Source organism: Eubalaena glacialis, chromosome 12 (genome assembly GCF_028564815.1).
Source record: "Eubalaena glacialis isolate mEubGla1 chromosome 12, mEubGla1.1.hap2.+ XY, whole genome shotgun sequence".
Lineage (NCBI taxonomy): Eukaryota > Metazoa > Chordata > Mammalia > Artiodactyla > Balaenidae > Eubalaena > Eubalaena glacialis.
Genome location: NC_083727.1, coordinates 16,449,950 through 16,502,412, shown reverse-complemented (window position 1 = coordinate 16,502,412; position 52,463 = coordinate 16,449,950). Strand labels below are relative to the sequence as shown.

At 48.8% G+C, this 52,463-nt stretch overlaps 1 protein-coding gene across 1 annotated transcript; it reads right to left on the bottom strand.

Moving 5' to 3' along the window:
- Positions 1 to 24,633: 24,633 nt before the first annotated feature.
- Positions 24,634 to 48,216, bottom strand: ZC3H12D (zinc finger CCCH-type containing 12D). Its single transcript, XM_061207487.1, has 5 exons — positions 47,912 to 48,216; positions 34,305 to 34,444; positions 29,559 to 29,793; positions 26,489 to 26,595; positions 24,634 to 25,334 (listed from the first exon to the last, which is right to left on the bottom strand). The coding sequence occupies exons 1-5, from the start codon at positions 48,214 to 48,216 to the stop codon at positions 24,634 to 24,636; spliced, it is 1,488 nt and encodes a 495-aa protein (XP_061063470.1).
- Between the last annotated feature and the right edge of the window lie 4,247 nt (positions 48,217 to 52,463).

Sequence of the window (52,463 nt, the reverse complement as noted above, 5' to 3'; positions counted from 1 at the left end):
CCCTGCATCTTCTTTCACCACTGACACCTTCAACACCATAGGGTCTGATGGATATTATGGGCCAAGCAGCCTGGGCCAGCTACAAAACTGTTTCCTGCTCCCAACCCCACGCAAAGCTGACAAACTTTCATGTCACCTGGTATATGGGCTGGAGGTGTGGAATGTGTTGCTTCCAGAAGCCAAAGAGGCCCATCAGGCACTGAGTTTTCTTCTTTCTGATGGACAATGCAAGATACAGTAATTTGTCTTTTATTTTGAAGGAGACATCTGGGCATGCCCCTGACCACTGGACCTCTGAAAACGTCACTGAAGTGGTTGGTCCCTAAATCTTCATAGGGTTTATCTCCCACCTCTAGTGAGCGTATGTCTTACCAAGGCCTCTGCTTACTAGTCACCTCTTGCTCTCCTATCTGATCAGCATACCATCAATGTGACTGATGGGTCAGTGTGATGTTCCATGGGCAGTTCAGGCAATCCAGCTCTCTTTGGACTAGATCATGACAGAAGGCAGGAGAGTTAACATAGCCCTGAGGCAAAACTGTAAATGAATTTGTTGTCCATCCAACGTGAATGCACTGTTTCTCGTCTTCTTTTCTAATTGGAATAGAAAAGAATGCATTTGCCATAGCCTCCAAATGCCTGGGTATTGTCCTTCCTGTATACAGTCACCTGAGTTACTGGCCACAGGTCCCTCCAGGGAGAGGCTGGGAGATCATCACAGTACGCATTTGCCACCGTGTTACAGGGTCCTTCTTCCTAAGGACGTGGCCACTCATCAGGTAATGGGTTCCAGACCTGAAAATAGACTCTGGTCCAGAAACGGAGGAGAGGATCATGACTTTATTTGGGTAAGTTCCCTTAGCTTTCCGCTCTTCCAGTCTTGCCTTTCTCTGGTTGTAGATGTTAAGCAGTGCCCCTGTTGGCTCCCCATCTACTTGGCCTCAAGGGTCACCATGCTCTAATGACCATCCCCATGATTCTTGCTGGTCAAGCCCCCTCCCATCTTGCTGTAAAATCATTGTAGCCTCCAGTTTCTGGTAGCTAAGCACTGCCACCCAGTCTTTACTACTTCATGGGGGTGGGAAATGGATATTAACGAGCCCTGCTCTGTGCCATCCCTTTTACCATCAACCCTGGGCTGCAGCAGAAAGCCACCGCTGAACTTCCTGGTGATGCTGGGTCCCTCTCCCCCATGTGTTACTGATGGCCCCGTCTGGAACCTCTTTGTGGGTCTTTGGCCTCACATAGGATAAGCTTTCCAGTGTGGCCATTCCCCTCAGTCTCTGTTCCTTCCTTCACCGTCTGTTAGGGCAACTCAGGCCTTTTCACCTCACTCAGTGTTGGCTGCCACGCTTCAGGCTTCTAACGGCCACCTCAGCAGGAGTCTGCCCCTCCTCGGGAGGCCTTGCCAGGGTGTTAAACCCCATGTCTGATGAAGTGCCCCAAATCGATGCATTCTTGCTTATCCAATCTTATATTCTAGCCTCTTTGATGAAGCCCCTCAAAATCCAATCCCAGAGAGACTCCCCTGGCTCCTGCCCACACATGCTTGCTGATTCTCCCAACACCTTTGGAATATAATCATTTTCCTCCCTGATCAGGAACAGTCTATGTACAGCCAAATTATGCTGGAATTGAACCCTAGTTGTCAGCCTGGCGGCCAGGAGAGGAGATGAGGGCAGCTCCTGAGGGGACTCCTGCCGCCCTGCAGGACCGTGGCCTCTGTAGTGTCTTTCAGCACAGGGAAGGGCCATCTTACTGGGGAGGGGCCACTTCCACAAGCTCTGAGGGTTGCAGAGCCAACCCTCAGAGGCATCCATCCAGATGTCCCCATCACATGCTCATGGGTCATGTTTTCCCAGCCAAGGCAAAGACCTTAGCAGCCTGACAGACCTGCCTTGACGGAGTATTTAAACAGCTCTGAAGTTCTGAGTCTATCAGGTCCTCCATCCACTCTTCAGCTGTGTCAGTTCTTCTACTGCAGGAGGTAAAAGCCTCTTTACCAAGAGGCCTCACACCCAGCCTTTAACTGCTCATTAAGGGCATAATAATAGTAATAAGTATTTATTATCCCTCTGCGGGGCCTTAAGGCAGCTTAGCAGTTACCAAAAGCTCCACTCGGTAGACATTGTTTTCCCATCTTCACGTTGGAAGGATAATTTCCACCACCGGGACCTTTTCCTTGGATCACCACTGATGAAATCTTTAGCGACCGGGCTGCCACGGTGTGTCAGGGGCCCACGTACCACTCAGAACGGCGCCTCCTCGCCCTGGGCAGTGAGGCAGCCAGTGCGCAACCCCCCCTCGTCTCCTGGGACCCCTCCTGCCACCACTTGTGTTGCTTCAGCTTCCCACTGAAGTGGATACCAAGATGGGTTAGATGTGTGAGATGTGCTGGGGGAAACACCAGGGTAAAGGAGAAAGGAGCGATGCAGACCTCACCCCGTGTGCGTGCGTGCGTGTGTGTGCGTGTGTGTGTGTGTGTGTGTGTGTGAGAGAGAGTAGGAAGGAGGATGGAGTGGGGAAGGTGGGGAGCTCAGACTGTAGGTGACTCTAAGGCAGCTGGGCCAGGCCAAGGGAGTGCCTGAAGGAATTTGTCCACCAAGGAGCCCTGATCCCTCAGGAAAGGGTCTGAGCGAGCGCTCCTGCCCTGTGCCCCGCCCCGTGTCACTGGCTGGGGCAGCTCGTGGGAAAAGTGGCCTCAGCACAGACGCAGCGGGGAATCCAGAGAGAAAAGCTGGGTCTGTCCATCAGCCCAGCTGTCAGCCCGCAGAGAGAGCTCGGAGGGCTGCATCCCCGCGGCTGTCACAGCAAAAGGCCCTCCCCCCACCGTGAGCTCCGAGGATGACAACTCCCAGGGAAGTTCCCACGGCTCCCGGAGGGGACCTCCTCCCGGCCAGCGGGGAGCAAGGCCATTCCCAAAGGAGCCGGCCGGCCAACTGCGATAAGTCAGAGAAAGACAAGCGCCAGACAATCCCACTTACGGGTGCAATCTGAGAAAGCCGAACTCAGAAACAGAGTAGAATGTGGTTCTGAGCCGCGCAGGTGGGGAATGGGGAGACGTCGGTCGAAGGGCACAAACTTCCAGCTATTAAGACGAATACGTTCTGGGGCTCTATGCACAGCATGGTGACTGAAGCTTACAATACTGTATTATATACTTGAAAGTTGCCAAAAGAGAAGATCTTAAATGTTCTCACCAAAAAAAAAAAAAAGTAAATAGGTGAGATGATGGGGGTGATAATTAACCCTATTGCGGTCATCACTTCGCAGTGCACTCACTGTGTACCGTGCACCGTACACTTCAATGTGATCGAATCATCACGTTGTGCACCTTAAACTTACCCAGTGTTATAATATCTCAGTAAACCCGGTCGGGGGGAAACCTGAGCAGGTCAGCAAAGCCACACTTTTTCAGGCTGTCTTGGTCCAGTATTAATAATGCAGTAGCACGCTTTGGGTTTTTTCTCTTGTGAAGGCTCAAGTGCACATGAGATTTAATTACACTCTGAGAAAGGCCTTCGTCAGGTGGAAGGAAGGGAGTACGGAGATGTTTAGCCACACACAGCAGTGGGGAGCCTCAGACAGCTCTGGTGCAAGCGTTCGTCATTATATGCATTTTTCTTTTATCTTTTCTTTTTTTTTTTTTTTTGGCCGCGCCTCAAGGCTTGTGGGATCTTAGTTCCCCAACCAGGGATCAAACCCGGGCCCTCGGCAGTGAAAAGTGCAGAGTCCTAATCACTGGACCGCCAGGGAATTCCCTATATGCATTTTTAAATCTCATGATAGCTTGCAGCCTTGATATATATAGAAACTGTACCTTCTCCTCCCAAGTCTTACCCGTTTTTATCCAACAGGGGCTTGAGGAGATGGGGCAGACGTGGCAGGAGTTGAATGAGGGAAGGGAGAGTGGAAAGATCTAGCACCTGTGCATCCAACATCTTGTCTTCGCGCCAATGAGACCACTGGGGTCCCGGGACCCAAGAGGATGTGCAAGGACCCGGGAGCAGAGAGGCTGCTGGGGGCACGTTGATCAGGCTCACGGGGCTTCCCTGAAGGGACCCTGAAGCCCCACGCTCTTCTGGGCTTGGAGAGTTTCAGGAGTTGGGAGAGGAGGTCGGGCACGAGTGGAGAAAACTGTGCCTCAGACGCCCTGAGGCAGGAAAGAGCCTGGCACATCTGAGGGACTAAGAAAAGTCCAGGCAGCTGGTGTCCAGAGAGATGAAGGGGCATGGCCGGAACGGAGGCCGCAGTGGCTGGTGCAGGTCTGAGGCCACCTTATGAGTCTTGGGCTTTGAGAAGCGGGGGGTTGTTAAACAGAGTGGATGCCTGGTCAGGGCTGCCTTTTCTAGAAGCTTGCTCTGGCAGCAAGTGCAGAGAATAGACTGGAGAGGGCAGGAGGCTATTGTGGGGGCAAAGGTCACGAGCAGGCAACTCACAGACGAGGAAATGTACAAGGGGAGTGACACTAAGCCTCCCTTGTAAACAGGAAAGTGCAAATCAAAACCGCAGTGAAATGTGATTCACACCCATCAAGTCAGCAGCAGTGGAAAAGCTGTCAATACCTTTTTGGTGAGAATGTGGGAAAACAAGCCCTCAAACCCTGCAACAGGACAATTTAGCAGAATCTAATGAAGTTGCAGATGTGTTATGTCAGCAGTTCTACTTGTAGGGAGGTGCCCTGTGGACACCATCTGCATGTGAGAGAAGGTGAGTGTAAGAACATTTATTAAAACATGGTTTGTAATGCAAAAAGGGCAGGGGGTGGTAACTTAATGTCCACCAATACGGGAACAGATGTGTAAGTTCATACCGTGGAATCTATACAGCAATTAGAATGAACTGGAGCCACACATGCTAACAGAGCTACATCTCAAAATATAATATTAAGTGAAAAAACCAAGTTGCAGGCAGAAGGATTATGTGTCATTTGATATCACTTATATAACACTTCAAATGCATAATAGCCTGTACTTGCAGACTTATATGTATGATGGAAGTATAAAAATAGAAGGGAGGCCACCAGCTGTAGAACACTGGTTACCGCTGGGGAGAGAAGATGGGTGACAGCATTTAGAGTCATAAAGAGAGTTTCAACTATATCTCGTATTCTCATTCTTTTAAAAATGTGATGCATTTAATGGCTAATGTTAGCATTTATTAAGTCTGAGTAGTAGGTTGCATAGTTGTATAACATAACTTTTTTTTTTAATTTATTTATTCATTTATTTTTGGCTGCGTTGGTCTTCGTTGCTGCACGCTGGCTTTCTCTAGATGCAGCCAGCGTGGGCTTCTCTTGTTGCAGAGCATGGGCTCTAGGCCCATGCTTCAGTAGTTGTGGAGCGCGGGCTCAGTAGCTCCGCGGCATGTGGGATCTTGCCAGACCAGGTCTTGAGCCCGTGTCCCCTGCATTGGCAGGCGGATTCTCAACCACTGCGCCACCAGAGAAGTCCCAACATAACATTTTATATGTTGAAAATTCTTTATTAAGAAAGTTGGGGAGGAGGGAATGATTCAAGTAATCCAGGAGAGAATTCACAGGAACAGTCACAGTGGAGACGAAGAAAGGGCAGGTAGGAAGCAGAATGGACTGGCTATTTGACAGTATAAAGTGGAGAAGGAAGTTGGTCAAGGATGTCCCCCAGCTTCTGGCAGGGGCAGCCAGGTAGACAGTGGAGAACATGGAAAGAGGCGGGTGTGCGAGGAGAGCAGATGGCCGAGCAGGGAACACAGATAAAGGGGATTTGAGGGGAGAGTCATGACATCAGATGTGAGTGTGCTGAGTCCCAGGCACCAGTGAGCCATCCAAATAGAGCTGTCAGGGGGCGGTTGAAGCCCAAGGTGTGTTCTAGGCTGGAAAGGCAGCTACTTGTCAGTGAGGATCAAGCCCGGAGTAAGATTGCCAACAGAAGGGCTGTCGAGTGAGAAAAGGACAGTCTGACCAGTACTCCTGCCCATCACGGTCAGGCAGAGCAGGAGGAGGGGTGGGGTAATGAAGTGCAGGGTCCCCTGCATTACTGATGAGGGGGTAGATCTGCACGCCTTTTTGGAAAGCAATTGGGCAATAGGCATCAGAGACCTTAAACTATGTGTTACTTTGCTTGTGCCTAGTGATTCTACTTGGTGTAAATTCTGGAACGGTGAAAGAGCTTTATGCCAAAGACATTTATATTCATAATAGCAAAAGAGAGGAATAAATAATGTGCAATAAATTAAGTAAATTATAGTCTCTCCACTGCAAAAAATAGGTAGTTCTAACAGATGATGTTTACAAAGTTTGTAATAAGAGGAAGAAATGCTCACGTTATAACATTATAGGAAAAAAACAGGATTTTAAATTATATCTGGAGAATGATCTCAACTGTACACCTGCAAACAAACAACAGCAACAAAAACTTATATATTAAAAGCATATGAGAAGGAAATACACCAAAATGTTACGTGGTTGATCTGATATTTTTCCTCGTCATTTTTCTGTATCTCCTGTGTCTTCTATAGTGAATATGTATCTCCTTAACAGTGGAATACACATACACATTATTTTCTCAAGAAGAGTTGGTGTTAAGGAGTTGCACTCAAGGTGTGGGTGTCTGCATTGTCTGGTAAAGTGAGGAGGGGCACAGTCCCCCCGCTTATGAGAAGGAGCACGAAACAGAAGAACCTGGGGTGGTGGCTGCTCCGGCTGCCATGTGACTTTTCACTGCATCATGGTTTGGGTTCAGCTGCCTTTTTATGTCTCCCCAGGAAAAGCAAGAATCTTTATCGCATTTCCGGAAGGGCCCATTCAAGGGAAGAGAACACAGGGGATAAACCCGGAGCAGCATCACAGGCTGGCCGGCACCAGGCACGCAGCGGGACTTTGTGTAGGACGGCAGCCAGGAGCCACGTGTGGCTATTTAAATTTATAATTAAATTGAGCAAATTAAGTAAAATTTAAAATGTACTTCCTCGGGCTTCCCTGGTGGCGCAGTGGTTGAGAGTCTGCCTGCTAATGCAGGGGACACGGGTTCGCGTCCTGGTCTGGGAGGATCCCACATGCCACGGGGCAACTAGGCCCGTGAGCCACAACTACTGAGCCTGCGTGTCTGGAGCCTGTGCTCTGCAACAGGAGAGGCCACAATAGTGAGAGGCCGGCGCACCGCAATGAAGAGTGGCCCCCGCTTGCCGCAACTACAGAAAGCCCTAGCACAGAAACGAAGACCCAACATAGCAATCAATCAATAAATAAATAAATCTTTAAAAAAAAAAAAAAAAAAAGAATGTTACACTTAAAAAAAAAAAAAAATTCACTTCCTCGGTCACACTAGCCATATTTCAAATGCTCAATAGCCACACATGGGTAGTAACTACTCTCTTAGAGCGGAACATTTCCATCACTGCAGAAACTTCTACTGGTCCGCACTAATGGAGAAAATTAACGGGCTTTTCCCATATGCAAAGATGGCTTTGATAAATTATCAAAGAAATGCACATTAACAGATTAAAGGGGAAAATTGAATCATCTCAGTAGATGCAAACAAAGTATTTGGGGAATTCAAGATTTATTCATACAAAAATAAATACACCAAGAAGAGACTATGGGAAAATAGAAAGAAAAAAGAATTCATTTATAGTAATAATAAAGACTACAAGGTGTCCAGGAATAATTTCAATAACATATGCACCCACACCTTTGCAGAGAAAATTGCAAATTATTACTAAAGGAAATAAAAGACAACCTAAATAAATCTAGATATATGCCATGTTCCTAAATGGAAAGATTCAGTATTATAAAGATGTCAATTCTCCATGAACTAATCTATAAATCTATAAATTTAAAGCAATTCTAATAAAATTTCCAGTAAGGATTTTTGTGGGACTTGACAACCTGATCTTAACATTTATCCAGAACAATTAGGGACCAGAGATAGCTAAGACACTCCTGAAGAAAAAAGAAAAAATGAGAAAAGAGACTTGCCCTACCATTTATTCATTCATTCATTCAACAAATACTTATTGAACACCTACTATGTGCTACAGCTTTAGATACTGAGAATGTGACAGTTAACAAAAAGGTCACTGATCCCTGCCCTTGTAGAGCTTAGTAACATTCCAAATGTCAAGACTTGCTCTAAAGCTGTAATGATGGAGATGGTGTGTACGGGCACAGGCGCAGACAAACAGAATAGAGAGCCCAGAAACAGAAACTTGACATGGAATGTGGTTTGATAGAGGAAAAGGACATCCACATGGAGAAAACAATTCCTCACCACATACAAAAACCAGTTATAGGTGGATTAAAGACCTAAAGTGAAATGTAAAATTTTTTAAATTTTAGAAGAAAATATAGAAAGATATTTTGGTGACCTCGGGGTAGGGAAATATTTCTTATAAGATGTGGAAATGTTGATAAATTTGACTACATAAAAATTTACAACTTTTGTCCGACAGAAGTCCCTAGAGTTGAAATAAGCCACAGATTGGGAGAAGATATTTCCAAAGCATGTAACTGAAAAAGAATAATTATCCAGTATATATAAGAGACTGCTACACATCAGTAGGAAAAGACAGTACTTTAGAAGATGAGCAAAGAATATGAATAGGCCATTTACGGAAGAAGAAATTCAAAAAGCCAATAAACACCGAAAGACAGAAATTAGGAAAATGCAAATTAAAACAACAAAATAATTACACAAATCAGATTGGCAAAGAAAGGAACAAAATTAAAGAAAATAATATGGCCAAAGAAGAAGTCTAGGGCTTCCCTGGTGATTCAGTGGTTAAAACTCTGCCTGCCAATGCAGGCGACATGGGTTCGAGCCCTGGTCCAGGAAGATCCCACATGCCGCGGAGCAACTGAGCCCGTGCGCCACAACTACTGAGCCTGCGCTCTAGAGCCCACAAGCCACAACTACTGAGCCCACACGCTGCAACTACTGAAGCCTGTGCACCTAGAGCCCGTGCTCCGCAACAAGAGAAGCCACCGCGATGAGAAGCCCGTGCACCGCAACAAAGAGTAGCCCCCGCTAACCGCAACTAGAGAAAGCCTGCGTGCAGCAACGAAGACCCAATGCAGCCAAAAATTAATTAATTAATTAAAAAAATGAAAAACCACATGGTTTCATTTTTTAAAAAAAGTCTACACACCACTGGTAAGAGTGTAAATTGACTCAACCACAGGAGGCACGATAAAGCAAAAGTTGAGAATTGAAATATACATGCCCATGGCCTTTGCAATTCCACTCTTCGAGGGAGAAGCTGTCTTGCACGTGAGCACAAAGAGACCTGTGTAAGAATAATCATTGCACAGAAAGTAGTTAGTAGTTTCCTGGCTGGCCTGGGACTGGAAATTAATGGTAAATGGGCATGGGGCCTTATTGGGATGATAGTGAAATGTTTGAAACCTGGATTGTGGAAATGGTTGCACAACTTGGTAAATTTACTAACAATCATTAAATTGTATACTTAAAGTGGATAAACTATATGGTATGCAAGTTATACTCGAATAAAGTTGTTTTAAAATTGTCATTGCAGCCTTATCTGCAATGAGTAAAAAATTGAAAACAGCCAATAATTTTACAAATTGATTGCTGTAGAGATTCACTTGAATACAATAAAGTGGTCCAAGTAAGTAAGCCAGAGCTACTTATATCAACATGAATAAACCTCCAAAATGAAAAATAATGGTTGAGGTAGTAAAAGCAACTTGCAAAACAATACACATAGTGCGAATGGTAACATTTACCTAAAAATTGAAAACACCCAGAACAATACAATATAATCTTTATGAGTACATATAAATGCAGTGATGGCATAGAAATACACAGGAATGAAAAACACCAAATTCAAGATAGTATTGTCTCTGGAGAGCCAGCAATGGAGATTCAACTGTATCAGCAATGTTTCATTTCTTTAAAACAAACACTGAAACAAACATGGCAAGATGTTACAGTTCAATTCAAATGTTTCTCATAATAGTCCCTGCAATTTTCTGTATATTCAAACTAGTTTACTATGAATTTAAAAATACAATATAAAGGGCTTCCCTGGTGGCGCAGTGGTTGAGAATCTGCCTGCCAATGCAGGGGACACGGGTTCAAGCCCTGGTCTGGGAGGATCCCACATGCCGCAGAGCAACTAAGCCCGTGAGCCACAGCTACTGAGCCTGCGCGTCTGGAGCCTGTGCTCCGCAACGGGAGGCCGCGATAGTGAGAGGCCCGCACACGGCGATGAAGAGTGGCCCCCGCTTGCCGCAACTGGAGAAAGCCCTCGCACAGAAACGAAGACCCACCCAACACAGCCATAAATAAATAAATAAATAACAAATACTTAAAAAAAAAAAATACAATATAAAAATATATTTTATTTGCCTTTCCTGATGTTCGTGATACCCACAGCTCTTACATCTTCCACTAACAAGGAGCTGTAACTGCCAGAGCGCAAGTGTAGTGAGTTTTACCTATATTCTATAAACGCTGTCCACCGTTTACTGGTTACTGGCCTCAGGCCGGGCACTGCTAGATGGTTAAAGCTGGAGCACTGTCAAGCGCCTGGAGTCCAGGTCAATACAAGTTGTGTGCAACAGGGACACCTAATGGTCAGAGAAGGTACTTACCTGTGCTCTTGGGTCTGAAGGGCTGGGTAGCAACAGGCCAACGCTACCAGCTGTATTTGGAGGCCTGTTCTTCCGGCAGCTAAGTAAAACAGAACGAAGGATTCCGGATTGGAGTGGATTACAGTTGGTCAGCTCCCTTCTCAGCCGAAGCAGATGAACACACCCCAGAAGACCTAAACTAATTCGGAGAATTTCGATGGTGCTTTTCCTCTCCTTCCAGGAGCTGAGCCAAGTCCTAAGTCCTGAAGAAGCTTTCTTCCGGCATCCTCAACAACACCAAGGCAGCGTCTGGAGTCCTTTGAAAATAATGTCTCAAACCCACATGTGAAGTGAGCTTTGAGGGGAAGAAATGTTTCTGTAGTCGGGGAGGAAAGACTGCATGGGGTAGGGACATGTACTTTTATCCATTTCAAAGCAAGCTGGTTAGTGATGCTACATAAATGGGGAGGAAGTAGTTTTCAAAAATCATAGAGTGTCAGGGCCAGACAAGACCCTGGAGCTCATGTTACCAACTCCCCACAGACACTGGATGTCTTGAAATGTCTGAGAATGTACATGTGACCAAGAACAGAAGTAACTCAATAACACTAGTATTTCTAGCACTACACGGAGGACCAGTGACCTGTGTGTTCCCCCAGACGATACACTCAGGTGCGCCAGCCTTTCTCCTTCCACAGCCACTTATAAATCCTCTAAGTCTGCACAGTAACAGGCCACAAACAAAACTGACTGCTTCTGTGCTTTGACATTGAAATCATCACCAGCCTGAGCCTTTCAAAATTACTAAAAATCAACATCTTCATTTGAAGGTCGTTAAGTAATTAGTGCAGGGAGAGAGCTAAATTCATCAGTATAATAAAGGTTCTCCAGAGAAATAGGACCAATAGGAGAGAGAGAAAGGGAGAGAAAGAGAGAGAGATTTATTATACAGAATCAGCTCCCACGATTATGGAGGTTGGCAAGCCCCAAGATCTGTAGGGTGAGTCAGCAAGCTGGAGACACAGAAGAGCTGATGATTTAGTCCCAGTCTGAGTCCGAAGCCCTGAGGGAAGTAGTTCCTGTCCAAAGGCCAGTAAGCTTGGAACCCAGGAAGAGCCGATGTTTCAGTCAGAAGGCTGTTCTGCAGGAAGAACCAGGGGGAGGGTCAGCCTTTTCATTCTTTCTAGGCCTTCGCCTGATTAGATGAAACCCACCCTTACTGGGGAGGGCAATCTGCTTTCCTCAGTCTCCAATTCAAATGTTAATCTCATCCCGAAGCACCCTCACAGACACACCCAGAATACTATCTGACCAAACATCTGGGCACCCTGTGGCCCAGTCAAGTTGATACATAAATGAACCATCACAATCAGTAAGAGTTAACCCCCTGGAGGATGAGGGTAGGAGCTGAGGGAGGCAAGTGCCCACTGCCCCACAGGTGCCCTGGCCAAGGGCCTGATTCCCTACGGTCCAGCTTCTTGTTGTTTTCTGTTCCTGGAAAACAGGTTGCCAGGCTTGTATCAAAACCCTCCTCTTTCCCTTCTCCAGGACACATTCCAGTCATTGTGGATATCGGAGCAGAGGAGGGTGACAGCCAATTCCTGTAGCATTTCTGGAGTCTTTTGACCTGGCAGTTTGCCACAGGGGTCATGGATTTGTGAGGAGCTGGGGTGACCAGCTCTCTGGTTTGCCCAGGACTGAGGTGTTTCCTGGGGATGTGGGGCTTTCAGTGCTAAAACTGGAGCAGTCCTGGGCAACCTGGATGACTGTCACCCAAGGAGCCCTGCCTCGCCTGAGGGGTTTCAAGTGGCTCCAGGTTCTTTGTCTCCTTTGGTTTAGATACCTTGTCAACCCTGGACCCACAGAAGTGTCCAATGGTCTCGTGGTCAAGCGACTCTGAGAGCGGAGTCAGCTGCAACTTTGGACCCCAGATGTTTTCTTGGTGGTGCAATAGTGATGGATGTTTGGTGGCTGCTTCAAGTCACTGCTTGATGTGCAGCCCTTGATACTGTGATAGGGCAAAGCCCTGTCCACAGCCCACAGCCAGGCTCAGATTATTGCCAGCGAAGTGCCCACTCCTGGATGAGACTGGGCTGTGCCTGTCTCAGCTCCCAGACAGGTTGCCACCACTTGCTTATCTGGGAAGCATGGGGCAGTCAGTTCCTTGCAGATGCAACTTTAAAAGGAGCCCTGAGATGTTAGAAGCAGAAGGGACCCAGGATCTCTTACAGCCAAATATTTCCATGTGGTCCCTGCCCCACTGAGAGATGCAGGAAGATTCAGGATGTTACTCAGACCAGCTTTCTTTCTTTTCCTTTTCTTTTCACTTTGTAACAGATTTAATGAGGTATAATACACAGGCCATACAATTCACCCATTTAAAGTATACAACTCAAGGTTTTTAGTACATTCACAGAGTTGTACAACCAACACCATGATCTAATTTAGAATATTCTCATCATCCTAAAAAGAAAACCCATACCCTTTAGTTACTATCCCCTTACTTCTCCCAACAGCACCCCGTTCCCCAGCCCTAAGCAACCACTAATTACTTTCCATCTCTATAGAAATATCTTTAGTTACACAACTCTTTCATGTGTACTGGAAAAAATGTAGCTAACATATCAACCCAGGACCTCACAGATACTGCTGCTTGGAAAATGCTAGATAAAAATGGGTAGGTGTACAGACACAAAAATAAACTCCAAATGGATTACAGACCTAAATGTAAGACCAGATACTATAAAACTCTTACAGGAAAACATAGGCAGAACACTCTTTGACATAAACCGCAGCAATATCTTTTTCAATCCATCTCCCAGAGTAATGAAACTAAAAACAAAAATAATGGGGCTTCCTTGCTGGCGCAGTGGTTAAGAGTCTGCCTGCCAATGCAGGGGACATGGGTTCGAGCCCTGATTCAGGAAGATCCCACATGCCATGGAGCAACTAAGCCCGTGAGCCACAACTACTGAGCCTGCACTCTAGAGCCCATGAGCCACAACTACTGAACCCATGTGCCACAACTACTGAAGTCTGGGCGCCTAGAGCCCATGCTCCGCAACAAGAGAAGCCACCGCGATGAGAAGCCCGTGCACCGCAACAAAGAGTAGCCCCCGCTCACCGCAACTAGAGAAAGCCCGCGCAGCAACGAAGACCCAACGCAGCCAAAAATTAATAAATAAATAAACAAACAAACAAAAATAAACCACTGAGGCCTAATTAAACTCAAAAGCTTTTGCACAGCAAAGGAAACTGTAAACAAAACGAAAAGACAACCCACAGAATGGGAGAAAATATTTGCAAACGATGCGACTGACAAGGGATTAATCTCCAAAATTTACAGACAGCTCATGCAGCTCAATATCAAAAAAAAAAAAATCAAAAAATGGGCAGAAGACCTAAACAAACATTTCTCCAAAGAAGACATACAGATGGCCAAGAGGCACATGAAAAAATGCTCAACATCACTAATTACTAGAGAAATGCAAATCAAAGCTGCAATGAGATATCACCTCACACCAGTCAGAATGGCCATCATCAAAAAAAATCCACAAACAGTAAATGCTACAGATGGTGTGGAGAAACCGGAACCCTCCTACACTGTTGGTGGGAATGTAAATTGGTACAACCACTGTGAAGAACAGTATGGAAGTTCCTTAAAAAACCAAAAAAAGAGCTAACATATGATCTGGCAATTCCACTCTTGGCATATATCCAGAGAAAAACATTGTTCAAAAGGATACATGCACCCCAATGTTCATTGCAGCTCTATTTGCAATAGCCAAGACATGGAAGCAACATAAATGTCCATTGACAGAGAAATGGATATAGAAGATGTGGCACATATATACAATGGACTGTTACTCAGCCATAAAAAGAATGAAATAATGCCACTTGCAGCAACATGAATGGACCTGAGATTATCGTACTAAGTGTAGTAAGTCAGACGGGGAGAGACAAATATCATATGATATCTCTTATAGGCAGAATCTAAAAAAAAAAGAAAAAAGAAAAAACCAATACAAATGAACTTATTTACAAAACAGAAACAGACTCAGACTTAGAGAATGAACTTGCAGTTACCAGGAGGGAAGCGGCAGGGGGTAGAGAGGGTATAGTATAGATTGGGAGCTCTGGATTGACATATACACACTGCTACATTTAAAATAAAATGCCTTTCCATGAAAAAGAAAGTATGAGAATAAAAAATAAGAGATTTTTAAAAATGGGTAGGCAAATGTAAAATAGATAGCTAGTGGGAAGCAGCTGCATCATACAGGGAGATCAGCTCGGTGCTTTGTGTCCACCTAGAGGGGTGGGATAGGGAGGGTGAGAGTGAGATGCAAGAGGGAGGGGATATGGGGATATATGTATACGTATAGCTGATTCACTTTGTTATAAAGCAGAAACTAACACACCATTGTAAAGCAATTATACTCCAGTAAAGATGTTAAAAAAAAAAAATGGGTAGGTGTAAAATCAAGTAAGGAGAAATGCCAAGTAAACACTAGTACTGGTACTCTGGCGAACGGACAGAACTGGGAAGCTGGTATTTTCTCATGCTTTCTCCTTTTCTGCTGTCACTTTCTCCCTTCCCTGCTCCTCCCATTTTTCAGCTGTTCCTGGAGCACTTATTTAAGAAGCTGCCTGTGCCCCACGTTCCTTGTCTTTCCACCAAATCTCCTCCAGGGCATTTCAGTGCTGGGCCTGAAATGAGAAAGGCTGCCACCTTCAGGAACTTACCCCCCTCCACCAAGGTGTCCATGAAGGGCCAGAGAAAAAGGTCCTGGATAGCAGAGCAGGGACTGGATGGGGGTCAGGAGAGCGGTCCAGCAGCCCAGCCACAAGGGGACCTACCTGGAGGAGGGGGCCCTGGGAACAGCCAGGACAGGGCCCTGTGCTCCACGGAAGGCCCGGCAGCCCTGCGGTCTCTCCACAGACCGCCCCCCACGTGCCCCTGAGCCTTAGATGGACCCACTTCATTCAGTGGGGACACACAGGGCAGGGGCCCCTCCTGCTGGACTCCATGCAGGATAGAGAGGCGACGGGGTGAGGCTGGGACCCAACTCACAAGACTCACAGTGAAAGCCGGTCCACATCAGACCCTCCAGAATTAGTTCTTTTGGGAACACATTTCTATGCAGTTTTTGTTTTTCTTCTAAAGAGTTTTACCAAAATATAATTAACATACTACAAACCGCACATATTTAAAGTATACAATTGATGAATGTTGACATCTGTATACACCCACGAAACCATCACTGCAATCAAGATGATGATGTATCCATGGCCCCCAAGTTTCCTCGTGCCCCTGGGTAATCCCTCCCTCCTCCCCCTCCCCACTCCCTTATCTCCAGGTAAAGTTGCATCTGCTTTCTGGCACTAGAAATCAGATTACATTTTCTAGAGTTCTACATAAATGCTATCATACATTATGTACTCTTGTGTGATGGGCTTCTGTCACAGCCTCATTTGAGATTCATTCATGTTGCACATACCAGGAGTTCATTCCTTTCCCCCTGCTTAGTGGCATTCCACCACATGGTTATGCTACAAATTGTTTATTCAGTCACCTGGTGATGGGCATTCAGGTTGTTTCCAGTGTTTGACTATGACAAATAAAAGCTGGTATAAAAATTTATGTGAAAGTCTTCATATGGATGTATACTTTCATGTCTCTGGGGTAAATACCTAGGAGTGAAGCAGCTGGATCACATGGCAGGTGAGTGTTTAACTTTTTAAAAAACTGCCAAACTGTTTTCCAAAGTGGTTGTACCATTTTATTGATGGCACATTCCACCAACAGTGACTCAGTTCCAGTTCCTCCACATCCTTGCCAACACTTGATATGGTCTATCTTTTTTATTTTAGTCATTCTAATAGGTGTGTAGCGGTATCCCATTGTGGTTTTAATTTGCATTTTCCTAACGACTAATTATGTTGAACATATTTTCACGTGCTTATTAGCCATCTATACATCTTCTTTGGTGAAGTGTCTTATTCAATATTTTTATTGGTCTGTTTGTTTTATTATTGAGTTTCAAGAGTTCTTTATATTGTCTGGACACAAGTTATTTAGCAGGTACATGTTTTGCAAGTGTTTTCTCTCAGTCTATGGCTTATATTTCATTCTCTTAATAGCATCTTTCGAAGAGCAGTCCAGTTTACCAATATTTTCTTTTATGGATCATGCTTTTGTATCTAAGAAATCTTTGTCTTAAAGGTCAAAAAGATGTCTATGTGTTTTTATAGACATGAAACTAGAAGTTTTATAGTCTTAGGTTTTACATGTGGGTCTACGGCCCATTTTGACTTAATTTTTGTATATGGCACAAGTTCAAAAAATGATCTCAGTTTGAGTTTTTGTTTTGATTTGGTTTGTACATGGACGTTCAATTGCTCTAACACCATTTGTTTAAAAAACTATCCTTTCTCCACTGAATTGCCTTTGCACCTTTGTCAACAATCAGCTGTCCTAAACAGGGTTTCGTTTTGTTTTGTTTTCTGTTCTGTTCTCTGGAGCTGTTTGGAGCCTCCCTTAAATCACAGGGGGCGGCAGCCCTGCACCAGGAGCAATTTGGTCTTTGCTACCTGTTGTCCAGCCCTCGTCAAGGCCCCCTCCGACCCCAGCTCTCCTCACTCCTTCAGTGAGAACAGCACAGTTTTCCACATGACCGTCCGTCCCCGTGATGAAAGTGGTCACTGACTTAAGCAAACTGCTGCAGCCACACGGTGGGCCCCTAAGAAGCCCCCTCCCGCCTTCCCGAAGCTTCTGTCCACTCTATGGCCTCCATGTCCCCAGAGGTCCCAGCAGACAGCCATGCTTTCTCCTTCACAAAGAAGAGAACTATTGGTCCCTGCCCGGAAGGGTCCTGGGGCCGAAAGCTCCCCTGGGCCTTGAGCGAGCCTCCCAGGAAGGCAATCCCTGGGAGTTTCCTTCCAGCTCCATCCTGACGGGAAAGCACCACGTCTGGTCCACCAGCCGCAATGGCTCCAGCACAGCCCTCACCTACAGGCCCCAAGAAGGAGGCCCGAGCCACCGGAGTCCATGGGCACCACAGGCCCTGGCTGTGCTCCCAGACTCTGTAATGAGCTGACCCATCAGAATCAATACAAAGTCGTGTGGCTCAGCTCCCAGCGAGGAAAGAGCAGGTGTGGAAGACGCCGGGGACGAAGCGGGGCTGCAAGTGAGATGCACCGCACTGGGAATCTCCTTGGGGGCTTCTGCAAAGGGGTTAAAAGCCAGAGACTATGAGTGACGTGGTCCAGGGAGTCCAAAGGACAACTGCCTCTCCATATGAGATATGAGGCTGAGCTCCGACCAGGGTGTGAGCCCTGAGGGCAGGGGCCACGCGGTCAGGTCCTGGGGCGGAAGAGCTAGGGAACCCTTCTTGGCACTGCAGCTCCTAAACCACTCTTGGTAAACAAGCAAAGGGAAATTTCCTTAGGGCCCCAGGCAGGGACTTGCCAACAAATCAAAGGTCAGCAGAGCCACAAATCAACCGTATTTGCACCAAATAGTTTGTGAAGAGTTATTTTTAAAATGCCTTGGCCAGAAAAATTCCCTGGAGCTGAATCAACTCAAAGAACGCAAACAGAGAATGGGAAATGTCCATCTTCCTCCTCCCCCAGGCAATCAGCTGGACGGTGAGAGCTGCCCCCTTTCCCCCGCAATCGCACGATCCCAGATGCAAGTGTCCGTGGCCCAGGGTGCCAAAAGGTCTTCATGCAACAGCCACTGCAGCCGGCAGACATAGCGCTTGGGCGGGGCCTGCCCAGATCCTTCAACCTTCCCGGGATCCAGGGCCTGCACGAGATGCTCTGGCAGTGGAGCCAGCGTGAGGCTGTGCTCACCCGGACTGCAATGTCACTGACATCAGCCAGGTGTGACCCGGGCCCTAGCCCATGAGGATCCGCTTTCAACTAAATATGCATGCAGGTATGGAAAGAGGTCTGGAAGGATCTACACCTTGGTGTTATCAGATGTCAATTCAAGATGCCTGAATTTTCTGAATCTTTTATAATGAATGTGTATTTTTATTATTTTTTTAAAGGCAGCATTGTTTAGCTAGAAATTGTTTTCTTGTTACCAAGGTTATTAGCTATAGAAGATTTAGAAAACTATAGCGACCAAAAGGGGGAGAGGGTCACCTGTAATCATAATCCCCCCACCCGGATATATTCTCTTGAACTTCTAGTCAATTTCCTTTGGTTCTTTTCTATAAGTATAATATGCATTTTTTACACAAAAAAGAGAGATCATGTGGTACATTCTTTTTATAATCTACTTTTTTCCTTCATAACGTATGCTCAACATTTTCTATGTCATCAACGTCCTCCTACGATACCATTTCAGTGGCTTACAGTATTCTATTAAATGGATGTACCATGCTTCATTTAATTCATTCCTTCCACTGAGGTTTTCAATCAACAAACATTTCTCTCTAAGCCACTGCAGGCAAATTGTCATAGTGCTGTTCTACAAATATGCCTACCATATGCAGACATACAGTAGAAGTGCATTTTCCTGCCCCTGGGGAGTTAGATGTCGTCATGTCACTCGTTTTGGCCAATGAAACGTGAGCAGTGATGAGCCTGGGAGGAGCGCTAAGCGTCTGTGCCCATTTGAGAGCCGCCTGTGCACGCACAGCAACGGACCCAGAGCGCAGTGGGGAAAGGAGCTCTGTGGTCTTAGCCATTGGGATTAGGGACCGCTTTGTTTCTGTAACGTAACCTCTCTGGCCTCGACTGCCTGGCCTCAGGGCTGATGGAGAGACAAGGTTAAAGACAGAGCCCCAACCCTCCAAGTGTGTGTGGTCTTGTTGGGGACGTCCAGCCTGAATACAAGGAGAGAGTTCAATGATGAGCCGCCAATCACCATTCAGCGCCAGGGCGCCGTGGAGCAGACGGGACACGTCCAGCCCCTGAAAGGACAGCAGGACGCCATCTGAGCCGAAGGTGCTGGGACGGCCGGGCAGGCTTTGTGGAGGAAGCATGAAGGCTGGGGAGGTTTGAGGGCAGGGGTGGGGGGCAAGAGGTCAAGGGCGGTGGGAGAGCAAAGGCGTCATGGTCGAGCAAAACACGGCGCCCAGAGGACTGCTGAGCAGGTGATTTCGAGCAAATGGGGGCTAAAAACAGTCAGAGAGAGAGAAAAGGGCCTGTTTGGGAGAAATCACTGCTGCAAGGAGAGACGTTCCCATTCTTCCTTTGGAGAAAAAATGCCTCCATAACCTGCCTCATCAGGAATGGCATCGGTGAAACTGAACTTTGGAGGTTTAATAGGGCTTATTTTAGTCAAGCATGCACTTGATTTGAAGACAAGAGTAAGGTGACTTCAGATAAAGTCAAAACTATTGTGGTTTTCAAATCCTATTTGAGTAATCTCTCCCCACAGCTACAGGCGCTGCCCACACTTTCCATCTTATCAGTCAGCCAGTCAGTGTCAGTCAGTCAGAGTCAGTCAGCCAGTCAGTGTCTATCAGTCAGCCAGTCAATCTCTTAATCATATCTGTCAGTCAGTGTCAATCTTTCACTGTCAGTCAGTGAGCCAGTCAGCATCTGTCAGTCAGTCAGCTAGTCAATAAGTACAGCATTCAGCTGGTTTCTGAGCGCCGTGCCCATTTGCCTCTATCTACCCAGCACCTTTCCTGTTTCTGGCATGGGGATAGGTGTGTCATCCCTCCACGAGGACACATAGGTGATGTTGTTTCCCCGGGAATTCAGAACAAAGTAATTACCCAGCGGGGTCAGGCCTGCAGCCCCTCATTTTCAGCCTGGCTGCCAGCTGCTAGGCTGAGCTGCCATGATCCCGAGGCTTCCTGAGGGCATCAGCTCAGAAGTGACTGAAAGGGAACCAGGTCATCTTTGACTCTGGGGAGGCACTTCCTCCCCTGCAGGGGTTTTGGAGGCTTCCCACCTAAGTGCTCATCTGGCCGCAGTCCCAGGACTGGCAAGATGAACACAATGATACCTCGGGTGCTGTAGCAGCGGGGCCTCCCAACTTCCTCCCACAGAAAGCTCTGCCGTCTGCTGTCTGTGGATGTGACTAAGGGGGAAGTGAATAAACACAGCAGCTCCTTTCTCGGGTGCAGCCAGTGATGGGGGTGGAGGAGGGTGGGGACGTCCTAAGTCCTGGTGCACAGGGACCTTCCCCAGTGACAGGCCCCCTGTGTTCCCCATTTCTTGCTTGTAGAAAAAGCTTTAGTCTCCTAGGCCTTCCCTGAGTTCCAAAGAACAGACCCAAGCAGTTAATGATTAGAGAAATAAAAAAGCAGAAACAAAGGAAAAGCAGTCAAGCAAAAAAGTAATAATAACCTAAATAATAGGCCAGCCACAAAAGAATCACAAGACTCCGAGTTTCTCCTTGAGGGATATAGATAAACTTCTGACTCACATTTTTAGTTGTTTTTACAGAAGCTAGGACCCCACCAAGTGAAAACTGATGACCACAAACACGTAGACCCTAGACTGGTTGGAACAGAAGGTTGATGATTGAGATTACTGAAACATCACACTGTTACCTCACCACCAACCAATCAAAAAACTGTCCATGTACTGTGCAACCCTCAGCCCTGATGTTGCCTTTTAAAACCCTTGCCTGAAAGCCATTGGGGAGTTCAGGTCTTTTGAGCACCAGCTACCCATTCTCCTTGCCTGGCTCCATGCAATAAATGCTGTACTTTCCTTCCCCACAGCCCAGTGTCAGTAGATTGGCTTTGCTGTGCATGGGGCATTTGGTTTGTCTGCCTGGACACTGTCCCCGCTTCTTTGAGGGAACCACTCACCATCCCCAACTCCCCACAAACTACCTGGGTTCAGGTGTGAGCTGATAATCAGTGTGCGCCTGAGACCCAGTGAACCAATGGTAGAAGCTCACAGCAACTGGTTGGGATGGACACGTGATCCAAGCCAGGCCATTCAGAATTCTTCCCAGGATTTTTCTGAGGCTGCCTCTTGAGTCCTTTAGCCAGAAGGATATGTGCCTGTCTGCCAACAGAATGGCTTTCACAGTGCAGGGAAAATCTTAAGGGAGAGAATAATCGTACATATAGAAGAAAACAGATGAGAGAGTCCTGACAGGGTTCAAGCCCCTAAATTCAGTCAACCCCACAGCTGCCTCCATCCTGGCCTCCTGCCATTTGGTTTGTGAGCCTTGCTTGTAAAAAACCACCTTACCTGATACAAATGAGCATGCCTGCTGCCCTGTTAGAGTCACCCCTATGTACATCTGGTACTCACTTGGAAGTGGCCAATCCAGTGTGCAGTTTGCCCAATCCCCCCGACTTCTCCTCTTCAGTCTCTTGCATAAGAGGTGGGCACTTACAAGGGCCCCATGCTTGTTTCAATGCTCAGTTGTCAGTCTTGAAATTCTTTATCACTTTTGAACAAGGAGCCCTGCTATTTGATTTTACATAGGGCCCCACGAGTTAATTTTGGACAGGGTCCTGGCTCCATGCGTTCCCTCATGGTGGGATTTGAGATTCCACTTCGTTGCTCCAGTTCCCAGGGCCCCCTCCCCCATCACCAACTCCTTAATAACCCTTCCACTCACCCCCTCCCCTGTGTTCTTCTCTCCCACAGGAGGCTTTTTTCCCAGAGGCAGGGAGCCATACCCGTGCCAGCTGGGAGTTGTCTATTTGCTCCCCATCTGAGCTCTGTGTAAAATCCTGAGAGCAGGGATTCACTTGATCTGGAACAATGCTGACATGAGTGGCTTCTCTTGCTTCTAGCCCTCAACCCCCAACTTTCTGCAATTGTGTCTCCAACCACCTTCCAGAGGCCTCTGAGAAAGCTACACCACATAGTAAACAACAGTCCAGCACTGGGAGCCTCAGATCTGAGTGACGGAGGACTCCGCCTGTGTCCTTGGGTACAGCCCGCTGAACATCCAGCAAAGGCACGTCCTTGCCTTGGGCTTTGCTGCTTCTCCTGGAAAAGGTGAATTCCAGTCCTCTCCCCACCTCCCCCAAGGCGGGGAATAACACTGAATAAAGCAGCCATAACCTCAGCCTTCACACCCACAATATTTAACGTGAGAAAACCGCCCTGGGGGGGGGAAAGCTGACACAAGAGAAACTGACATACAATTTGACAATGGAGAGTCCAGGTGTGGGTAAAAGTGATTTATTTTTGGAGCACAGTAATAGTTATGCAACTAGGAACATTTCATTCACCCCCATCCCATTCATGTTTTGTGTCACAAAGACATACCAAGACTTCGGAAAAAATTCCAAAGGGGATTACATTGAAATGTGCTGTTTCTTCACTTGTTTTTGAGCTTGTCTTAATCACAGTGCACCAAATAAAATAGCTTTACAGCTTACTCAAACTCAAACTTGTCCTCAAAGGAAGCAGTTTAAACATTTCCAACTGTACATCAGCAATGCAACGATTCCAAGTCAGGACACAGACCCAAGAGACAAAAGCAGCTCTAACATAAAGCTTGTCTTGTCAAAAGAAAAAAAACCCACAACACCATGAGGGAAATCCAATTTGCCTAGAAGGAGTGGGTCTTCTTCAGGACTGCAGTCCCAAAATATTAAGATACAATGGTGGGCGTCGTCTTTGGGGAAAAAAAAGAGGTGAGGAAGAGATCTGACCTAAGCCACACTAAGAATCTGGTTTAAAAAGATGAAAGGGCTCACAGGGGACACAAGGTCTCTGCATCTCCAAAGGAAGCATTTACCCCATTGAAGGGGGCAGGAGCAGATTCTCTGGGGGGCGCACTGAGCTGTGCCAGCCATGCCCACAGGGAGCGCTTGCCAGTCTGCAGGAGGCTTGCCTGGGGTGGGAGCTGGTTTTCCACTGGGAGGTACCTCACACTCTCCTCATGAACAAACCAGCCAAGATCTGTGAGCTGGACTCATAACCCTAAGTGAATGGGTGGACGCCACCCAGAGATGCCAGGGCCCCTGAGGACACAGGACCCGCGTCCTGGCAGCACTGTCTCATCTCTTGTCTGTTGCAAATGAGTGGGCCCCTTCCCCCCCAAATGCAAAGCAGTAGTTAGCTAGGAGAAACAGCCATGGTTGAAGGTAGCAAGAAACCTCCATGACTGAGGCTCATGCCAGCTCTGACCAATCCCCCAGAGGTTTCCGAGCAAAAGTCCTGACTCACAGGGCTTGGGCTCAGCTGTGAGGGGTAGCTCAGAAGGCTTGGCCAGTACAGGGCCTGGGCTGGAAACTGCCGTGATGGACGGCTGAAAAACAGAGACGCTTAGCCCTGAGTCAAGGGGTGTGTGTGTGTGTGTGTGTTGTGTGTGCCGTGTGCCTGTGTGTGTGGTGTGCGTGTGTGAAGGACGTGAGGGCCCCGGGTCAGGTGCCCCTGCCACACCCCCACAGACCAGCCCAGCCACGTAATCTCAGAGTGACAAGTGGAGCCCACACGTGGAGGCTAGAACTCTGGGTTCCCCTCAAGAGGTTAGAAACAGCTCATATGAAAACCTCCTGATGCCAACATCTGCACCGGCCAACTGACTACCTATTTCAAACGTGATTTGATGTCATGAAATTCAAGGCCATTTACCAGTTTTCCACCTTTTGGCCATGGCCCACGTTCAGTTCACATGGCTGCCAAGGGTATACAGGCACACCCGTAGCTAACAAAGGAGAGTTTCCGACTTAGCCTGATTACGTGGCGTGTGTCTCTCTTCCACTCTATTTCGGGTGTCACCCACTAAATTGATCTTGGGACCCACTTGTGGCCCCCAGTTGCAGCTGGACCAAAACAGCCATGGAGTGTTCTGGACAAACCCTTGGAGCCCTAGTGGGCCTTTGTAGGCTTCAGGCACGAGAAATCACGCCCTCTACGGAAGGCAACCTTATTCTGCAGAACATGGACCTCCAGCAGCAGCCCCTGTGTCAGGGAAGGCCACCAAGTGCCACCGTGGGCACCGCAGAGGGCGAGGAAGCTGGCCTCCTCCAGGAGACGGACCATCTTTAAAGGAAAGGGGGCTCCACAGGGTGGGCCAGCCCAGGTGCAGGCTGACCACGGCCACCAGCCCGGTGGGGTGGAAAGGCAAGACTGGGACATCACATGTGGTGGCCTCGACGAGCTCCTCAGGGCTTCCCCACGGGCGCCCCGGACCTTTGGAATCTCTGGATGAGGAGCATGAGCCTGGCGATGTCGGAGAGCTCGGGGAACAGGGCCATGACGCTGTCCACGTGGTGGGGCGGGAAGGTGCTGCAAAGCACGGTGCGCGCCCTGGCGCGCGAGTCCGCCTCGGGGCCGACAGCCTGGGGCACCGGCCCCAAAGCCCCCCCGGGGGCGTCTTCATCCCAACGCGACCCCACCCAGGCCGAGCGGCCAGGGAGCCAGCCGGCCCCTGGAGGAAGGGCCCACGGGTCGGCGGGCTGCCGGCGCGGGGGGCGCCGGTCACTCTGCGGGGCGCCGGGGCGGTACCCACCCCGTAGGCCCGGCGGGCTCCGGGGGCTCTGGAGGCCGGGCGGCGCTGGCGGGGACGGCGCGGGCCCGGGCGCCACCCAGTCGGGACAGGGCGGCCTGGGCGCGCGGCCGCAGCCGGGGCCCCGAGGGGGCGCCCGGAGGGGCCCCGGGTCGTCGCTGAGGACGAGCCGCGAGAAGCCGCCTGTGAGAGTCGCCACGTCGGCCGCCCGCGCGCTCCCCCGCTGCGCCTCCTCGCCGCCCGCGCCCCGCCAGGCCAGCGTTTGCGCGCGGAGCTCATCGGCCACAGCCAGCTGCGCGTGGTGAGGCCTCTCCGGGTGGTAGAACTTGCACTTGATGCCGTAGGTGCATTTCTTGCCTGGAAGGGGCGGGGCAGGGGGAGAGGGCTCCTGGTGAGAGACCTTGGGTGGGGAGGCCCGGTGTGGTCCGGGCAGTGCCCGCCCCGCGCGGCCTTTCTCGTTGGAGATTCCTCCGGGAAGGCCCCCGGGCCTGCTGCAGACTTGTCAGGTTTGGGGCGGGACGAGGTGGAGAGAAGTGCCCTGGGGCGCAGACAGGACGAATGAGGGTGCAGCACCCTACTCCTTGTGGTATTTTGCACGGGACACGGTACCCCAGTGTTACCCACCCAGCGCAGGGGGAGTGTTGTCTGGAAGCTCCCATGACCAGGGACTGAGACCAAATCTCTGGATCCAATGACCTTCAGCCTCCACTTCCCCAGAGACGCTGTGGATCGGGCCAACCTAGTGGCGGGGGGTTGGGAGTGGGTGCTCATGACATAGGATTGTGCCTCCAGTGCTGACTCAGTTTACCCCATTGTCCACATCCCTTGTGCTAATCATTGCCCTCCCCTTACAGACTGTTTTAACAGAGGTGATCAAATAATTTATCATCCAAACCAGGGCCCTTCTGAGAGTGGAAGGGAGCAGGATGGGCCACCTGAATGTGTGTGTGATCACCTTAATTCTAACAAGAAATGACTCTGAATATCACTTACGGCATCTTAAACTTCTATAGGCACAATAAACGAGGCCTGGGGACCTTAAATAACTTGCCCAAAGCAAGCTAGTGAAAGAGCTGGCTAGAAGGCTGGTGTCCCTGGAGGACTCTGGGATAGAATCCTTAATTCTTAATGGATAGCACGAACCAAAGTCCCTAAGGGTAGGTAGGGGTTTAGGTAAGACTGTGGGGCAGGATGTGGGCACAAGGTGCCAGGGGAGGGACTGAGAAAGGAGAGCGTGGGGTGCACACAGCATCCCTGCTCCCTGGATGTGGCTTTGCTCTGTGTGTGACCCCTGCATCCAGCCCTCACGAACTGCATGCAACAGGGGTCCTGGATGGCAGTTCATCATTACAATAACCCTGTCAGGAAACTACCATCCAGAGAGGTTAAGTTACCTCCCCAGGGTCACACAGCTGATTAAGGGCAGAACCCGGGCTAGAACCCAGGCTGCTGACCACCCAGCCAGTGCTTCTGACCTGAACAGGGCCCACTAGGCGTGGGGCGCTACCCACCATAGGGGCAGTGTTGCCAGGACGGCTCTGGAGGCTTTGGCTTCCTGCTCAGGAAGTTGCTCAGGGTGGGTCCCCGACGGCCCAGGGGGTCATCAGGAGGCATGAACCTGGAAAACAAGCACAGGGGAGTGACTGCAAGGCCCACAGAGACTCGCCACTGGCCCTGTGCGGGGAGTGAGCCGAGCCGCCTGGGAAGGGAAGGGCAGCACCAGGACTCCTTCCGTCCAGGACTCTTTCTGCCACGCAGGGGTTGTCACAGCGTGTTAGAGCAACACAACCTCCCTCCACGCTGATCGGCACAGAGCACAGCACTGACAGATCCCAGGACAGCAGCCCCTGGGCCTTGTCCAAGTTTTTCTCCTGCTGAGTCAGCAATGCCAGAATCACTTAGCAACTCCTGGAAACATGCAGGCTCCGGGCTTCACACCAGACCTGCTTAATCAGAACCTCAAGTTGTTCAGGAATCTGCATTTTAACAACTTCCCAGGTCATTTTTAGCCACTAAAGTTGAAGCATAATTGCACTAGGTCTCCCCTGGGACCTAGTCTGAAAGCGACTCTAAGCTGCATTCCAATGTCCTCAACAGAAGGCTGGAGACCTCCGGGAAGCCCGGGGGGGCTCTCTGGTCCTGGGAGCTCCATTTCTCCTGTGTTGCCCCACAGCTCTGGGCCTCTCAGGTTGGGGACGAAAATTAACAGAGTTCAAACCGCCAGCTGGTGGGTCAGCGAAGAAGCGGATCCGGGTGCAGCCAGCACACAGGTGCGGAGGCACACACAGCCCCCGGGCTCAGTGCAGGCTCCACCCTCCTCTGCAAACCATGGGCGGGGGTCACTTTGTCACTCTCTGACACCACCCTGCCGCCCTCCTGCCCCTTCCCTTCCCTGGCATTGGTCTGAGGAGGAAGGGAATGCATCCTCGATGACCCGCAGCTCAAAAGGGAAAACAACATTTCTCAGAAGGAAAACTCCCTCGTTCAGCACAATCCACTTTTCACATGAATACTTTGTTCCCAGGAGGCACTTCCAGGTCATACTAGAGAGGGGGAGGATTCTAATCGGGGGCTTGTTTTTATGGGCTGGTTTCCCCCTTAACGTGAAGGGTCACGCTGGGGTCCCACCGTGCAGACCACATCCACCAGGCCGGCCCGAGCTGGGTGATCCCTGGTCCCGGGTAGCCTCCGTGGCTCCGATCCCAGCTACACAGCCGGCTTCTCAGAGTTGGGCCCCGACCAAGAATCTGGGGAGCCACCCACTGCAGTTATTAAAAGTTCCCAAAGGCTTCACCTCCTGCTCTTTCCCGGGCCTCACAGCCGGGAGCTGGGCCAAGAGGGCCCTATGGACGTGCCCTGGGCACGGGGCGAGCGTCCTTGCCCACAGGCAGGCGGCAGGCTCTGCCCTCTGGCAGTCGGGGGACCTTCGGGCAGGCCCTGAGCAGAGGCCAGTGTGTCAAGGGGACTTGGCCTGGACCCCAGGCTGTCACCAGGTCAGAGGCGGCCATGATCCATCAGACCTCAGTGAGGATTTTCTGGATCCGATGGTGCCAGCCTTGCCAGATTCCTCCGGGCCTGAGCCAGAGAGAGGGAGCCACCAGCCTTGCGAATGTGGAAATGACCATGGGGGATACTGCGGGGTAGCTGCTGTGACCATCCGCCCTGGGGCTTGGGAGGGTACCTCTGCCTCCTTGGCTGTGGGCCAAGGGGTAGTGGGGGCAGCAGTACCCCCCTGGAGGCACATGTCCTGGCCTGGCCTGAGGATAACCGCTACCACTAGGGGTACAGTCCTCTCTGGTCCTCACGACCATCTCAGAGGTAAGTGTGACTAATCCAAGGGCAGATTATTCAAGGTGAAGGACATTCAGCCCAGCGAGGTTGAGAGCTTTCCTCTCCACACACAGCCAGTAAATGGCGGAACCTCAGTTTGAAACCTCATCTGCTGCTTCCAAAGCCCTAGCTCTTTCCACCACACACACAGCCCCGCAGGCTCCAGGGTCAGGAGCTGGTCCGCCGTGTGCAGGTGGCCTGATATAGCGGCCACATGGCCTCTCTCTCCCTATCTTCCCTACCCCAGGGCTGCAGCCATTTACACTCACTCACTCAGTAACCTACAACTAGTCATTGGGTGCCTATAATGTGCCAGGCTGGCTGGAGCTGTGGCAGATAAGACACATACAGTCCCTGCCCTCACGGAGTTGGGGAGCTTGTCCCAAACCGCATTCCTAAAAGCCAGTGAGAGAGCCCAGAATGAGGACCGAGCTATCATGCCTGGAACGGAAATTGGAACGGGAGTGATGTCCCAGCCTGCTGTGCCTTCCCCATCTTGTCCCACCCTGTGACCATGCCCACCTTGCCAGGCTCTTCAGCATGCCTGAGGACGCCTGCAGTGGACCAGCCATCACGTCCTCCCCACCTCAGCTCCGTCTAGCTCCTCCCTCACCCAGCACCTGCCAACTGGTCTGTGCTTTGTGACCCTGACTTCGTCCTCCTTCCACTGTAGCTGGTTGGTCCAGGGGGGACCTGACCCAGGAGAAACACCCTAGGGGACAGATGAACCAACCAGATTCTCTTGAAAGTGTCAACCAAGACGTATTAAGACAGAGACAGTTCCAAGATCTTTACAGCCCCAAAGAAAAGGTGATGTCGCCCACTCCCATCCGTCATTCAAAACTTTGGAAAAAAACAGACAGAAGCATAAAATAAGTGAAAGGGAGTGCAACAAAGTTCAGGTTCACCCCATGATGACAGCTCCAGTGCTCTTATTTGAAATGTTAAATTCTTCGAAAATAAAAACAAAAGAAAGGTACCCCCAAGGCCATGTCAGGCAGCTGGGTGCTGGCTCAGCTGGATGTGGGCATGGGAACAGAAAGGTCACAGGACAGTTGGGACAAAACAGTCCCGTGGGGGAAATCTGGTCACGAAAGAGAGGAGACGGAGAGGGCCAACAGAGGGATGTGCGGCGGGGAAGGGGCGCGGGCGGCCCGGGGCTGGGGGTCTCTGAGCCCGTGACTAAGCCCCGCGGGGCCCCGTCACCGCCCCGCCCCCTACCCGCCCCGGGACCCCGCGGGCCACACGCACCGGTCATTGACGAAGGAAAACATGAGCAGCCTCTGCTCGATGAACCACTTCCACTCAGGGTTCTCGCTCTGCAGGTCGCGGTAGTTGTCGTTGGAGACGATGACCCCGTCCTGCTCGTAGGCCACCTTCACGATGTAGCGGTCGTCGTAGCAGACCACGCGCTTGCCGCTCACCTTGCGGGACGGCGTGTACACCAGCACCGCCTGCCTCTCCAGCTCCTCCAGCACGTGCTGCTCTGGGGGCCGCAGGGCGGGGACCGCATGAGGCGCTTTCTCGGACGGACTCTCCACCCCCAGAGCCATCCTAAAATCCGGAGCAGCCCCGGCAGCTCAGGGCTCCTCTCTGGTCAGCTCGCCCCTCCCACCCGTCCCCGTCCCCGCTACGCCTCCCTCCCCTACATCCCTCCCCCCTCTCCCCCCTCCCCCTCTCCCCTACAGCCCAGCCCAGCAGGCGAAGAGCAGGGTGGTCTCGAGAGGAATCTGCCAGCAGCCTGAGGTCTAGTGGGCTCTTGGCTTCTGTCCTGCCTGCGTCATGACAGGAGTCGCGAGGATGGTGCCCAGCCAGGGAGACACACTTTGGAAGGAAGAGTGAAGCCACAGCTCTTGTCCTTGTGATGGCTACCTGCCCCGTGCCCCTACCACGGTAGACACAGAGGCCTTCTTCTGGAGAAAGACATCCCTGTTTTAACTAGAATCCCGGCACTTAGGAATTACTAGGAGCCCTGCATCCTCCTGGAAGAGTGCCGCCGGGGCCCTTAGCGGAGAACCACTGGCCCCCCTCCCATGACACAGGAGTCTGCTGGGACACTTTCAGAACGGAGCAGCCCACAACTGACAGCTCTGAGGGACACAAGAATGTCACGCAGAGAGGCCGGGATTAGGAATCTGCAGCCTGCATTCCGGTTTTAGCTCCAGCTCTCGGGTTTTTCATCCCTCTCTGAACATCAGGTTTTGCACTTATAAGATGAGGAAGATGACTCCTGCACCTGCCTCACAGCATCTGTGGGGCGACTGGACCGGCGCCTGTGGGGCGAGCCCCCAAGAAGCCTGGGAGGAGGGAGTGTGTCCCGGGAGCTGCAGACGTTACAGGGTCTCTTAACAGGAGCTAAAATCTGCATCCCTGGACGGCCTACTCTTTGATCGTAGTTTTGCCTTTGGAGACAAAAGAAATCCCTTCCGCAGGAAACAGTTACTCCGCATGTGGAAGATTATTAGCATATTTGTCCCTCATGTCTCAGTCCTTTCCTATATGACATGGTTCCCAGACTTTTTAAAAGTGCATAATGCATGTATGGTACAAAGAAACATTTTTTTAAAATGCTGTGTGTGTGGTGATCATTTTGTAATGTATAAAAATATCGAATTGAGACAGGAAGGAAGGGGGCAGGGCACAACCATTGAAAGAATGACACAACCATTAAGAAGAACAGGATACGACAAAAACTGGTTAGAACCTACTAGGCGCAAGATGGCAGAAGATTAGACTTCCCTAGACCTTGAGCCTCATTATACCCTTATTGTAATGCATTAGCTAAATGACACTATGACAGGCACCATGACAGTTCCAAGGCTAACCATAAAAGGCCAAAAAGTAGGGGTGCCCCAATTCCCAGAAACCCCTGCCCCTTCTCCAAGACAGAATATTCCTCCCACTCGTTAGCCCAGCCCATGAAAACTAACCACTCCATATTGCAGGGCCGGCTCTCACCCTCTGAGATGGCCCACACTCTGTCTATGGAGTGTGTAGCTCTCTAAATAAACCTGCTTTCACTTTACTATGGTTCACTCTAGAATTCTTTCCTGCCCAAAGCCAAGGACCCTCACTTGGTAGTCTGTCCCAGGGACTCATTCAAGACCTGGGACGTGACTATCCTCTTGTGCCCCATTTTTCCTGCAAAAGAATCACTATGTTGTACATCTGAAATTAATACAATACTGTAAGTCAATTATACTTCAATTTAAAATTATAATTCATTAGTTAAATGCCATGTGTGCAGCACTCCCTTTGAGAAACAGAACACGGCCTGTGCTTTGAAGTCCCCATTGCCCCTCGAAGTTTGCATCTCCCTCCACTCCCTTTAAGATGACCCAGTTTTGAGAACTTTGTGTTTATAATTCCCTTGCTTTTATTTTTTTAAATGCATATATATGTACCCTTCAAAAGGACAATTTCCAATGTGATTATGAGCCTCCAGACTTTACACAAATGGAATCATCTTGCATATATTCTTGGGCAACTTCTTTCCTCGTTGAACATTGTGTGCGTGAGGTTTGGCCATGTCATGACTGTCAGTTTTGCACAGAAGTCTCCTGGTACAGAAGGACAAGGGTTTCTCTAGGGTCTGTCTTAAGGAGTGATATTGCTGAGTTGTAGGGAAAGGCACTTTACAAGGTAGTGTTGCATTATTTTCCAAAGTAGTTATATCAAGTTACTACCCAACACAGCGTCTAAGGCAACCTTGCCAGCACTTGGCATTTGCAGGTTTTTAAATTTTTCCCAATCTGGTGGGTGTAAAGTGGCCTCTTGTTGTGATTTTATTTTGCATTTCTCTGGTTACTAATACAACTGAGCATCTCTTCATATGTTTATTGGCCATTTGTGTTTTCTCTTCTGTCAAAGGCCTATTCATGCCTTAGCACATTTTTCTATATATTTGTCCCTTGCCTTGGTCTTATTAATTTGGATAAGTTCCCTATAAATTCCAACAGGAATCCTTCATCAGGGATATGTGATATATGGCCTCTCCCAGGTTGAGGCTTGTCTTTTCGTTTTCTTGTTTTTGTGGTATCCGTTAATGAACGGAAGATTTTATTGTAATGTAGGCAAATTTATGACTCTTTCCGCTGTCTCTCTGCATTTGTTGTGGCTTGTTTAAAAATTCTTCCCTACCCCAAAGTGAATTCCCTACTCTTTACCCATTAAGTATCGCACAATATATATTGCACAGCTGTTGAAAGCCACCATTCTCCATGTTCAGACCATAAAGAATAACCTGGGACAACTGGTCCATGATGAACACAAGTGCTCATCCCCCCTCCTTCTCATAATCCCATTGAAAGAGAAGGGAAGCAGTACAGAAGGGGTAGGGAATCCATAAACACATTAAAAATGGGCTTGGGGACAGCAGCAAACCCAGGATTTTGACAAATTTTAGGAAGACAGAAAGCAGGTAGGATCAGAGACTTCCCTGGCGGTCCAATGGTTAAGACTCCATGCTTCCAATGCAGGGGGTTCGGGTTTGATCCCTGGTCGGTGAACTAAGATCCCACATGCCACGTGGCAAAAAAAAAAAAAAAAGCAAGAAAGCAGCCAGGATCATATTGATCCTAAGTACAAAGGGAACCACAGCCCAGAATGTGCATGGAGGCTGAAGACGAGGTGGAGCCGTTCCCTGCAAAGTCCCAGCGCTCTCCAGCAGGAGTGGCGAGTCAGCAGAAGTCGGATTATTAACTGAAGGGCTACCATCGGGCAGCTGCACCCACCCTTTCCGGTCCCTATCACTGTATGGGAAGTGAAGATATAACTAGGAAGGAGGAGGTTCCCATGTGGCCTTTGACCTCCTAAAGTAAAACCATCATCCTTGTGGCACTGGAACGTGTGGTGGGCAGAGGCGTCCAGCTGCCTGCCTGCCTGCTCTGCGCAGGGTGTGCTGAAGTGACCTCTCCTGCTCAGCACATGCGATGGTCAGCCCTACCTTTTAGGGAAAGATCCAAATACCAGGAGAGGAAGCCCATGGCAACTGCACAGGTATGTATTTAACCAATCTGGTTCTTTGTTCACAAGTAAACACTGACAAGCGAAGGATCACCAGACTTTTGAGAAGAAGATTTAACAGCACAAAGAGAGAGAAAGAGAGAGATGAACAAAGAGAACTGACCCCAGAAAAAATAAATATGATTCATGGAACTTCAGAGAACTTTTTAAAAGTCTGTATTAGTATAGGAATAGTCAAGAAGATACCGTATCTGTAAAACAAGAATAGCGTTTTACTTAAAAAATAGAATCAGAAAGAGAAGAAGAAGCAATTGGTAACCACTGATAGAACTGAAAACAAAACCAACAACTTTTGGTTAAAAGGCTGGAAGAAAAAGTCAATGAAACCTGCCAGGATCACGAAGAGGTTGGCCCCAACATTGCTGACTTGGCTGAGATGATACCAACAAAGGCTCAGCATGTGACATCTTCTTATAAGAAAGTCAAACAAACAAGAACCCCTGTTTATTTAAACCACCTGTTCTATTATTTGTAGCTGAAAATATTCCTAGCTGATATAAGAATTAAAAATAAAGAATTCCCTGGGTCTCGGTTTCCTTTGTTTTTTTTTTTTAAATGAAGAGATTGAACTAGATATTCAGTTAATAAATATCACTGGACCGAATGGATGCCTCTTTCAGTTCCTGTATTCTACTAGGGGTGGGATGCAGACCCAATCTTTCTGCAGGGTGTTAAAAGTTATAAGATACTATTATTTTTGGAACTTAATCTTTCACACTAAAAGACTAAATACTTTGTTCATTTATCTATCAACAACTATTTATTGGGCACCTGCTATATGCCAGCTGTTACACTAGGTGATAGGGCTCTGGCAGGGAACACTCATAGTCAGTGCTTTCATGGAGCTTATAGTCCAGTGAGGAAGACAGACATTATGAAACAAAGGTAAGCAGATAATTGACTGTAATTTTCAGGAGTACTATGGAGGAAAGGTATATAGTACCTCTTGAGAATGTACCTGCTCCAGCATACCTCTAATCGGGGTATCAGATCTTGGTGGTTCTTTCCTCCAGGAGGGGACAAAAACTTTGATGTAGGTGTGTCCTCTGTCCCTGAACCAGTCCACAGCCAGCTGGATTCCCCGGCAAGAGAAGGCTTCTTTATTTCCATGACTACAATGAGAAAACAAAGACATCTGCAGAGAAACAGGAAGGGTTCCTCAAGAGTGATTTTTCCTGGGAATAGCCTGGATCATAGTCTCATAATTAAAGGGAATCAGGCAAATCTGCATTTTGAAAATAGGTCATTCTTTGCACAAAATATATCCCTTAATTGGAACCAATTAGCTTGTGATAATATGTAGAGGGTCTCGGGCTCCAAGGGGAGTGCATTCCAAGGATTAATGGACAAGATCCTCTTATTAACTGAAGCTAATATGGATCAAGAGAGGGTTGTCAATGTGATATTGGTCTTCCCAAGTCCAAGTAAGGAGGCCAATGTGTCCCACAAATTCCACTGTAATCATCCATCAATGGAGGTAGGAAGGAGAGAGTAGTGTGAGAGGAGGCTCAAGACCAGGCAGGGGGACTTCCCTGGTGGTCCAGTGGCTAAGACTCCATGCTCCCAATGCAGGGGGCCCAGGTTCGATCCCTAGTCAGGGAACTGGATCCCACATGCTGCAACTAAAGATCCCGCATGTTGCAACGAAGATCTCATGTGCTGCAACTAAGAGCCAGAGCAGCCAAATACATAAAAAGAATAAATAAATATTAAAAAAAAAAAAGACCAGGCAGGGTCTTAGGAGCTAGAAGATCTGTCTAGCTCCTAAGAAGCATGAGAAGCCGTAGAAGGATTTTAGGATTTTAAGACTGGGTGTATATGTGATGTGATGAGATGTGATCTGATGCATGTTTCAAAGAGTTCAACCTGGCAGCACAGAGGACAATAAGTTGGAAGGATCCAGAGTAGGGGGGACACCAGTTAAGAAGCAGTTGTAGTCATCAAAGCAAAACCTGATGGTGACCTGCACCCAGCTGGCGGTGGTGAAGAGTAGGTGAACTTGAGAGATAGTTAGAAGGTAGTATCTCCAGAATGTGGTGATTGACTGGGTACAGGGGTGATAGGGAAAAAGGCATTGAGGAGGCTTCTGATTTGTATAAGGGGATGGAGGGCTCCCTGAGACAGACCCTGTTTGGGAGGAAGACAGGATTTAGAGAAAAAGATCCTGAGTTTGGTCGTGGACACATGGTGAGTTGGGAGGAGCCTTGGTGACCTCTAAGTGGAAATATTAAATAAACAGCTAGGATTCAGAAGAGAGGTCTCGGTGCTAAAACGTGTGAGTCATCTGTTTAAGCACCAGTTGGAGCCACCGCGTGGAGAGAATTGCCTGGACAGAGAGTGAGCATCCAGGGGCTGGACCTGGAGGAGCTCTGGAACTGAGCAGCTGGTTGCAGGTAGAGCAGGACAACCACACAAAGGAAACAAAGGCATCTCTCAGAAAAGAAGGGGGTAAAGCAGAAGAGGCTGCACCGTGGAAGCCTCGGGAAGAAGGCAGCCAGATGCTGCTCTGAGGGGCCAGTGAAGCCTGAAAACATCCCTCAGACTTCATCAGTGGAGGTCAGCGGCATTTTCCTGGAGAGGGAGACAGGTACATAGATTTGAGATACTGAGAATGCAGACTCAATGGGACTCGGCCATGGCCTGGCCTCAAGACTAGCTCAGCGCCTGCTCACAACTTCCACCCAGCCACCGGCACTCCCCCAGCCCTTTGTCCTGACCATGCATCTCCCTTCACTCCCATCACAGCGCCCTTGCACCAACTATTTCCACTCCTCTCAGCCCAGTCCATTCCTCCTTCAGCTTCATCGTCACTTCCCCAGGAAAAGCATCCCCTCGCCTCTAAACCCCGTGAGATTCCCCTGTTACGAGTCCTCACAGCACCATCCTTGTCCTTCCTGGCACTTGTCACAGCTGGACATGCACACTCCCCCCCGGGATGAATTGGGCCTCCCCCTTTCTAGAGCATAGGTTCCTGTTGCTGCCCATCGTTCCCAGCACCTAGCATGGTGGTGCCTGATAATTGGTAAGGGCTCAACACAAACATGTTGAAGAAATGAATGACTGAGAAGAAACAGGTCTTGTGAGCGGCTGGAGGAGGAGCAGCCCAGGCACAGGGAAGGGTTGGCTGGAAGGACTCCGATGCAGGGAAGGCTTGCGTGTCTAGGGACTGAAAAGAGGACAGTGCGGCTGGAACCTGTGGAGCAAGCGAAGGGGAGGTGGGAGGGGCAGGGCTGGGTGCTTAGAGAGCCAAGGGTCCCCATGACTCTTGCATCCTCTCCACATCCAGGCAAGGCTAACACGTCAGATCTTCACATCTGTGCTTTCTCTTGTGCGTGGCTTCTTCCACTACTTTCTCAGAGAGGATTAAGATAGGTCCAGGTTTATAAAGTAAAAAAGGGAGTCTTAGAAATGCTAATCAATGGTGTTAGAAGTTGGGCTTTGTGGAGATTCAAGAGAACTCTGGATTCCTGTAGCTCCAGCGACGTATCAGGAACCAGGCGTCGCCCCCCTCAATCTGTAGGGTCTTCCAGCTTAGAGAAAATAGCCCTTTGGCCATTGTCGCTGAGCTGTGAGGCTTATGCAAACAGTAAGGAGAAAATATCAACAAGGGGACTTCTCTGGTGGCACAGTGGTTAAGAATCCGCCTTCCAGGACAGGAATAATGACGCAGATGTAGAGAATGGACTTGAGGACATGGGGAGGGGGAAGGGTAAGCTGGGATGAAGTGAGAGAGTGGCATGGACATATATACACTACCAAATGTAAAATAGATAGCTAGTGGGAAGCAGCCGCATAGCACAGGGAGATCAGCTCGGTGCTTTGTGTCCACCTAGAGGGATGGGATAGGGAGGGTGGGAGGGAGATGCAAGAGGGAGGAGATATGGGGATATATGTATATGTATAGCTGATTCACTTTGTTATAAAGCCGAAACTAACACACCATTGTAAAGCAAATATACTCCAATAAAGATGTTTAAAAAAAAAATTTGTAGTAAATGTAATTTCATCATGTAGAGTTACATTATCTACTTAATCCATTATTACTGAACATTTAGGTTATTCCCAGTCTTCTGCCATTATAAATAATGACATAGTTAACATCCTTGTGCATAAAACTCTACTTGTATTTCAAAATTATGTCGTGAGGATAGATTCCCCCAAATTAGAATTACTAGGTCAAAGAACATGAGTACTTTTATTAAGGGTGTTGATACATATTGCTAAATTATCTTGAGGAGAGTTTGTACCAATTCACATTCCCACCAGTGGTGTATTAGAGTACTGCGTCATTTCAACAGTTTGGTAATTTTATTGGCAAATAATTAAATCTTGCTTTAATTTGCATTACTGATGAGATTGAACGTTAAAAAAAATATGTTCATTAGCTATTGTTTTTTCTCTGTGAATTTTCTATTCATGTTCTTTGCTTATTTTTCTATTGCATATCTTTGGGGATGTCTGTTTTTTCTTTTACTTGTAAAAACATTTACCTATTAATGATATTAAGCTTTTGTCATATTATTGCCAATGTTTTTTCTAGTTCTGTTGGAGATGTAATTTTACAATTCTTGATATGCAGAAGTTTCAGATTTTTACATATTTAAGTGTACCAATCTTTTTCTTTGCAGTTTCTTTTTTTTTTTAACTGAGTTTAGAACATTATTACTGACTCAAGGATATGATAATCAACTTTGTTTTCTTTAGTTTTATGACTGTTTTTCATATTTATCTTTTTAGTATTTTAGAATTTGTTTTGTGGTAGAATGTAACATGCAGCTCTAAGCAATTTTTTTCTTTCAAAGTAGATAGTTGGTTTCTGTACACAATTGATTGACTAACCCAATTTCTTTCCCATTGACTGATGGCCCTTTCTTCATCTTATATTACTTTCTTATGTAGTCAAGGGTCTATTTCTGGAGCATTTCTTCTCCAATGGTTTGTGGTTTTTGTTCTCAAGTAATACATTGTTTTAATTATTACAGCAATAATACTACTTTTATATCTTCTTTTCCTACAGTTAATACCCCTTATTTCTAATTCAGTATTTTTAGTTAGACTAAGATTTTTTTTTAGAAGAGTATTTAATAAAAATGGTAATAGTAAAAAAAAACACAAAAAATAAAAGAATCCACCTGCCAATGCAGGTGACACAGGTTTGATCCCTGGCTCGGGAAGATCCCACATACCGCGGAGCAACTAAGCCCGTGCGCCACAACTGCTGAGCCTGTGCTCTAGAGCCCGTGAGCCACAACTACTGAGCCCACGTGCCACAACTACTGAAGCCCGTGCGCCTAGAGCCTGAGTTCCGCAACAAGAGAAGCCCCTGCTCTCTGCAACTAGAGAAAGCTCACGCGCAGCAACGAAGACCCAACACAGACAAAAACAAAAACAAATAAATAAATAAATTTATTAAAAAAAAAAATCAATGAGGCCATCTGTGGTAAAAAGGAAGAGGAAATGGAAAGCTAGTCCCTTCGGCCCCAGCAGAAGTTGCAAAACAAGGAGACAGAGGGAGAATGAGGAGCCCCTCACAGAGTGCTTACCCTGCCCCCCAGGCCTGCCCCACCCGCTGAGCCACGAGGGGACGGGAGGGCTGGAAACACCGCGGTGGATGTGAACGGGAGGCTGAAGGCTTGTCTCTCAGCACAGCCTGGGCCTGTTGCAAGCCTCTCAGGGAAATCCTGGTTTCAGCGGGTGCAGCCTCCCGCAGGGCTGCAGGGCTGCCGTGGAGGAAAGTGGCGGATAGGTGAACCGGAAGCGACACCCCTGCCCTTGCTTCCCCAGGCCTGGAGGATTTCGCGCAGCCTGGGCATGGACAGCACTTTAAGCCAGCATGGTTCCCCAAAAGGCCAAATGGGACCAATGACCCTCTCTGTTGACCATTCCGGAAGCCAGGCCAGCCCACTCCTCTGCAGAGGAGCCCAGTGAGCGTCCCAGACCCCTCTCCCAGACAACACCAGGTCTCAAAAGCCTCCAGATGCCATTTGGGAGAGGAGCAGGGGAAGGGAGAGGAAACACGAAGCCTGAGTCCTCCAGAAGACAGAAGACGCTGAGCTATCACAGACGGGCAAGTGTAAAGTTTGCTCCTTCCCACTACCTAAAAGGTGGCGAAGAGAGTTCATCTATCCTAGAAAATAAGGCCTGCGTTCGGTGCACATTGCCGCAGCGATGTGAACATCTGATGATACCCACACTCCCACGCCGCCCCCGAGCACGGGTATCTCTTGGCTGCAGCAAAGTCTGCCCACAGTCCGTTCTCAAGAAAACATATCGTTGCCACAATTCTTTTAAAATTTGTTTCTCTGGCGTGCCATGTGGCATGCGGGATGCAGGATCTTAGTTCCCCGACCAGGGATAGAACCCGGGCCCCCTGCATTGTGAGCGTGGAGTCTTAACCACTGGACCACCAGGGAAGTCCCTAAAATTTGTTTCTTGATTGCTCTCTTTTCTGTGACCACCTATCTGTCTTTAACTGTTCAAAAGCCAGCTTTCCATCCCTGATGCCTCTGATGGATGTGTGACTTGGGGCGGGGTTGGGGGGTGTAAATCACACACCCATCAGAGGCATCAGGCACCCGAGCCCTGTGAGTGGGCAATGGTGAGCGGGGTGACAAGTTCCAGCGACTCTGGACGCAGGTGGAGGGGAGGCGGTTGGAGGTGCAGAGATTCAGGAAGAGAAGAGCTGAGGAACGGGGCCACCATCAGCTTTATGCAGCAGAAACTGGCCCCACGGCCTCTCGGATACAAGATTCCAAGATGGCAGACCCCCAACCAAGAGCCTCCAAAGGACAGATACGTACCCCCCAGACCAGTGGAAGATGGAGGGAGTGTACATCTGCCCATCAACGCAGCCAATATCTTCCCTCTCTCCCTCAGAGGTGCCCTCTCTTCCAGCCTGAATTCCAGGCACAAGGAGGTTGGGGACTGGCCCTGAGAACCCCTAAGTTGGTCTCTCTGGAATGGAGGATTTTTCATTCAGGTCCACCATTTTGCACACACTCTACCCCAGCCTCATGAGCCTTCTGGTCTCTAGAAATGTGAAGATTATCTATGTTCAGTCCTTGCCATGTCTCTTTGTACCAACCTCAAAACCCCATCATGGCTGCCCTAGTCCTGGCCACAGAAAGCCCTGAGCAATGGCAGGGTCGATGCCACAAGCAGGGGTCACCTCCTCACCACGTGGGGCTCTGTTTCTAGGAGATGGCAGCGCTCTCAGTCAGGTAATAAAGCTCAGCAGTCACCCTGGAAGCCCACACTCCACGTACAAATGGGAAGTACGTTAGCCAGAGGCACCCCTTCCCCTGGGCTTCTCCTGCACTCGCTCAGCATCCAGCTGTGAACATATCCGTCAGCAGGTCAGCAGGGCGCTGTGCTGGGGGCCTGGGGAGCAGGGAACGAGGCGGGCCGCACCCCAGCTTCTTGGAGCTCGTTCTTAACAGAGTCCTGTGTAGCTGACCACTTTGCACATGTGCCTAATTTAATCATTGCAAGAAGCCCTTGAGGAAGTGACCTTGGCCCCATTTCACCCTTGAGGAAACTAAAGCAAAGCCATGTGCTGGCTCGCTGATCTCGCAGCAGATCTCAGAGCCTCATCTGTTGGGCTGCAAACTCTCCCTTCCCATCTCCATTTATTCCTGCCCCTCTCCAGTCTCTGCTCCTGGGATCCAGACAGCAGCTCCTTTGGAGCAAAAATTACCACCTGTCCACAACACTGTAAATCAACTGTGCTCCAATCAAAATTGTAAAAACAATTACCAGCTGTTAAAATGCTCGAGTTGGGGGAGGGACCATAGCGCTTATTAACAGCCACTGAGAACCAGTTTATCAGGCAGCGAGCTGAGCGCCAGGCCCTGGGAAAAGGAAACAGGAGTAGTAGGATTTGAACAAAGGGAGGTGGTAACGGAAGTGGGTAGGTACCTGAGGCAAATTCTGCCTGCCTCACGAGTGTGCCTGGGCAGCCACCATCAACGCGTAGCCATTTACACTAACTGACAATCTAAGTGAACGCCCCTGTATCATTAACTGTTGCCCAAGAAGTCTCTGCAGAAACCAGCAGACAGTCTTATGAAGAGAGAGGCGGTGGTTTGGGGGTGGGACGAAAGGAAAGACAAGCGGTGATTCCTTTGGGGTGTGAGATGTAAAGGCCCAACACTGACTGACTCTGTTTCTTATTTGGGGTTAAACTGCAAACACTCTGAACCTGAAGTTTCTAGTCCTTCCATCAAGAGATCTCCCCAGCTCAGGTCGGCGGGGAGATAGTGGGTGACCTCTGAGAGAGGGTACTCCCTCATCTCATAAAAGGAGAAATGGGTGCAGACTTAGGTAGAAAGCCAAGGCCAACGTTGGCTGGAGTCCATTCAGAGGCTGAGAAGCAGGCTGGACCCCCGGCCCAGGAGTGTGCCCCCTACACCCACTGAGAGGGGCCTGATGAAAACCTCCCATTGCCAGCCTCAGCTCTCTCATCACTGGAGATTTGCTTCTCCAGAATACGCCAGATTCTGTTAAGCTTTTTAAGAGTTTAAAAAGGTAAACAACAACAAGTCAAACAAAAAACCCTGTACACCCCCAAATGAGGAAACACTCAAATGAAACCCTTGTCAAAACCAGTAAGAGGATGTGAAATTATCGGGTGGTTTTTCCCCAGGCTGAAAGCCTTCAACTCACTCCTTTCCTAAATTTGCCTACAGAACATACACCACTGGTCTTGTCAGTACATGTGGGTGATTTGTGAGTTTGCCAGGCAAGAAAATGTTGGCAAGAGTTGGCAGCGAGAAACAACATTCTTCCCAAACACCACGGTGCAGCTGGTCACATGCTTTCAACGAAAGTCACCTTTTTAAAACCTTCTGGACGTTTTTCTTAAGGCCAAGCGACTCCAGTGCTCAGCTCACAGCTTCCTCTCTCCTGCACATACACACATGCACATACTCGTACGCACACACCCCTGAAGGTGTAGGGACTGTGCCTGAAAATCCGTCTCTGTGCTGCTGGTCAAGCAGAGCCACCATTCAATGTACATGTGACCTTCTTGAGGGTTCCCAACAGGCTGGCAGCTGCAGGAGGGGCATCCTGGTCCCTGGTGAGGGAGAGGGGTCTAGCGTGTCCTGTCTGCAGCGGGCACGTCTGGAGCTCATCGTGCCTGGGGAGGACTTTGGGCAGCACAGGCAGGCTCTGGCCCCGGAATAAAAGTCTATGGGGTCAGGGTCTCCCGCTCGGAGACCAAAGATACACGGAATTAGCAGCCCAAATATACACGGTGCTGGGGAAATGGAAAGAGCACTGAATCCAGAGCCTGGCACTTATTGCTCTGGGACCTTTGGCAAGTTACTTACTCTCTCTGAACCTCTGCAGAAGAAGAGACATTCCTTTATAAGAAAAATGCATTTATTTCTTTCACACATGCATAAAATAATCACCCTGAATCCTAGAATGTTAGAGATGAAAAACTACATAAGATTATTATTATTCAGTCCAACCTCTTAACTGTATAAACAGGGCTCAAAAAAGTCAGGTGACTCTATTTACAATAGCCAGGTCATGGAAGTAACCTAAATGCCCATCGACAGGCGAATGGATAAAGAAGATGTGGTACATATATACAATGGAATACTACTCAGCCATAAAAAGGAATGAAATTGGGTCATTTGTAGAGACGTGGATGGACCTAGAGACTGTCATACAGAGTGAAGTAAGTCAGAAAGAGAGAAACAAATATCGTATAGTAACGCATATATGTGGAACCTAGAAAAATGGTACAGATGAACCGGTCTGCATGGCAGAAATAGAGACACAGATGTAGAGAACAAACGTATGGACACCAAGGGGGGAAAGCGGGGTGAGGGGGGTAGTGGGATGAACTGGGAGATTGGGATTGACATGTATACACTGATATGTATAAAACATATAACTAATAAGAACCTGCTGTATAAAAAAATTAAATTTAATTTAAAAATTTTTTTTAAAAAAAGGTCAGGGGACTCACGCGGAGATCACACAGTAGGTAAGCTGAGGAACTACAGCTGTACCGTCCATTATGTAGACACTCACCACGTGTGGCTATTTATACTTCAAGTTAATTCAAAAGAAATAAAATTGGAAATTCAGCTCCTCTGCCACACCAGCCACATTTCCAGTGCTTGGCAGCCCCATGTAGCAAGCGGCCACCATATGGACCACCATAATGCGGGTAAAGAACTTTCCATCCTCACAGGGAGCTGCTCTATTGGGCAGCCCTAGGCTAGAGGTCAGAACTCAGATCTTTGGACTCGAAGCCCTATGTTCTGTCCCCTGCTTCTGACCTCCCTAGCTTCCTACGTGAAATACAAGGATTTCAGCAAAACTACGGACAAGCATGAGGTCTGCTTCCCAGGTCCCCATTTACACGCCCACCACTGCAACTTAGAATTCACATTGAAGTTGACCCACCACTTAGGAAATGATAAATGAAGCCATTGCTCCTACTTGTAAGAACCAAATAGACTCCTTTTGTCGTTACAGCGAGGAGATGGGAGGTTTTGGGAATTGGGTGGTACGGTCCTTTTGAAATGACTTGAACAGGATGTGTGCTCTGAACAAATACATTCCCACTTATTTTAAAAAGCAGTTGGCCAGTGACCCTCACTGCCGATCTCCAGAGAGCAGCCACCCCAGGCCTACTGGGTTCAGCCACTACAAATAGACTTGGGCTACACATTCTGAGGCTCTGGGGAGGGGAGCCCATGGAAACTTCTAGAGTGATGGCATGGTCAGAGCACAAGGATGGAGGCCAGGGTCTGATGGAGCCAGTGCTGACCTTGGCCAAGCCCATCTAGGCCCTTCCTGTGCTTTTTCCTCTGTCAACTCAGATGGTCAGAGGCAAGGACAGATGACCCCCTCTCACATTCTCTGTGCTAATGGAGAGGCTTAGCACCCTCCCGTAAAGCACGACATTATCTATAACTGCTCATTCTACATCAGTGGTTCTTTACATTTTGGGGATCACAGACCTTCTAAGTAGCTATTGGAAGCTGTGGATCTTCTCCCAAGGGAACCAATATATGTATACAGAGTCCACTTTTTGTAAATCATTTCAGGCCACTGCTGGCTTTGAAGATGGAAGGGGCTATGAGCCAAGGAAGGCAGGTGGTCTCCAGAAGCTGGAAAAGGCAATAGAACATATCATCCCCTAGAGCTTCCAGAAAGGAACACAGCTCTGCCGACACCTTGATTTCAACCCAGGGAGACCCAGGCCAGACTTCTGACCTCCAGAACTACAGGACAATACATTTGTGTTGTTTTAAGTCACTACATTTGTGTGGTAATTTTGATATAGCAGCAATAGAAACTAATACAGATTTCTTTGGTCTTTAGAGATCCACTGAAACACAACTTCCCAAAGATAATGAGAAAAAAAAACATGGCTGAAAAGTCAGGCTCTTGTTCTCTGTGAGCAAAGGCAGACACAGTCCCAGGCTCCAGGGGACAAAGCCACAGTTGGCAAGTTGGCAACAGGCACCCTATAGGATGCTGCTGCCAACAGAAGATACGCTTCTCACCTGCGCAGGGCAGAAAGGACATGCATCCCAACCTGTCTCTTAGGCTCCTCCCCACTCCTTCCAGGACCAGACAACACATGAAGCAGCAGCATCTTCAAAAACAGAGAATGGCAATGCCTGCGATACTACAAACCGCAGCGAAGGAGGATTTTCAGAAACCATGTTTCTGATGTTGACTGAGTTTTGAGGTCAGCAGATAACACATAGACACCATGCTGGGTTTCAATCATCCGGCCCCTCTAAAGGTGCGTCCCACACTGGGAGCTATCCTTTACAAACGAGGATCTGGCAGAGCCTGAGGTCAGGGGTCCTCTTGAAACTCTGGTTGGAGGACACGGGAGGTGTTATTGTAGGAGAAGGAGCAGGGGTGGAGCTGAACATCAGACCCCAACTCTCTCCCAGACGTGCCTTTGAACAAATTAAGTCCCACCATCAGGAAGCTGTGAAATTTCTCTTTTTGTTCCTCACTAAGGGATGCAGTGGGGCAGGGGAAGGGATGTCTGTGTATATGTGCATATATGTACGTACACACCCTGAGAACACACACAAATACATGTGTTCTAGGTATCTGAGGTGGTTTTTAGGCAGCACAAGTCTGAAAGAATTAATGTTCTGACACATTCTTCATAATAAGCCTGAGAGATGGTTTCCATTTGTAACCCACAGACTAATTACAATCGTAGGAGTTGAGGGCGGGGTGGGACTAAATGGATTTACCCAGAACACGTCTAGGTCATGTGCAAATAGAGGACGTGGTTTAAATGTGAATTCCAAGCAGCAACAGAGACTTTCATCAAAAGAAAACCCTCCACCACCACCTTATTGTAGCCATTCCTAAAAAACGTCTGGTCCCTAGGGCCTCCCTGGTGGTCCAGCGGCTAAGACTCTGCACTCCTAGTGCAGGGGGCCTGGTTTCGATCCCTAGTCGGGGAACTAGATCTCACATGCCGCAACTGGGAGTTGGCATGCCGCAACTAAGAAGATCCCACACGCCAGAACACACGCGGCAACGAAGATCCTGCGTGCCGCAGCTGAGACCTACTGCAGCCAAATAAATAAATAAATAGTAAAAAAAAATAGTCTGGTCCCCAAAGAGAGAATGCTTTCCTGTAGCACCTGAAGTAGTTGTTTTACCCTGCAGCCATTCTGCTCTTTTGATCTGGAATCGGAGAGCTCATATAATCTTAGGACTGGAAAGGTCTTCGATTTAAGCAATATCATCTTACTTTAAATGTAAGCCAGGGACTTCCTTGGTGGTCCAGTGGTTAAGATTTTGCCTTCCAATGCAGGGGGTGCGGGTTCGATCCCTGGTAAGGGAGCTAAGATCTCACATGCCTCACAGCCAAAAAACCAAAACGTAAAACAGAAGCAATATTGTAACAAATTCAATAAAGACTTTAAAAATGGTCCATATCGAAAAAGTCTTTACATGTAACCCACATCTTTCTACTGATGTCCAGAGGAAGAGATGCCTCATCCAGACCAGGCAGAGGCCAGGCCCCCTCTCAGAACCCAGCAGACTTTCTTCCTAGGACGCTCAGAACCTACTGGATTCTTAAAAATCCCTTTAACTCCCCCAGAGATCTTGAATTAAGCAGGATTTCAGAGTCTCACCTATCTGGTGCCTACACAGAGCATGTGTGAGATTGCTTTAGAGACCGAAGGACCAGCTCCTAGGCCCCAGGGAAAAGGCAGGGCTCCATTGCCTATTGACATAATCAAGCCCAGGGAGACTTGGCTGGCTAAAACTTGAATGAACGCTTGAATGAACTTGTCCTACAAACCAAGCAGGGCATATTGGAACTGCCCCCAAGCCTGGGCCATCTTGAGCTAACCTTTCCACACTTCTGTCCTGCAGCGCCCAATCCAAAGTGAGCCCACGGACTTCCCTGGTGGCGCAGTGATTAAGACACCACGCCCCCAGTGCAAAGGGGGCCAGGTTCGATCCCTGGTCAGGGAACTAGATCCCACAAGCATGCCGCAACTAAGGAGCCTACCTGCTGCAACTAAGACCCAGTGCAACCAAATAATAAATAAATAATTTTTTTAAAAACAAACAAACAAAAAAAACGAGCCCAAATTTTCAGGGAAAACCACTCGGCCTGTCAGCCAAAGAAAACCCTGTTGACACATTCGGCGCCGATAACACTGCTCTTCTCCATCCACCGTGGCTCAGCTTTTGGAAAGGGACGTGCGTCAATTTGTAGTTGTGAGTGCCCGACTTCCTATGGCTCTGCCCTTTGCTGGGCTGCAGCTAAGCCAAACAGTAAAATAATGTGCTTGTTTGGTCAAAGCCTCCTCCGTGCCCAGTGGGGAGTGTGGGTGAGGCTGCAGAGCTTCTCTCTCAGCTGAACTTGGCCTCTCCAGGAAAGATGAGGCGGGGCGCGAAGCTCTCATCACCGAAACACACAGAGATGCCAATACACCAGTCTGACACAGCCTCTGCAGCTCAGGGGCCACAAGCATACCTCCCGCACCCAGCTAGGGAGCCACTCCACCACCAGGGCCGCCACCAGCACGGCTCACAACCCCCAGCAGAGGGCTTCCAGCATGGTTCAAGTATTACGTTTTCCCATCTGCTTCTCATAACCTTGAGGGAAGTAGGAGAGTTCTCTCTTGACCTGGGTCACAGAGGAGGAAACTTGAGATACCCCGGCTTTCCCAGAGTCACACAGCTGGTCAGGGACAGACTCCAGACAGGAAGCCGTGTTCACCAAGGCCCAGCTCTAGGCTCCTCCCCGATTATCCCTGAGTTAGTACCATAAAAGCTGCCGTTTGTTGCACACTTACTTTGTGTCAGCACTGCCCTAGGCATTTCTGTGCAGCTCCAGTTCTTACAATTACCTTCTACGGAGGTTGTAGACCAACGTTACAGGTGGAGGAAGTGAGGCAGAGGGGTTAACTGACTTAGTGAAGGCCACACAGCTACTGAGGGATGGAATGGGGATTCCAAGCCCCATCCATGGGCTCCAAAGCTCCTCGGACCGACCCACCGGGAAGAGGGGCAGTTCTCCCCGCCCGCGGCTAGGGGACGAAGAAAGCTACCTCATTGCCACGTTGCTGCCATCGATCACTATGGGTCGCAAGGAACTGGCTGGGCCTCCTCTGTCCTCTTCCGGGTCTGCCCCCAGCCCGCGCTGGGCAGAGTCGGGGGTCCCACAGGAGCCCCTGGGAATGAGCAGGGGCGCGGCGCTGCCCTCGTGGGCGCTGGGCCGGCTGCCCGTCTGGATCAGCTCCTGCAGCACGTCGTTGACCAGGGCATCCTCGCCCAGCTTGCCCAGCACCCTGACCACGTCCTCCCGGCCGTAGCCCAGCTTCTGGAAGAACTCCATCTTGCTCGAGCGCTCCATGCTGTGCCAGCTGGGCCCCCACGAGGGTCCTGCCGCCGGCCTCCTCCTGGCAGAGCCCTACCGGCATGAGCTAGAGAGAAAAGGCATCCATCAGGTGTTTCCTGGGCAGAGGAGGTGAATTATGTGTGCTCTCTCCCCCCGCTTATCTGTCAGGAAGTCACATCGGGGCCTGGTCCCCTGAGGAGTCTCAGTGGCTCAGTGTGGTTGAGGGGCTGAGATGCAATCACGGTGCCTGTACTAGTGGCTCTCCCAAGCCTTCACCCCACTCCTGGTCCCCACGAGGGGGCCAGAGGGACCCAGAGCAGCTGAGCGGGCCACCCAGCCCTGGGGACATTTGTGCACAGGCCAAGGAAATGTTTTTGAGGCTCTGCTATGGCTGAATTGTTTCCCTCACCAAATTCATATGTTGAAGCCCATCCCCCAGCCCCTCAGTATGTGACTATTTGGAGATAGGGTCTTTAAAGAGGTGATTACGGTAAAAGGAGGTCAGTGGAGTGGGCCCTAATCCAATAAGACTGGTGTCCATATAAGAAGAGGAGATTTGGACACAGTTGGGTACAGAGGGAAGACCATGCGAAAGCACAGGGGAAAAAAGGCCATCTACCAGCTAAGGAGAGAGGCCTCAGAAGAAACCAGCCCCACTGACGCTGTGATCTCAGGCTTCTGGCCACCTGAACTGCGCGGAGGTGATGATAAGAATAATAGTAATAATAATAATAATAAATTAAAAATTTAAAAATATACCTATAAAGTCATCCCTTGGTATTGGGGGCGGGGGGCAGGCTCCAGGACCCCTGCAGATACCAAACCCTGTGGATGCTCAAGTCCCTTGTATAACATGCCTTAGTATTTGCATACAACCTAAGCATATCCACCGGTGTAGTTTAAAGCCTCTCTAGATTACTTATAATACCTAATGCAATGTAATGCCCTATAAATAGTTGCCAGGGCGTGGGGAATTTAAGTTTTGCTTGAATGGCCCAGGTCTCAGGCTTTGGGAGCTCTTTGAGTTTGGTTAGCTGTTCAGGGGGAACGGGGGTTAGCCACGACAGAGGAAGCAGCAGCAGGTACAGATGCCCCCTTCCTCCGTGGGTCAGTCTTGCCCCTCAGCCAGGCCCCACCAGGCCAGGAAGGGGGACAGGTGGCGGGACAGCTTCTCCAGGGCCAGAGCAGGTGAGGGGCTCAGCCTTCCAGGGCCTGGGTCTGGGAAATTTCTGGGATTTTTTTCCGAATATTTTGAATCCACCATTGGTTGCATTCGAGGATATGGAGGGCCGATTGTATACATGTTATACGTACATAAAATAAATACCAAGTCTGTGGTGTTTTGTCATGGCAGGCCTGGCAAACTAATACAGCTCCTTGGCTTAAACAGGGGAAAACGTCCCTTGCTGAATTCTATTCCCAGAAACACAACGCTCTGACCTAAAGTCAGCTCTGTGCACTGGCACAGCTTTCCCTAGCAATTAACTCAGATCGTACTGAACCTCTAAAATAGAAGGTCCTAACCCAAATTTGATCGTTTCCACTCAGCCATCACTGCCTGGCCTACACCTTTGGGGTGGTGTTGGGCAGTGGGCTGCAGCCTGACAGACGTTTACAAGAAAAAGATGACTCAGCCAAAGGGAACACTCTGGACAGACCGGGTCCCTCTCTCTTTTCTACTCACAGAGACCTACATCTTTCAGAAAACCTTTTAAAATATAGAAATAATCATGAAAATATATTGACTGTGAAAAATTGAAGCAATGTAGAAGTATAGCAAATAAAAAGATATAAAGTCTCTTCATACATACCCCAAATCCCACTTGCCTCTCCTGTCTCCTTCTAGAGTTTTTTCTATGCATTTACTTGCATATCTAATAGATACACACATAAACTGTTTAAGAGAAGTTGTTTTCACATAAATAGTATCATTCTGGACTTACTGTTTAGCAACTTACTTTTCTTACTAAAAAGGCATTTTGGAAATCTTTCCCTGTCGGTTTACCTGTTCTGCTGCCCACCGTGACCCCAGCATTTAGAACAGTGCCTGGCACAGCTGAATCTCAATGCATATTTGTTGAATGAATGAATGAATGAATGGTGCTTATCCATATGCCAAATGATGGAAATTTAGATGGTCTTCGATTTTTCCCAGTTACACATCATGCTCAGCGCACATTCACACACATCTATCATTTCACCTCATCCTCTTCTCAGTATTACAGGTTCTTTATCCTCAGTTCCTAGTCTCCTGTTGGAATCCTCTGCAACATTCTCTCTTCTGGGTTCCCAGCATGGCCGCCCCTTCTCCTGCAGGGTCTCTCTCTGTAGTGCTGGAACCCGAGCAGGACTCACAATGCCTGGGGCTGGCAGGTCGAGGGCATTTGTAAGCCAGCCTCCTGGATGGAGAGGTCTCTGCTGCAGCCTCCACTTGTCAGCTCCCACCCACCTGGCCCACTGACTGCTGCAACACCAAAACTGCCCCCAAGGTCACCGTGACATCCTAACTGCCAAATCCAACAGCACCTTCACACTCCTCGCCTTAGGCAAACTCTCTGCGACTTTTGACTCTGTAGACCACTCCCTTCCTTGTGATTTTTAAATCCAGAAATTTTGGACCATCTCCTTCTTGAAACCCTCTTCTCCCTTAGGTTGTACAACTTGGCCTGGGTCTCCTCCTAAGTCTTTCCAGCTCTTTCCTTAGCCTCTGCTCCCTTGTTCAATGTCAGGGCCCTGCCCAGGCCATCTTCCCTCCCCCTCATGCCCTCCACCAGCCCCCAGATCAATGAGCGCACAACTGCACTTCTGGCTCAGACCTCTTGCTAAGCACCAGGCACACATAGCTGTAAATCTAGGAGATAAATGCCCTGCAGGCTATTCGATAAAGTGCTGTGGGAACTCAGAATGCTGTCACTCACCAGACTTCTGCGGAGCCCTCTTCAGTGGTTCTCAAAGTGCGGTCCAGGGGGAGCCCAAGACCCTTTCAGGGAGTCTTTAAGGTAAAAACTATTTCCATAATAATGCTTAGGTGTAATTTGGGTTTTTTTCACTCTCATCCTCTCATGAGCGTACCATGAAGTATCCCAGAGGCTACGTGTCGTTGTGATATTGTGACAGCTTGAATGTGGAAGCAGATATGAGAAGCAAGTGGTCTTCTATTAAGCTGGCTATTGAAGAGATTTGCAAAAATGTAAATCAGTGCCAGTCTTCTTACAAAGTTTGGGGGTTTTGGAAAATAGAGTTCTTCTTCATAAAATACATCATTTATATTAATAGAATTGGTTTATTCTGATTGTAAAATATATGAATATTTTTAAATTTCATAGTTTTAGTTTCTAATAAGGTACATATGCATAGATAGCTATAGCCCACATAAGCAAAATTTCTTTGGGGTCCTTAAGAGTGGATGTCAAACCCTTCAGCATGAGAGGCGAGGCCCCTCACAACGGCTGCACCCCCCGTCTCCAGTCTCGACAGCCACGTACCTCTAGTCCGGTCTCACCTTTTCCCTGACCAGTGACCAGTCCTTTCCTCTCAGAAAGGTTGTTCCCTTGGGCCGGGGTCCAGCTTTGGCCCAATGTCCACGGAGGAAGGGGACACTCACCCGCCCGGCAGGCCAGCCTCACAGCAGGGATTGTTCACTGTCTCTGAAAGACCCTGGTCTCTCAGGCCTGGAGGCCTCCCCTCGGGCTCTTCCCGCTGCGGAGCGCCTGCCCCTCCTCCACCAGACCGAACCCCACTGTCACCTCCTCCGAGAAACCTTCCCAGTCCTGATGGCCCCAGTCGCTCCCACCTCCACCCCTCCCTGCTTACGCCTGCTCTGTAGCACTTATTTGGGTTTGGAAGAGAGAGAGAAGGGAGGCTTGAGAGGACGGGTGGAAGAAAGAAAAGGGGGAGGGAACAAAAACGAGAGAAAAGGAAAGAGAAGAAAGACAGTACAGGCAACACGAACGTAAAAGTTTGTATTCACGTTGTTCTTCATTTCCACGTCGCTTTCTTGTAGAGACTCTTACTTGAACTTCCCATCACCCCTGGTGGTTAGACAGGGTAGGTAAAAGTACTCCCTTCTCACAGATGAAGAAACTGAGGTTCAGAGTGGTACAGAGTAAAGGCTATACAGCTACTAAATGGCAGAGATTGACCATGAGTAGATGCCCAAAATAATGGGTTGCTTTGAGTTGTGTTCAGGACGGAGGCAACACCTTGCCATCACAGAAATGGAAAAACCAAAATACGACTGCGTCAGGTGACTTCTCTTGGGT

What these genes read in the sequence shown, in the direction of transcription:
- ZC3H12D (XM_061207487.1), bottom strand. Translation starts at nt 48,216, where the DNA reads ATGGAGCGCTCGAGCAAGATGGAGTTCTTCCAGAAGCTGGGCTACGGC. An exon ending in GGCAGCAACGTGGCAATGAG is followed by an intron (nt 34,445 to 47,911) that starts GTAGCTTTCTTC and finishes TTCTCATTGTAG; the next exon opens with TCATGGAAATAAAGAAGCCT. An exon ending in CTGGCAACACTGCCCCTATG is followed by an intron (nt 25,335 to 26,488) that starts GTGGGTAGCGCC and finishes CGCCCCTTCCAG; the next exon opens with GCAAGAAATGCACCTACGGC.